The 56,350-nt window shown below is 41.9% G+C and overlaps 4 protein-coding genes across 4 annotated transcripts; 3 read left to right on the forward strand and 1 right to left on the reverse strand.

Annotated features, from left to right (window-relative positions):
• The first annotated feature begins 4,509 nt into the window (after window positions 1-4,509).
• gnl2 (G protein nucleolar 2) lies at window positions 4,510-18,543 on the forward strand. Its single transcript, XM_071904548.2, has 16 exons — window positions 4,510-4,700; window positions 5,204-5,288; window positions 5,531-5,625; window positions 7,692-7,831; window positions 10,526-10,710; window positions 10,809-10,875; window positions 10,977-11,135; window positions 11,264-11,377; window positions 13,425-13,553; window positions 14,761-14,865; window positions 15,059-15,217; window positions 16,213-16,320; window positions 16,449-16,942; window positions 17,320-17,402; window positions 17,721-17,800; window positions 17,993-18,543. Exons 1-16 carry the CDS (start codon window positions 4,637-4,639, stop codon window positions 18,134-18,136), a joined length of 2,211 nt encoding a protein of 736 aa, XP_071760649.2. The 5' UTR covers window positions 4,510-4,636; the 3' UTR covers window positions 18,137-18,543.
• Window positions 18,544-18,562: 19 nt separating this feature from the next.
• Window positions 18,563-21,163, reverse strand: dnali1 (dynein, axonemal, light intermediate chain 1). Its single transcript, XM_071904549.1, has 6 exons — window positions 21,031-21,163; window positions 20,634-20,770; window positions 20,042-20,211; window positions 19,481-19,659; window positions 18,946-19,110; window positions 18,563-18,686 (listed from the first exon to the last, which is right to left on the reverse strand). Exons 1-6 carry the CDS (start codon window positions 21,109-21,111, stop codon window positions 18,651-18,653), a joined length of 768 nt encoding a protein of 255 aa, XP_071760650.1. The 5' UTR covers window positions 21,112-21,163; the 3' UTR covers window positions 18,563-18,650.
• Window positions 21,164-21,498: 335 nt separating this feature from the next.
• snip1 (Smad nuclear interacting protein) lies at window positions 21,499-25,638 on the forward strand. Its single transcript, XM_071904572.2, has 4 exons — window positions 21,499-21,792; window positions 22,082-22,211; window positions 22,678-23,228; window positions 24,053-25,638. Exons 1-4 carry the CDS (start codon window positions 21,626-21,628, stop codon window positions 24,303-24,305), a joined length of 1,101 nt encoding a protein of 366 aa, XP_071760673.1. The 5' UTR covers window positions 21,499-21,625; the 3' UTR covers window positions 24,306-25,638.
• A 1,062-nt stretch (window positions 25,639-26,700) lies between these two features.
• On the forward strand, window positions 26,701-46,116 carry LOC139915838 (mitogen-activated protein kinase kinase kinase 5). Its single transcript, XM_071904561.2, has 28 exons — window positions 26,701-27,082; window positions 27,188-27,327; window positions 27,699-27,886; window positions 28,612-28,780; window positions 29,169-29,275; window positions 29,507-29,677; window positions 29,819-29,931; window positions 30,285-30,444; window positions 30,694-30,844; window positions 31,285-31,389; window positions 31,761-31,810; window positions 33,533-33,628; window positions 34,223-34,307; window positions 34,671-34,804; window positions 36,649-36,776; window positions 37,945-38,081; window positions 38,239-38,344; window positions 38,529-38,686; window positions 39,287-39,488; window positions 39,786-39,954; window positions 40,333-40,498; window positions 41,220-41,405; window positions 41,599-41,704; window positions 42,008-42,254; window positions 42,592-42,704; window positions 43,599-43,696; window positions 43,914-43,990; window positions 44,541-46,116. Exons 1-28 carry the CDS (start codon window positions 26,755-26,757, stop codon window positions 44,635-44,637), a joined length of 3,987 nt encoding a protein of 1,328 aa, XP_071760662.2. The 5' UTR covers window positions 26,701-26,754; the 3' UTR covers window positions 44,638-46,116.
• Window positions 46,117-56,350: the final 10,234 nt, after the last annotated feature.

A 56,350-nucleotide genomic window follows, 5' to 3' on the forward strand; every position in this document is an offset into this window, starting at 1 on the left:
TTACACATTTGGTGGTCAGGGAATCATTTTGGGATGTTGGGGTTTCGATCATCTAAATGGTTTTATTTAGTATTCCATAGCTACTGTTTGTCATTATTTTGTTTTGACCACCCAAAAGGGAAGTCTGGTTCCAATGTGCTCCCGCAGTTATTCGCATCCTTGCTGCAATAGTGACCCCCATCTGAATGCAGCAAAACTGGCGATCTTGATGAAATGGCTCATGAAAAAGCAGCAACTGTCAGCACTTCAGTAGCCCTCCAGTCAAGCCATGAAGCACTCTCTTCAGACGTGTAGGCTCTCTACTGCAAACAGTCTCCACAGTGAGGCTATCAGAGGGAGCGACTCTCAGGCCTTCGTCGATTTGTCTCGTTTTGTTTAGTCAGACCGGTCGAAGGCTGTGCTCCGTCATCCAGTTGGCGCTCCGATTTTGACTCAAAGCAGAGACTCGGTGAATGAGCCAGGCTGAAATATTATCCACAAACCTACACATTCCCATGCACAATTATGGGGAGCTTCAATGCACTGCCACTGAATTGTGAAGCAGCATCCGTCACACGAACCCCATTTTGCTTATCCGCCCTCTCACTGCGTATTGTAGATTTTAAAAATTGAGTACCTTTACCCAGTGGGATCGTCTGCATCTGGTATTTTTCTAGTAGTGGAGGGGAAGGGGGGGGGGGTAAAATGTTTTTAAAGCAAATGTTTATAATTCCTGCCACAGCATATTAAAGCCTAGCTGAGCAACAGTGATGAAGTAATAGCCTAATTGTATTGTTTATGATGAAACCGTGCACTTTTTTAGGTGCTGTGGTTTTACAACTAGCTGTAAATTTGTTACTGTTGTAGCCCTCTTAGATTTTCACTCTTTTCCCCTTTCAGAAATCCTTCTATAAAACACCTTTTATTGTTTTTTTGAAATTCTCTTTGCTTTGAGCCTCATTTTGCCTTCTTTTTTTTTTTTTTTTTTTTTTACTTTTATAGGATTTGCTTTATTTTGACAACCTATAGTTCCTATAGGATTACTGCTTAGTGTTGGTTTTGAATGAGAGCGTCATTAACCTGCTCTTGACCTCGTCACCATATAGCACCAGATTTGGTCCAGTTCCTCTATGTGTCACCCACACACAGCTGGGTACAGACGAGTTACCAGTAGTAACCTACTCCGTTAAGATGCCCATCAGCCTCTACTGTATTCTTCAAGCTAAGTTTCTTTAAGTTAAATTAACCCCTGCAGTTTAAATGTCTTAAATGTCTTCCTCTATCTATTGTTAATGTGGTGTCTGCATGCAAAAGGTAACTATTTTAAGTGATTAAAAGCATCTTGTTCTGTGGAGATATTGATACTGGGGGGGGGATACCATTGAGGGGAAAAAATAAATCATTCAATATTTCTAAAACTTTTTTTAAAATAATAGTGTGTTGAAGCAAGACTTATTCTATTGCCTACCACAGATTAAGACATCTACCATCCTTTGAAAAGCAACATTAAAAAAAACCCAACAACTTTGTGCCATTAATCAATTTCTTCAAGTGTCACTTTTTTCAAATGGTGGACATCACTGTGGATACTTCATTTTGGAATGAAAGTCTATCAATCTATGTGAGGTCATGCCCAAGACAGGTTTCCCAGACAATGCTGAAAAATGTTGTTTGTCTGGACCCAACATCCCACTCCTGGGATGTCAGTCACGAACAAGCTCTGCGGAGACGGATGGGCTGAACCCGTCCGCGGATTGGACTGAGCGAATACCGACCTGAGAGATGGATGAGTGACCTCGCTTGGCTGGCCCTCCACAGAGTCAGAAATGAAATAAACAAGCTCTCCCTCCCTCCACATGCTCCACAGCTAGAAGACCAAAGAAGTAGAAGCAGAAGGGCTACATTTTTCAAGTTGTCTGTCAGGTATTCCTCTCTCCAGCACCTTGATGGGAGGCCAAAGAGCGTGGGGCTCTCCTGTTTGCATCCTTTTTGTTATATGGCTCTATAAAATCTAATGTGCAACAGAATTATGAGTTCTAAAATAAGATTGTTCTCAAGCTTTTTGTGAGTACTTATTATGTCTGCCTGAGAGAGGGCAGAGACTAAGAAGACTGCTGATGCACTGTGTGTAAACCTGCATGAGCAGTAGAGAATTAATACCGTTAAAGTTGGTAATATAGCAAACATTACTGGGTGTCCTGCTTTCTGGTTTAATGCAGGAAAATAATCAAGAGTTTTTCTTCTTATTTAGGCCAAGCATATACCCTCTCATGAGTTTAATTGGTTTAAATGTTTCCCTTATAAGCCTCGTTCTCATAATGGGACATTAAAACTGTAGTGTTTTTGTAATTGCAGAGGTTAACAAGCTTTTTTGTGAGGGAAACAACATTTCTTCCGGGAAAGAAGTAGTCTTCTTACAACGAGATTAACAGGGATATATATGCATGATGCGGACTGTTGCTTTTGTACAAATCGATAGTTACCCTCAGTTCCACTCTGCTCTATTCATAACTGGTTAGATTTAAATGAAGTGGGCTTGAAATAAAAAAGGTTTGACAATGTTTGCTTCTCCTCTCTCTGCACAAATGTGCTTCGTAATTTGACAGATGGAAAAAAAAAACTAAAAGATATAAGACTTCAGCTTAGATTGACCCTAAACTGCTCCTTTTTGTCTCTTAAGAGATTTTCTGCTTGGATTTAAATCCATTTTGAGAGGAAAAAAATGCAGCTTTCTGATCTGAAAACATTTCATTTATTTCAGTGTATTGCTGATGCCGTCAGTTCCAATTTCATCTGTATGAAAATGAACAGAGAACATTCCTTGGTCAGAAACTTTTCCCTGCTGTATAAACTGGATACTGGAAGGCGCCCCTCCAGACCAGAGTCTGTGCGAATGGGTGCTTGCCTACCTTGGCAAAGTGCCACACTTGTGTAACATACCAAGCTATACTGGGCAGGCAGCATCATCACAACCAGACAAACTCTAGTATATATATTTTGGTGGCAAAAACTGAAAGCATGCATTGGTGCTGCTGCAATGAAAAGCATTGGTGAAGGTTAGAAAAAAATTATAGGCTGTAAGGCTTCCCTGATAGTATAGTTCTTTTTTCCTTTTACGAATATGTGACTTTAAAGCCAAGGTAAAATCTGTTAAAAGTTAATTTTCAAGCTACTATAAAATGGATATAGAACACCATTATTAACCTAGCTCCACCTGTTTGATCTTGGAAATGTCTGATTGTGCCTTCAATACCATTGTGGCAACGTATAGCTTTTAAGTGCATTGCCCTATATGTAGGCTAAATAAACGTATTATACCACAATATGCAAAACACATTTTTCTTTACATTTTCATGTCCATGTGGCTGTGTGTCATATGAACACTGATGAGTCTACCAAAATTGGTTAGTGATATAAAAGTGATATAAAAGATGTAGGCAGCAGCAGATCAGCCAATGTAGGGTTAAAATCAAAATCACACACTTGGTGATTTGGAGATATTTCCTTAGATATTCAGTAGAGCATATAAGACAATGTCTCTTATTGTGATGAATACAACTGTGTTGCACCCTCTTCTGGAAAAACAGAGTGTAGCAATGAGTGTAGCTTTAGCTTAAAGAGGAATATTGAGGCTCTAGATTCTGTTGGATTAATTATCTATTTTTTCCCAAACAGGCAACATTCGCCATAGCTCTGGATTTCAGTGTCAACAGTTACATGAGTTGACGCCTCTATGAAATAACATTTACACTTTTATCTGTCTGCATGTCTATCTATCTATCTATCTATCTATCTATCTATCTATCTAGGTAGATATATTCTAAATACAGAGATATAGATATATATCAACAACTACCACTGACGTGCACAAGGCACTGAACCCCCACCTGCTCCAGTAGAGCTGCTTAGTGCCCTACAGCAGAAGACTGCGGTTGTACTGGGCAGCTCCCAGGTGTGAACAAGGCAACTACAACTTGTACAAAATGCTGCTGCAACAGTTTTAACTGGAGCCAAAAAGAGAGCTCACATCACTCCTGTTTTAACGTTCCTGCTCTGACTACCAGGATAGATTTTAATTTTAATTTAATAAAAATTAATTTGCTTACTTCGCTAAGTTTTAAATCAGCCATTTTGCCCCTGATTATATAAATGGCATGCTGCTAAAACATGTTGGTACTAGAGCCCATCTAATCTCTACCCCAAAACAAGGACTTTGGTTAACCTTTTTTAGTCTGTTTTTACCTGGGTGAATTCCTATTTTCTCTTCAATCTTGATCTTTGATATGCTTTCCTTTTATTGTTGTTCTATCTTCTTCCTTTTATCTGTAGGGCTGTTACCTAAATATTTGTACGATTTATTTTTCTTATATATATATATATATATCTATGTTAAAGTTAATTATAAACATGTACGCTTTGTTAATAATGTGTTTGACAGCTCCTGCACTGTGGCCGTCACCAGCACGAGCTCTCTGATTGGTTCTTGTCCCTGTCGCTCCTTTGATGACGTTCTTCCTGGTTGCACAGCTCACAACACGTGTACGGGCTGCAACTGTGAGCTGAGGACGATAACAGCATAACTTTAGCTCTCGGACACCAGCGTGTGGTTTCTGTGTATTTCTTCTTTTTTGAGGGCTTTACCAACTAAACAGCCAACATGGTGAAGCCACAGTTCAAGGGGAAAGGCACGATAAATCCCTCGTCGTCCAGCAGCAACCCTGGTGAGAGAAACTCCATTAGCCACACCGTTTGTTTACAGCTAATGCTAATTGTTGCTAGCTGGGTGAAGATATGCTCTGAGAAAGTCATTTCGGTGCAATTTCGTTTATAACATAGTTACATGTACAGTATCACCACACACACAAAGTGTCAAAACCAAATATAAGTTACGGATAACCTGATTGAAACTTAAGTTTCCTTAAAACATATGGCAGTAGGCCTTTAAATGGCACTGCATGGTAAACCTTGAGGGAAGTGCCGGTTTCTAAAGTGTTCGGGCTTGTCATTTGTCAAATCAGGAGTTAGTTAGCTATTTTTTTAAGTGGGGCCCTTCATAATACACTGTCAATTGAGTCTGTATGATCGTAGACTTGCCCTACTAGTCTTGTCTACACGTGCCTTTCATTTTCTTTAGAATGTAAAAAGTGTTTTATGATATCTGATGTGTACATTAGTTGCAAGTCAATACACTTTTTAAGTGTACATACATATTGAACTTTTACAGATCGAGCCAAGGGCGCTGGTGGGAGCAACATGAGGGACCGAGCCACTATCAAGCGTCTGAATATGTACAGACAGAAGCAGAGATGGTAGGCTGAGTGATGATGTGTCCTGGTGTGCCACTATGTTTATTGCATGTTGACTGTTTTCCATACATGATGCAGCATGATTGAATTCAGTGTAGGTGACAGTAAAATATAATAGTAAATGTTTTTAGTAATATTAATAAAGGACATATTAGGCTCAGTAAAAACTTCGCAGATTTGAACTAATGAGGTTTTTCCCTGATAACAATGCTATGTTTGTACTTACACTGTTCTACCATTAACAGTAATAACAGAGGAAAAGTCATCAAACCTTTACAGTACCAGTCCACAGTGGCTCCAGGGACTGTAGCCAGAGTTGAACCTAACATCAAATGGTTTGGTGAGTACGCTTACTGTTTACGTTACAGCACTGTCTGCTGTGGTAGCCTTCAATATGTTTTGCTCTGTCTCTCTCTGTCTCTCTCTCTGTCTCTCTCTCTCTCTCTCTCTCTCTCTCTCTCTCTCAATTCAGTTCAATTCAAAGGGGCTTTATTGGCATGGGAAACATACGTTTACATTGCCAAAGCAAGTGTGAAATAAGAACAAAAAATGTACGTACAATTAAAGATATACTAGAATATCTCTCTCTCTCTCTCTCTCTCTCTCTCTCCGTGTGTATGGGAGAGAATGACACATCAGACTGCAGGCATAAATGTGTCAGTTTAATGTTGCCATGTTCATTAACAAACTTACATCATTCCAAGAACATGAACAACTACCAATTAATCTGCATATCAATTTTAAGAGTTGATGTTTTATTGAAATTCGTGCTTGTTCGTGGATCATATGTGTGCCAAATAGGGCTGAAACGATTCCTCGAGAAACTCGAGTAACTCGATTACTAAAAATCATCTATGCAAATTCTTTGCATCGAAGCTTCGTTTAATACATATAACTATATACACACTCAGTGTTTCGCACGGATGATTATTACTGTTGCACAACGCGCTGGAGAAAGAGAGAGAAAATAGCGAGGGGCGAAGAGAAGAGACAGGCCAGAGAAAACGACAGAAAGTGTCCAAAGTTTCGGATCCAGTGTTGCCAACTTGGCGACTTTGTCGCTAGACTTAGCGACTTTTCAGACCCCCCTGGCGACTTTATTTCTCAAACGCGACTAGCGACAAATCTGCCGACTTTTTCTGACCATGGGAAGCAATGTTAATGTGTTGAATCCCAAAGCATTTGGCAATAAATTGGTTCGGCTGATGCTGGTTTTCTCTACTTGCTTGTCTAATCCAGAGAGGTCTGACGGTCACAGCGCTTCCCACACACAGCGTAGCTCCCTCCCTCCGCTGAGAGCAGGGACTGTAGGATAGGGTCCACTTGTAATTGCTACCGGCGTACGCCGAAACTGGCCCGGGTGGGCGGAGTCAGCACTTAATATTAAAACGCGATGAGATGAAGGCTAGTAAAGAATGCACGTTAATTATGGCTATATGTAATGGCTAGTTAAGAACGTAAATCAATATGGTGGCTAGTTATGATGTCCCTAAGTTAGCTAAGTTTTGCTCAAGAAAATAACCACAGAAAATAAAATGCTGCAGTCAATTTGTGAAAGCCTGAGCTTCATTCATGTTATTATTATGATAGTCACACACATACACACACACACACACACACACACACACACACACACACACCTACTCCCCTCACAGTGATGCATAAAATACCCCAGAAAGCAAAATATCAGGTGGTGTAAGTAGCAATTGGAGCCTAAAATGCACCAGTCCAATACAGCAGGTATATTCAGTTTAGTTTGATTGCAGTGAGTAGGGTCAGCAGGTGTAGGGCAACCCTTCAACATAGTAAATAAATGTACATTAGCCAGTCTTATGAACTTGTATGATATTTAGGCCTAGTAATAAATATCAATAATAATTATTATTTCACCTCGTTTTCAGTAAATCACAGTGTCGTATGGACAGCTTTGTGCGGACAGCTTTTCTCTTTTGTATATTTACTATTGCTCTTTAATAAAGCAAAAGTATTTCTTATCCGATTACTCGATTAATCGATGGAATAATCGGTAGAATACTCGATTACTAAAATAATCGATAGCTGCAGCCCTAGTGCCAAAGTTGAAATTGGACCCTAATGAAAGAGGTCTTGAGTCATATTTTTCAACGTGTGCATGTTTGGCGGTGAGCAACATAACACTGTTTGTTGCCTTGTTTGACTTAATGTCTCTCCCAAGCAGAGAGAATAACACATATTGGGGCTGCAGCCACAGTAGACTACAACACTCAAAAGCTTGGGGGTATTTAACACTGAAATTGGCCATCGAGCTTACCAGAGGGGAAGAGCAGAAGCTGGAACTATGGCTGACTTTGGCTGAAATTATAAGGGATCTGACATGGGGCCATAAATGTGACTTTCACTTTGCTTCTACGTCTCCTCTGTCCTCAGCAAATACCCGGGTGATCAAGCAGTCGTCTCTCCAGAAGTTCCAGGAGGAGATGGGTGCTGTAAAGAAAGATCCGTACCGTGTGGTGATGAGACAGAGCAAACTCCCCATGTCCCTCTTGCACGATCGAGTCAAAGCCCATGTGAGTAACAAAGACAGTATAAACCTCCTGATTAATAAGCCTGCTGACCTCCTGAGACTGATTTCTCTGTCCTATCACCTGCTGTTGTCTGTCAGATGCTCCTTATGGCTCTGTGTGGCTCTCTGGACGAGAGGGGGGGGGGTCAATACCTTTTTATAGATGTTATTATGAATGTTCATACAAAAACAGTTCTCTTTTGCCTGGTGATGTAGATCAGAATCGTGGCACTGTTTTCCCCAGTAGCTTGTTTCTCGGGTTTTTATGAGGTGAGATCCACATGAAACAGCAGAAAGTTTCAGCCTAAAGAGAGAACTCACTTCAACCTTCATTCACGTCTCGTTCTGCCCCACTGTGACCCCGAGTGTACTGGTACGATGTTTGGCACGGGAGAGTTGCGCTCTGCCAGCTTTGGACTTTTCCACCCCATAACCAAAAGCATTCCAAATAACGTCCAGTTCTTGTTCTCTCTCAGCATATTGGCTCACTTTCAGTCTTCTTCTGTTTTTTTTTCTAAATGGTTCCATGTGCATGCGAGACATTTCAAAGAGCTTAAAGCGGCTTGAGATGAATTGGCCTCTTCCTTTTATTCCCTCACCTTCATGTATAACTATTCAATGACAAAATGGTACCTGTTGTGATGTATTGTTTACATTATCTTTTCATTGAGCTAGTATTTCCAATTGTGTTATTTCCCTTGACATGATGAATACTTTCAGCTGTATGTGTTCAGAGGTGAGGACAGGTCAGTCTAGCATTCATGTGCATTTAGAGCATGACATTTTTTTTTTACTCAGTGAAGGCCTCCTCTTCTACTAACTGGGTCATCGTCAAGTCACAGGCTTGGATAATTTTGATACAGCGCTTATTGAGTCATTAAAAAATAATGCTCTTGAATCCGGACCTCTGACTGGGACCCATTGATTGAGCTTATGTCAAACAGTGGAATGATCTTGTTCCAAGAGAGGAAGAGGAATCAAACCAGAGTTGGTGGTTGGGGAAGGGAAGCATGGTTTCAAAGAACCAGGGAGTCCTGCAGAACATCTTGGCCGATAGTCAAGGCAACCTGAAGTCTTAAACATCATTGTTTCTGACAAAATCTGTAAACTGTTTTTTTTTCCCCCCATGGCAGTGTTGCAATAGAGGTATGGCTGCATCTTGTGTTTTAAGATAATTGGAAGGCCTAATCAGTACTGGCTCGGGCAAGGCTGTTTTATTGGCTGATTCTTTGCATATTTGGGTGTTCTGTTTACTGTAAGTGTTTGTTCTGTGACTCTGTACCGGTGGAACCCCTGGAAGGACAGCATCAGTTTGACTGCATCTGAAATTGGTTTTAACACCAACCAAAGCTTTTCCTCATATTGGCCCATCTGTTTCAACACAACATTGCTGTAGTGTGTTTCTTCTCAATATTGTAATCCAAGTGTAACCCTTCTGGCCCAAGAAATCAATTTTATTTTTTTTTGTTACCTCAGTGAGCAACAACTTAGACTGCTTTTTGTGTTGTTTTGTTTTTTTTCATATGTATTAAAGCATATGAAACACACATTTTAAAGAAAAAAACAACTCAATCAACTTTAAAGTTATATGGTTAGTTACACATAGGATATTTGGATATTTACGATTATTTCATGGTTTGTTTAGTCTGAAATAAGCCTTGTGCTTATAAGCCTTTATCAGAGGTTGGGTTTTAGAATTTAAAGGCAGCTTAGCTGTGATATAAACCTTCGATCCCAATTAAAGTAGGGCCCTATGAAACTTATTTTATTTTTGTCCCCCCCCCCCCCCATTTCCGGATTTAGCTTTTTACATTTAAGTTCTCATCCACTGCAAATACCTGTAATAATATGTTTTGTCTTAATGCATCTATACTCCAGAAGCTGTATGACATGTTATTCTTTCAAAATTAATTAATTCAAAACCAATTTGGAACCAAGTCACATAGATAGAATGACATAAAATTAAGAAAGCCTTTCAAAAAGTGTTTGGAAGTGTTGGATTTTGTCCAGCTGAATCTAAACATTTTTGGTCAAAACATTGAAGACATTGGAAAGATAAGAATATATAACATTACATGTATACAATTTATTAAAGGCAAGTGTCAGACAAACATGTCTGGATGCACACAAATTCCCACATAAATCCTTGCTCACCTCATACGTTGTAGTGGTGTTAAAAACTTTTTTGTGTTCCAAATTAATCTAATCCTAAATATTTTACTATATTTTTGTTCTTCCCCAATACCTTCAAATTTAGTATTATTCCATCTTTTACTAACCCCACTCTGGATAACATAATGCCGAATAACTGTAAATCTCTGGCCTCCTGCTTGGTTTGCGGCTTTCTCTGTCAGACAGCTCAGTAAGACTTGCAGACAATTCATGTTGAGAACATTCATGGGGTTTAAATACCCCAAGCCACCGCTGAGATGGCCATAATTGTTGAGCTCCGACTTGAGAGACATTTACTCAAGAACATCAATTACAAGAGATTTCCTTCATGTCTCCGTCATGCTGTTGATGTGGAAGAGAGCGGAGAACAGTGGCTACTTCTGTGGAAAAAGACTGCTCTTTGTCTTGAGAGCAGAATAAAACGTTTCAACTGCTGCTGTCGTGGCTTAGATGGAGAAACGAGCCAGGGCTGTGATATTAGTCTGATCTTTAAACTTTTTGCTCCTCTTATCTTCCACCACTGCAGAACTCCAAGGTGCACATTCTAGACACAGAGGGCTTTGAGACCACGTTTGGGCCCAAGGCTCAGAGGAAGAGGCCCAACCTCATGGTGGGGGATGTGAAGGATCTGGCAGAGCAGGCCGAGGCCTCGGCCCTGAGCTACAGCGTAGACAAGGACCGAGACCTGGTGATCGAGGACACAGGAGTCAGGTGAGGACCGCGACAGATGCCTATACTCACTTTAACTAACTGTTCAATTTTCAGACACAAATATGGGAATATATTGCTATCTGCAACTTTTGCAACAGGGATGAAGTACGTGAGGAAATCTTCAAGAAGGGTCAGTCCAAGAGGATCTGGGGAGAGCTTTACAAGGTATTGCATCCATCCTCCTCCCTAAGCCTAATTAAAGTTACCTTACTGATAAAGGATTCATTCTACTTCTATGTCTTCTGTGTCCTCATTTATTCCCGTAGGTGATTGACTCGTCGGACGTCATCATCCAAGTGCTGGATGCCCGTGACCCCATGGGAACTCGCTCCCAGAGCATAGAGACCTACATGAAGAAGGAGAAACCCTGGAAACATCTGATCTTTGTTCTTAACAAGTGCGACCTCATCCCCACCTGGGTCACGGTAAGAGATTTAGAACGAGGCGTTCTTCTTCGATTCCCGTTCGACTGGGGCGGATTGTGTCACTCAACAACTTCATTGTATGGCCCAAGGAATGTGACTGTCTCTCTCTCCGTTCAATTTTGAACCAGAAACGCTGGGTAGCTGTTCTTTCCCAAGAGTACCCCACCCTGGCTTTCCACGCCAGCCTCACCAATTCCTTTGGAAAGGGCTCCCTCATCCAGCTGCTCAGGCAGTTTGGCAAGGTAAGCAGTGGACCATGAATTCAAAATACCTTTGATTTGTCACGGGCCATAAACCAAAATGCATTTCCTGAACCGGGTAGCACAGTTTTTGCTTTGCATGTTCTGTGTTGCTGTGTGGAGTTCTCACATCTGCCGCAGAGCTATTTTTGTCTTTTTGGTTTATGAAATAAGGCCTCTACTGTAATATCTGTTAATACTGGAAGATGTCTTTAAATTACATCTTGAATAATTTAAGATGTGCATATGTCCAAACTATATTTTGCTTTTTTCCTTTTATGTACAGACAAACATGCAGAGCAGGACTAGTGTACATTTTATTTCATAAACCATCAATAAAACTTTTGCACACCTGCATGTTCCAAAAACTGTCCACTTTTGATTTTATTGGAATAACGTGTTGTTGCCATTAAATTGATTTTATTAGGATCGACGCCTCCTCATTAGGAACACATTGTTCCTAATAAAATCAATTTAATTGCAACAGCACATTGTTCCAATAAAATTGATTGAATTGCAAGTGAAGTGGACATTTCACAGGCAATAACCAGTGTTGGGGGAGTAATGCATTATAAAGTAATGTGTTACTGTAATCACATTACTTCTACCTCCTGTAACAGAGTAAAGTAAGACATTACTGTTCCAATTGCAGGAATCACATTATAGTTACTGATCTAACAGATAGGTCGTTACTTGCGTTACATTCTTAAGCTTTTTTATCCTCTTTACTGGCCTAGTCTCTATCGAAAGATTCCCCTTGTCCTTTCATGCCTTCAAGTCATGTCAGAAGTATTAGAATTACAGTACAGCGCACAAGTATAAGCCAACAAAGTGGTATATACGACTCGGAAAGTCAGAATGCAATGCTGTAGGCTCTATCTCTGTGTCTGTCATTATTTAGAGCAGGAGTTCTCAACCTTTATGGCTCGTGACCCCTTAAAACAAAGCCATGTCTACTCGCGACCCCCAAGGGGATTAATAAAGTGCTGTCTTATCTTATCTTAAGCGTGCAGAGTTCAACCAAAGAATGATTTTCCCTTTCCCTTTTCAGATCATTTCATTATCAGAGGAGGCCTAGAGGTTGAAAACGATTCACTATTTCACAAGGAGAAAAAGCAAAAATTAGAGAAAAATTTGAAGAAAACACGATGAGATGCTTTTTTCCTATCCCATAAGTCATCTTGCGACCCCCCCCCCCCCACACACACACACACACACACACAAAATTATCTCGCGACCCCCTGGGTGGTCCCAACCCCCAGGTTGAGAACCACTTAGTTCGACTACTGCTGCGGTCTACAATATTTATTGTCCCAATGAACGCAATTAAGCCTAGCACAGTCATTTTAGGGTGTAACATGAGTAATATAACGAGTAGTGTAATTTATTACTTTATTCCAGTAACGACCCCAACACCGACCATAACATACAAGGTGAGGTAGTGGTGCTGTGGTTTGGAACGGAGCATGTTATGTGCGAGTGTGTGTGTATAAGGTTTAAAAGATCTGATAGATCAAAAAAATTGAAAGGGCTTTTGACATTCAAAAGGAATGCCCTTATTATGCTCAGGCTATAAATTTTAATAACTATTGTGTTTTAAAGAGGCTATTTTGAGGTCGACATAGAAACGGTTTCGTGTTTCTTTCCTTGTAAATGTACTATTATGTTGGCCCCTATTCACAAACATGTCAGGGAGATAACAAGGTGAATAAACCTGTTCCAAAACAGCCTTCAAAGTTTACCTTTTGGGACAAACAGGATGGATAAAAGATATTTGTTTTGACAGGGTTTTGATCTTCTATTTGTTATTTGCCTCCAGTAGCCATTTTTTTTCTTGTTGACATAAAAGTCCTTTTTATTTTTAGATGTCATGCTGTGGTATGTGTTTTGAACAGAGTACATTGTAGTTCTAGGGAGATGACAAGTTCACTTATTTTATTGCTAATGGCAACAGACAGGGCACCATCTAGTTATTTCGCTGAATTGAAGACAGACTGAGCATGTTATTCAGGAAACGGCACACTCTGACTTTATTTTTTGCCTCCCTCAGCTCCACACAGACAAGAAACAGATCAGCGTGGGTTTCATTGGCTACCCCAACGTCGGAAAGAGCTCAGTCATTAACACATTGAGGTCTAAGAAGGTCTGCAACGTGGCCCCCCTCGCCGGTGAGACCAAGGTATGGTACCAGCCTCCTCTCAACCACCGAAGTTGAATTTGAGCTTGTGAGGATGTGTGGGGAAGCAACATGAGCAGTGAAAAATCTTTACGATGAGCAGTGCAGGGGACAATGTCCTCACTGTAGGTACTGAAATTAATGGATTTCTAAAAGAGAATGCTGAATGTGAACACCAAATGAGAGGTGTGTTTCTTTTTACCTTCCTTTAGGCATTCAGCAGTAGAATAGTGAATGGATCAGAGCCAACAATTATATTCCCCTGACCACAGAAAGAAGCAGAAGTACTAAGAAAAGCAATAAAATAAGAGAAGGAGATAGAAGGGTTGTTTTTTTAAGAACAAATGGAGTGCGTAGATACGATTCAGTTGGGAGGTGATGTGAGGTGAAAAGATGAGTGTTTCTTTCTTAACTCTTAATTTTTGATAGCTGCTATAGCAGAAGTAGTCAGCTCCATCTTTTTAACTACACGACTAAAAATCTAACTGGAGGCAGGCCCAAGAGAAAGAACAACAATCATCCTCATCCTTAATTTCCTCTCTCTGGAGCTGTTTATCCTGTTTGGAATCGAACAAGGGTCTGGAAACCCCAATGTCCAAAGCGGGGTCAGGGGGAAAGAAAGTGATAATATCTGACTTGTCTATCCTTGCCAAAGCTGTGAACTTGGACTGCAAGAGAGGGGAGATTTTTTGCACCCCTATCCAACGAATCAGATGGGCGCTTGGCCAGCACACGTTCGTCTCCCACCTTGTCGGTGATTCTCACCAGAGGGTCTTCATTGTTGTCTGGCTGCGGCCAAACAAGGCCCGTGCTCTGCAGCGCTGCATTGCCCCTCATTTCTCCTTTTTGTTTGAATGGATGTGTATTTTCTTTTGTGTAAAAAGTCCTGTCAAATGCCTCTACTCGATAGAGTAAACATAGAGGTGAGTAGTGGTTTTCAGCATGAGTAGAGAGAAGAAAAAAAAGACTGTTATTACTGGTCTGAACCAGATTCAAAAGGGCCCTCTATTTGCTGGGGTGTTTATTTTCCTTCTTTGCTCTTCCAAAAGATAACATTGTTTTACATTTTGCTGCCCCAGTCATAATTTTTGCCTTATGTTTACATATCATTGCCTCATCTTTACATATCTTGGCCAAGATGGCAAGTTTTATGTGCTGAAATTGAAATAATGATTTGACCATACAGATAAGATAATCTCTCACTTTTTAGGTGTGGCAGTACATCACATTAATGAGGCGCATCTTCCTCATTGACTGCCCCGGTGTTGTTTACCCTTCAGAAGACAGCGAATCTGACATTGTCCTGAAAGGAGTGGTAAGTCCTTGTTCCAGGATAAAGTACAGTGTGTATTCAGTGTTTGAGTACTCTTACAGTCTTTATTTTATACACTTAAGGCTTAATATTTATACACTTAAGGCTTAATATGTCTATCATGCAGCAGGGTGGCCTAGTCGTTAGAGCGTGGTTAGGTTCATATTTTAAATCACATCTTTTTTTTTTTTTTAAGGTTCAAGTGGAGAAGATCAGGACCCCAGAGGAGCACATCGGGGCGGTACTGGAGCGGGCCAAGCCAGAATACATCCAGAAGACCTACCGCATCCCCACCTGGAGCTCAGCTGAGGACTTCCTTGAGAAGCTGGCATTCCGCACTGGGAAACTCCTGAAGGTCAGTGGGTTGAATATGGCCTATATACTTGCAGGACTACAAATCAAGCCACGAGAGGCCATACTTGAACCTGCTTCGCATCATGCCACAAGTGACTTATTGCTTTTATAAAATGACAGTAAATGTTCTTCTGACAAGCAGAGAATATGGTTGCTAAATGACACTTAAGTACCAGTATGAGTGGTGATTTTCAGTTAGCGCATTAATACTTAAATACTTAAAACAGTTATGCAGTCACAGGGTGTGTGTTAATCAGGTATTTTACAAAGGCTGCAAACATGAGTCAGACAATCGGAACACAGGACCCTAATTATCCCTTTTATAATCAAAACGGATAATCACTAATCACTAAGCGATTTTCCGACAGAAAACCGCAACACATTTGTAAATAAACCACAGCAAAGCTGCTGGACTACGGAGGCTCCAAAGGACAAACCTAGTGAAGGTCCGTGCATAAAGGCTATTAGCTATGCTAAACGTAGGCTGTCGCCGGTTACCAGTCTCGCTTTGCCAGATCTTTCTCCCGCTGAAGGTTACATGTCCCACAATGACAAGTGAAGAGGTAGGTAGCAAGTTTACTAGTTTAACAGGTTTACTCGCTCGCTTCATCGATTCTGCCATTTAAAATATTTTTTTTCAGGGCTGGGAGGGGGAGAGCGACACTGTTAAACAGTGAGGGAGGAGACAAGCTAGTTTAAAAAAAATGAAAAGCTACTGGTCGGTCTGAGTTTGACAACAAGCTTTAGAAAAGAGGTGAAAACAGCAACACAGCTGGCCCGCGTGTGTGGCTGTTTGTTTATATCATTATGTCTCACGCAAATCTCCACATAGCACACGTTAGTTTCAGGATTAGTTATAGGATCTGAACTCGCTTAGGGCAGGATTATAACTCATGTGTTAAAAATTTAAACCCTTTTCTTTTATTGTGAAGGCTTTCTATTAAAAAAGCAGTTTTGAATCTTGTGCTTGAACAATGTATTCTTGGTATTTTGCAGGGGGGTGAGCCAGACCTTCCTACAGTCTCTAAAATGGTGTTGAACGATTGGCAGAGAGGACGTATCCCCTTCTTTGTGAAACCCCCTGGACCTGAGGGGGATCAAGAGGTGAGAGGCTGTAGATTTCAATAAATAACACGTGCTCTCACCCCAGAACAGAGGTGTGTTTGTTCAGTAGATGCCATTTAGTCCCCACCTTCCCATGTCAACCCTATTTTGTTACATGGTATTTCCAGGGCAAGGAGAGATTGCCAGTCGACGGACCTTCAGAGGTAATTGAGGATGTGCAGGAGGAACAGCCAGAGAAGCAGGCTGAGGATGCCATCTCAGCAGAAAATGAGGCACAGCAGCAACAGCAGCAGCGACAGAAGGAGCAGGTCCAGAAGATCCTGGCCAACGTCCGACAGAACTTCGGCAAGATCAGTGTGGCACCCGAGTTCAGCGAGGAAGACCTGGTTCCTGTAGAGATGCCTGACCTCGACGTCTCTGACTTCTCCGGCTCTGATGGCGAGGATGAGGTCAGCGAGGGAGAGGAGGACGGAGAGGAAGATGAGGCAGATGTCGAACCAGCTGATGGAGGGACTGATGTCTCTGAGACCGCAATCGCTCAGACTGGCAAGGCAAATGCCAGTAAGAGTTCACGCGAGGTGATCCGTGAACTGGATGAGAAGATTGCAAAGTACAAGCAGTTCCTGGACCGGGCCAAATCCAAGCGCTTCTCCGCAATCCGGTCTGTCTGTTCTCTCCCAAACCTCACTTACTTATTCTCTTTGTTATGTATACTGCTTCCATCATTTTGATCCAGTAAAGCTGTCAGGCAATGAGATGCCATGCATTTTGAGGTGATCCATGCTACCCATTCTCTAATCCCCTGGGGATTGGCAGTCGTTGATTTCACTGTCTGATCAATGGCCTGTTTTCCATAACCTTCGCACGTCACTGTGTTCTGCACTCTGCATTTCTTACTTGCACTGAATAACAATGTCAAGTTAGAGTTACTCAGCCTAATTTAATTACACTGTCATTTCAGCAGTTTCCAGCAGGGGTAAACTGTCTGGATGTGAGTTGGGTAGGGAGTAACGCATCGCTTTGCTTCTCTCTGGACAGGATTCCCAAGGCACTTTCTGACAAAGTGTTCACAGACATCAAGACTAAACAAGCGGCAGCAGCTAAACAAGCACAAAAGAAAGGTAGTTGATCAAAACGTTTCGTCATGACTTTGTATGGAGTTGCATGTAGAAATGATTTACAAAAATAGATTTGTTTACGGGGAAGATTTGGTTATGGTCCATCAAGTCCCAATGTCTTCCTCAATTTACAAAAAAGACCACAAAAGCTTGATGAATCATACCAGTAGCTGGTCCTACTGGTAGCTCTTTTCCTACATATTGACAGTGGTTACCTGTAGCAGATTAAATTCATATGGTTAGGTCAGGTTGACAGTGGGATTCAGTCAAGCACTTGCGGCATGTAATCATTAAAATCTGTTAATCTTTGTTTGAATTCAGCTGCAATCCAGAGGAACAAGAAAAGGAAAGCTGAGGAGGAAGAGGTGGCCACCCAGCCGCCCAGAATGACGTCCAAGCAGGTATGCAGTGTTCTCTCTGACGTCAGATGGGCTAATCCATCTGGGTAGACACTTTAGATGAATGGCTATTCCTCTTGCTAATATAACAGGAATGAAGGTGAAAAGCCCTGGTCTTCTTCAGCATAAGATCTCATCAATTTGTCTTCTCTCTCTCTCCCTCTACCTCTTTCTCTTTCTCCATCTCTACCACAGAGAAGAGCGGTGGACCGTGCTAAAAAGGTGAAGAAAGTTGGTGCACGCTATTATGAAACGCACAATGTGAAAAACAAGAACAAGAACCGAAACGCCCCAGCGTCAGCCACAGAAGGCAAAAAAGCCAAGCGATCAAAGCACTAGACTGGAGTCAAAACACACAGTGGGACATTTCTAATAAAGCCTTATTTAAATGATCCGATCTGGACAGTGGTTGAAAAGGCCTTGTTGTCTTTATTGAAAATGTGGAGTTGATAGTTGGAACGCTAAGTTAGCGTTAATGGTCTTTATCAAGTGGCCACTTGATGCCTTATCTTGACCTGATTGCCCTCAGGGAAGAGACAGAGGTGGTTTGTATCCTGCCTTCTGAACTTGCTTTTCACTTCGACTCATATGGATTTTCACTACAGAGTGAAAGGGGATGAATGACATTTTCATTCTTCAGTTACCGATGTAATGCTCTTGAAGTTAAAGAGAAATGTAATTATTTTAACTGTACTTGTCATGCTGTTAAAGAAAAATAAAATATTTGATAATTACACCCATATAGTCAGGCATGTTTCATGTTTTTGATGTTTAGAAAGAAGACAAAAAGACAACAGACTTAATTACATAATGCTGTATTGGGATATGGCAAATCAGTTCTTAGGCGTGGGAGTTACTTCTTTGGGACAATGATCCCTTCCAGCTGGGCCTGAAAAGAAGAAAGATGAATAAGCTGGTAGCAATTTTAAGAGGGGCAACACAGCTGCAGCCAGCACTAGATCCGGGGAATGTCCTGGTTTCATTAGCCGGTACCATTGGATTGTGAGCTTACAGTTGTGTTTAGTACAACAGTGTGAGAAAAGGTTGGTCATTAGATACTCATTCAAATTTGGAAAACTTGGACAGTCCTCTCTCCATTTAAACCTTTAGTTGTGCTTTTTCTTGTATGTAATTATAAAGCACCTTACCTTGAGCTGCTGGTTGGTTCTCTTTAGCAACTGAATGTCCTCTGTGTGCTTCTTCTCTTCTACCTGTCGCCTCTCATTCTCCCTCTTCTCAATAGCCTCACATTTAGCTTTCTGTTCGTTCACCAGCTTCCTCAAGTCCTGCTTCTCATTCTCCATATCAGAAATCTAGGCACGATAAACACTTATATTTGGAACAGTTTATTCCAGACAGAGGGAGATCTACTGTATGTAATAGGAGTACTAGGGGTTTGCAGCCACCCTGGGTGTACAGTGACTCTTTATTAAGAGAAATAGTGCTCTCTGCTGGACACCCAATTGAAATGCACCTAATTGGCCTAAATTAATTCCTCAGGTGTGTGTCTGATTGTTTTGCATGTGCATATGGCAAATTTAAAACTGGCAGTTGCAAAATTTCTGGATAACCTCTGAAACTGGCAAGTGTTACAAAATGTCAGATTTTTGGATCTTTGTGCCCTTGCATTTACGATATTGATGTGGACATAATTCACATGTGCATCTATCTCAATAACCTTACTATTTTCTCCATGTCAGTCTTGCCGTGCCCGGCCTCCAGGGCTTTCCTGATGCCGAAAGCCATGCTGCTCTCATACATTGTCTGGTAGGCGGCTATGGTCATTCGAATCTCATCTCTCACCCGCAACAGCAGCAGACCCCTCTCTGCACAGTTGATGGTCACCTGTCTGATCAGCTCATCTAAAGGAATTCACAGATTAGAAAATTAGGACAAGCAGACCGTTGAGTTTGTGTAGACAGAGTGAATATGAGCCGTCAGTAGAATACAGGAACATAGCAACCCATCAGAATGAAAGCCTGATACAGAGGAAAGTCTAGCCAGATGAAGATGCCAAAACGGATCATAACACATTCCCTTTATGTATCAATGTATAGCCTGAGTATAAAGCAGTGTGTACTTTCACCAATGGATATGAATTAGGAGGAGGCGGATGTGTGGCAATGTGGACCTGGATGAAGGATTTGAATTCCTTGTGTAAAACTCATTCATCATCGTAATTCCAATGACCTGAGTGATCAATAGCATGTCTATCCATCTCGCCCCGGTCACCCTCCTCCTCACCAAAGCACTGGGAGTAGAGCTCCCTGCGGACGGGGCAGATGCCTGTCTCTCTGGCCTGCCTTTGCTGTAGCTTCAAGTCCAGCTGCTCCTCCAGGTGCACCACATCCACTCGAGTGCACGGCGTGCTGGACACTTGCTGCACCCACAGCTGGTTGGCCTCCATCCATTCTCTGCAAGAGCAGAAGCTGAGTTAAATAACAGCAGGGGTTGAATTTAGTAGTTTAATGTAATTGAGGCCTAACCAAGGCAGGAAACAAAATCTTTGTCCACTAGCAAAGTCACAATAGTGAAAGGCGCTTTCACTATTTTGCAGTCAACTAGATTTTTAATTGATGGTAGGTTACAGAGTTACTGGTAGAGTACACAAACTTAGAGCCATAGACCAAATGTAGCAGCATTTGATGTTAGTTTCCATCTTGGCCCTAACTGAAGTCCACTCAAGTGAGGCTTGTATCTGTGTGCCTTTTAGGCGTGGTGCCCAACACCTGTGATGGATGCAGTGGTGAGTGCAGTTTCAGTTGGTGTGAAAAGTATAGGAAACAGTGGATACGGTGATGTAGGCCTACCAGTAGTAGATGAGAAAAAGCTATACCTAGGTGGAAGGATGGCATTGAGGATCTCCTCGTTTTGCTGCTTGTTGGCGTCAGCTGAGGCAGACTTTGGTTTGGGAGGTGGAGGAACAGGACCAGTGACCGCAGGCTGCTGAGGGCTCATTCTCAAAGAGCGTGCCTGTAACATTAACACTTATGTAACGCAATTTCTTAGCTTAACTGAAATTTGAAATAATCATTTGACCATATTTTACCTATATATGGGCTCCTGGGTACATTGGACTGTGGGTTTCTTTGCATATTGCTTGTAAATATGTTGTGAATAATAATTTGGCTAATTGTCATTGGATAGCCTAATTATTTTCTCCTCCAGGGTAACACTCAGTCCTTCTTCCCTGCTCCGATGAAACTCGGCTAACGTTGACTAGGCAAACTCACCTTTGGTGATTTTCTGTCTGTAGTTCTGCTCACCAAAACTGGATTGTCGTATTTCAGCAAAGACTCAGCTGGTGGAATCATTGTGTTATTCTGAAAATTGTAAAGCTATACACCAAAACCACAAGTTTCTTCGTTTGGGGTAAAGTTGCAGAAATGTCCGTGTTGTTGACAAAAAGTTTGACTTCAATGTTTGCGTTGTCATGGCAACAACACAACATTCCAGCGTTCCATCTTAGTTTGTTCGAGTTGAATCAATGGTTCGCAAATCTATTGTTGTAGTGTATAATTTTGCTAATCCTTGTTCCTACTGTAAATAATTTAGAATAAAAAAAATCAACACAACGTCTGTTTTGTTCTAATGTAATGGTTAAAATAAAGTAGGTACGCAGGGTTAAAGCGGAACCCAAGTGCAAAACAGACTGTGCCGAGATGCATTCTCAACGTACTACCGGAAGCGGAAGTGCGTCAATTTGAAGATAATAGTCGAAGTTTCTTCTCGTAGCTTTTTGAGTTTTCCGTCAATTGTGTATGTTTTTGTGTTGACTAGGATGTATATTTAGTCACTTCACAACTGATTTTGTCGCATTCTTTTAGAATGGATAAAGAAAGGCGACACAGAAGAGGGGAATCTCCCGTGCGTGAGTCCAAAGTTAAGATAAAGCAGGAGAAACTCAGCCCCGCTAGGCCACAGAGATCACGCCGCTCCAGGTCGAGATCCAACGGTAGCTCGAGCCCACCGCCACCGAGGAGAAGAACGAGCAGGTAGCCAGTCGTTATATAACGTCGTTTCTAGTTAACTTCATTAACAAAGGCAGACGTCGAGTAGTTGTGGTTTGCGAGCGTTAGCATGACAGACATGTAACGTTAGCATTGGCTCGTGAGTCCCTATTAGCAAAAAACATTGTTTTTGTCAACTATAATGCTTTCACATACACAGATAGAGTCCACACGTTGATGTAACTTGCTGCAACTAACGCTAATAATTTATTAGTTAGTAATAAACAGCCTGTGTAAGTTTATCTAACGGTCTGTTTTTGTGTTGTTCATGTAGATCGCCTGCCAGAACGAGGGATCGCTCACCGGGTAGAAGGGAGAGATCTCCTCTCAGGCGAAACAGCAGATCTCCCAGAAATAAGAGGAGTGGAAGTCCCCATCGTGGTGCCGATGTCAAAATAAAGCGGGTGATTCTGTCATAAATTATGAAGAACAAGATGCACTGCAATAGTATAAGGAGCATTGTGAAAAGCTGCTCCTTTGTTCGACCGACTGAATATAATAGGCTATTAATGACCATGCACATAGTTGACAATTTTTGTAATAAAATACAAAAAAAAAAAGATTTGATATATTTTTATATCAAAATCTAATTCCTTTTACTTACTGGAAAATGAAAAATCTTTAGTGCTGACTTCAATGTGTACCAGGAGGCATGCATAAAACTTCCTACCAATAAAACTACCACAGACCTTAGAACAATCCCTCCCCTCCCATCAAATATAACTGCCTTTCTCTTCTTAACTGATATCCCATTGGTTTACACTTTTGGGATGATCCCTCCCCATGTTATGTCCTGCCTCAATATAGAAGATGCTCTCAAAATGAAGTTTCATTGTGACTTTAACTTCTGTTTCACCACTTGTCCCACAGGAGCGTGAGGAGCATCGGGGTGGTGGTGACGAGCGGAGGAGGCGAAATGACCAGCCGGAGGAGAGGCGGAGCAGGTGGGAGTCAGACAGACCGCGGGAGAGAGACCGCGGCGGAGAGAGACACCGCGAACGAGACACCCAAGCCTTCCAAGAACAGCAAGCAGAGAGACAGCAGCAGGACGAGCGACGCAGAGAAAACCGCCAGCGCCTCGAGGAAAACCCGGAAGAGCAAGCGTTTGGACGGCCTCAAGAAGGGGGTAAGGGCAGCGATACGCCTCCTGCTGAGAAAGAACAGCCCAACTTCGAACTGTCGGGGGCACTCACGGAAGATACCAACACATTCCGAGGGGTGGTGATCAAGTACAACGAGCCGCCTGAGGCTCGCATCCCCAAGCGCAGATGGCGGCTGTACCCCTTCAAGAATGATGAACCTCTTCCAGTTATGTACATTCACAGACAGAGTGCCTATTTGATGGGGCGGCAGAGAAAAATTGCTGACATCCCCATCGACCATCCATCCTGCTCCAAGCAACATGCTGTGTTCCAGTACAGGTAAGAACAACAATCTGCAAGTAGGCTTTTTTACTCTATGGTATGTTTTAACACAGTCCTTTGTGGTGGATTGATTACTGTAATCTATATACTTACTTAGGCAAACTCCACCCAACCTCTAGTAATTCCTATCTGACCACTATGTAGGGATGGAACAAAAACCGGTATTACTATATATTGCTGTAAAAAAACAAGAACTATTATGACACTAGCCCTAATTTGTATTACCTTGACCACCGCAGTAACCAGCGACATGTTAGGAGGCTAAACAACAACCTCAACCACACAGCACAGCCCCAGGTCTCCCCTGTCTGTCACTGTAGACGTTTTATTTTCCCCAAAAGAGGAAGCCCTCTAATCCTCTGCCACTCGTTGGGAAGTGAACAGCGTCATAGAGGAAGTGTCTGTGGTAAACGCATAAAAATAGTAATGTAATGTGTGCAACCCTGAACATTGCACACCGATGAAGGCGTGAGCTGAACCATTTGTACTGTTTGCTCCCATGTGCTGTTTATTGTTTGTTAAAAGAAGCTGGATTAAAAAAAATGTCTTGACGGATTTGGGTGTGCGAACTAGTTTGTATTTACTGGACTTCTGTGATTGTTGATCGCACCCCATTTCTTCGTATCTTGGTTGAGCGCAATGATTTTCATCTTATTAATAATTATCGAGATAATATTGTATATTGAGATAATTTTGGCCAAGATAATCATACTATGAAATTTGCATATCGGCACAGGCCCACCACTATGTTGTATGACACTTTGATGGTTGTGTTGCTATACAGGTAAAATACTTGTGCTTTTCTTCCTGTATTCCACCAGACTGGTGGAGTTTACTCGTACAGATGGCACCAGCGGCCGCAGGGTGAAGCCCTACATCATCGACCTGGGCTCAGGCAACGGCACCTACCTGAACAACCAGCGCATCGAGGCCCAGCGCTACTATGAGCTCAAAGAGAAAGACGTACTCAAGTTTGGCTTCAGCAGCCGTGAGTATGTCCTCCTGCACGAGTTCTCTGACACAACCGAGGTGGACGCCAAGCAGGAAGAGGATGACGAGGGAGTCGATGAGTAACCACACCCAGGGTAGAGAACATCATCATCAACGTCAACAAATCACTGTTTATACTACAGTGAACGGAACAATTAACTCAACTGGTAAAGTTGTGGGAATTAATGTCCCAATAAAATGGCATTTTGAGGGCGTAAAACACGGGGAGGGATCATTCAAAAGTACAAATGGAATATCAGTTAGGGAGAGAAAGGCGGTTTGGGAGGGCTGAGATTGTTCAAAAATCGGTGTGTCATTATTGGTTGGAATTTTTATTTACGCCTACTGGTACACCATGACTATCCATTAAAGATACACTGTTTTCCAGGAAGTAAAAGTAATGGGATTTTGATATAAAAATACAAGAAAATAACATTTTGTAATTTCTTTTTTCTGGCATTTATTGTTAAATAGGTGTATATTATGACATGGGGAAAATGGCTAACAAGGTGAAAAAGTCATTTTTCATTTCATTGTGACTAAATAAACAAATCCAAATGGTGGAACAAGGTTGCTTTGTATATTCTGTAATCACAAAACTAACTGCTTAAACCTGCCACAAATTTCTCAAAGAAGACTCCCTATTCTCAGGTCGTTTGCATAAGGTCTGTGTGATGGATGACTGTGATCAAAGATAGATTTTCTCACATCTGACAGTGCTTACAAGAAAAAAAAAGTGCTTAGTGCCAGATGAAAATATCCTTCAAGTATAATAGTTTATTGTAGCCGCTAGCGGCGGTTATGTGGTTCAAGCCCTAATGGATTTTAAGCCCAATATGAGCTAAAATGCCGTTGCTTCATAGGCCACACCCACATGCACCAACCCCAACCAAACGCAACATTTTTACTCATGGTAGTGCGTAGAGCAGTTGGACCAAATTTTATGAAACTCCGCTCAACAGATGAAGAGATACAGATTTATGGCGTTTGTGGCGCCCCGCTATAGACAAATTTGGAATGGTGTTGACATGTTTGATGACCTCTACTGAACGGGCTTGAACCACTAATTATATTTTTGGATCACAGCATTGAGTACAAAGTATAGCTGAAGACTAGCCTCCTGTGTATGTCCAGGCTGTATATGTAAATTTACAGGATATACTGAATGTGAACTCTGGATTCATCATGTTCATCGTTGCTTATTGTCAAAGTATACAGAATTTGTATTTTTGCTTTATTTTGGCTTTTGTAGTGTAGGGGAAATGCAGTCTTTGCTCTTTTTGTGGTTCCCCAGACCATGCAGTGTGTAGTTCATGAATCCTCCCCTATAAAGGTTTTTATTTTTGTCTGTTTTGAAGCCCACAGCATTCATAGTGTAGTTCCTTTTTTGTACTGTAAATAAAGACAATGAAAAATATTGGTTGTTTCTTGCGTTTTATTGTAGCAAACTCCTCAGATTTGTGTTGGTGGTGGAAAAAAGACAAACGTGAAAAGTGACAAAAAATGTGCTGTAATAGGGGTCATTAGTCAACCAAAGCACATCTGACACCTTCCCATTCACAAATAAGTCATCAAGCAAGAGTTTAAATAAACTGGCTGGAATGGGTGCAAAGAAAAGGTGACTGAAATTATTTTTAATTGAGAAAGTGATTACATTTGGCAGGACCAATTAAAGGAATAGTTCACCCAAAAACGAAGTTTGCTAGCGCAGCTCTATATAGTCAGCCTTCTCCAAAACAGCAAAAGTAACCATTTTTATTGTTACAAAAATGACACAAAATGACAATAAAATGACTCCAAACAGATTGTGCAGCACAATCCAAGTGTTCTGAAGCCAAATAATTACACAGTGGTCCAAAAGTTCAATATTCACCTCATTATGCCCTAGATTTCCCACGTGTTCTGCACCGCCAACCATCACAACAGTAGCAAGAGTGTGCAATTGTAACACTATATGTTTCGTAGTTTTTGAGATATGTTTAATATATATTTTGTTGTTTTTTCCTACACACTAATGACTGAATGCTCAGTGAGTGATTACATCAACAGCCATGGACACCTGCACGTTAAAAACAAAAAACACATGGCCCACTGAGGAGCTCACGCGCGCGCACGGGACGAGGCGGGAGCAAGAGAGCCAGAGCGAGACAGATGACGAGCCAAAGAGAGAGAGAGAGAGAGACAGAGACACACACACGCACAAACAGACCGTTTATTTTTCAGCAAACGACACACTTACACTTTCTTGAGTTAAATGTACATAATCTAGTTCATGCGGCAGAGGTCATGCGAGAGCCGAGGCTCGGAGGAACAGGCTCTTGTTTCGCTCTTTGAATGCCAGCGGGTGGAGCGGAGCGGAGCAGGGGGAGGAGAGGAGGGCGTGACGAAGTGAGAGTACCGGGAATGTCACTGGAGAACGGGCGCGGAAGAGGCACCTGGGGAATTACAAGAACACGCAACCGAGCTGTCCTGCGTTCATGGAAGTTGTTCCGACAAGGGACACGCGTTGAGTTTCACCGGCGATAAGGAAAACATGTACACGACTGAGCGCAGGCGAATGAGCCTGCATGAGGTGAAGAGGAAAGATCCAGTTTGGGTGTCAGCTGGAAGTTTGTGGCAGGACCCTCTGGCGATAGAGCTGACCAGCTCGAATAAGGTTACTTCTCCACGGAGTCGGACTAGAGCTGTATCTGTGGCATACATTGTCAACGAGGACGCATCGCTGCCGCAGACCGAGGAGAACTTGTCACTGAAATGTCTGAAGGAAGCCTGCGCCGACGTACACGCCGCGTTCAAAACCATTTCATTTGAGAGAATATCCCTCGGGACCACAGACATTCTGGATAGTTTCTACAATGCAGGCAAGTGCAGACACGCTGTCAGGTAAACTGGATGACAAAAATATGCGCAGCAGTGCGCCAGGTACGCAGACCGGACACGCCCATTTGTGTTTCTCTTCTTTGCAGATGTAGCAGTGGTCGAGATGAGCGACACTTTCTGCCAGCCGTCCCTCTTCTATCACCTTGGCGTGAGGGAAAGTTTCAGCATGACCAATAACATCATTCTGTATTGCTATAAGCAGGATAGTGACCTACAAGCTCTCAAGGTAACACAACACTTATTAATCCCTTGCCAGCAGCCCATGGATTTGTAATATTAAAAATCATTAGTAATAGTAATTCAAAAAGATTATCAAAGACTTAGACAGTCTGCTTTTTATGACTGATGAATGCTTTAGCAATCAGGGAATTTGTTATTAATCTGAGATATTAGCCATGCTTTGTGACCAGAATCATTTCCCCAGTTAAGTGCAAAGAGAAACACTATATGGTAACCTCTGATAACCTACAGTATCTGCCTCTTTATCCACACCAAGATTGGCCTCACAAACAAGTGAGGCTTCGGCCCCATTGAGGCCACACAAGATCTGTGAATGTGAATTTCTCCCTGCATGATGCATGCAATGTCTTCCTGCAGGAACAGTGTGGAAGCTACACGTTCATCCCTTACGTAGTGTCGCCTCAGGGCAAAGTGTTTGCCTGCGATGCTACAATGATGAAGGGTATCAAGGAGCTGATGCAGCCGAGTTTCCAGCTGGAGCCCCTGCTCACCCCACTGGTGGAGAGACTGGTGCATCTGCTGGACAATGTTCATGTTCAATCCAGGTCAGACACAGGCTGCGAAGCTCCATGAGCCGCCATGCCTTTCAAGAAACAAGAATCATTATCTCAGATTACCGATTAATTTCCCTGTGTTGTAACTAATAGCTTCCCTATGTTGTACTGTAATTATGTTTGGTGTAAGCTGAAGATGAGAATGTATTATATGTCAGTAAACTAACAGCTTCCCTATGTTGTACTGTAATTCTGTTAGCTGTAATCTGAAGATAGGAATGTACTGTATGCCAGTAAACTATATCTGACATGGCAGAAGTGTCCGTGACCCAATATCTTCCACTTAGTTGAGTCCAAAATAATGACCTGGAATCTTGGTTTTGCTCCACAACTTCACATTTGAGATTCAGATTTCATTTATTTAGCCTTTTACAGGAATTTGCCTTGCATGTAAAAGCACTGAGTCAGACATTTCCAGACAAATATAACATTTAAGACATCAAAACAGACATAAACCACACAACAGGAATGACTGTGTAACATTTCAACATACAGGTAAGCCAGGTACTGCAGCAAGTTCGCTTAGCTGATTTGGTGTCATGATATGAAGATCAATAGATAGATAGATAGATGAGTACTTTATTTATCCCCGAAGGGAAATTCCAGTGTTGCAGCAGCAATTTACATAAATGACAAAAAACACACATAACTTATAAAAACACACACAATCAAGAAAAACGTGGAAAGTTTATGACCTCTGTGTTCTTTACTGACAGCGAGTACTTCCGGGAGTCGATCCGGCACGAGATCCGTACAGCGCGGGAGCGGTTCAGTGGCCAGGCCCTGAGCCAGGAGTTGGGCCGCATCCAGAAACGTCTTGACTCTGTAGAGCTGCTCACTCCTGATATAGTCATGAACCTGCTTTTGTCCTACCGGGACGTTCAGGTATGTACTGTATGTGTGTGTGTGTGTGTGTGGGGGTGTCTATGCACGCATGCATTTGTGTGTTCCTGTGTGAGCATGTGTGATTTGCATTGGTGCGTATCGCTGTTGAAATATAAATTGTGCCCGTCTTCCATTACAAAAGCGTGACTGAGGAAATTTGATAGTGATGACAATTATGGGAGCCTGCAAGTGTCAGGATGAACCAACAAACAGGACCAGATTGTATTTCAAGTGTTCCATATGGGTATGGATAGTGACAAATTAGGGTAGTAAAATGGCACGTTTAGGTTTAAAATTATTATTAGTATTGAATGTTGTAAGTAACATATTAAATGGTCATGAGCATGGTGAATAATACATTGTAATTCTGCACTCTCTCGGTTCTCAGGACTACGATGCGATAATCAAACTGGTGCAGACACTGAACAACCTGCCCATGTGTCTGGTAGCAGCCCATCAGAATATCAAGTTTCACTACATATTTGCTCTAAACAGGTACCCTGATGTCTCCTATTGCATTCATGTTTTGGTTCACTAACAAAGACAATAAAAAAAGTACAGGATTTGCAGGATTGTAATCTCTCATATACCAGTGTCTTCTCAATGTCGTCATGCCATTCTCAGCCTGTAGTATTGAATTTAGCTTGTAAGTCTAGTTATGAAAGGATAAGGATTTTGTTCACTGTTTCATCTGCTGCTGATACCACCAAAATCTTCTCCTCCCAGGAGGAATCGTCCTGGCGATCGTCCCAAGGCCTTGGAGCTGATTCTGCCTATCGTGGAGTCGGGGGGCAAAGTGGCGTCAGACGTCTTCTGCCTGTGTGGGCGGATCTACAAAGACATGTTCATGTGCTCTGGATTTACTGACCACCGCAGCAGAGACCAGGCCTGCTATTGGTACGGCAGAGTCCTGTTTGTATCAGTCACGTTTAATTCAACCCATTAGTTGTCTCCGCCCAGTAAAAGGCGTCATTTGTCTGTCCTGTTTCTAGGTGTTCTGGTATACTGTGTCAATGATTTCTTTGTATTACTTTTCAGGTATGGCAAAGCTTTTGAAGCAGAGCCAACCCTTCACTCTGGCATCAACAATGTGGTCCTCCTGATGGCAGCTGGTCATGAATTTGACACTTCTATTGAGCTGCGCAAAATAGGTGCTTTGTGCTCTCTGCTGACTCTACCTAAGAGAATTTCTATGAGGAAAAACATGTAGATTTGGCGATTTTTGCCAATACTAGTTTCTATTCTAGTCAATATTGTGTCATAAAGTTTACACGATTTACAGCATTACACTTTAGCCATTATCCTGCCAGCCATACATTGCTTACACAAAGGTCTTAACATTTTTGATCATCTATGTTTTGTAAACAGTGACTGACAAGTTATAGGAAGCGATTTCCTTCTGAAATGGACATATAGCCTTTTGGATTGGAACCCTTTATGGTTTATATTAATTTGCTTATAAATTGTTTCTCACTGTGCTCTGTGTTATTGTGTTGGTGTCTAGGTGTGACCCTAAGCAGCCTGCTTGGTAGGAAGGGCAGCTTGGAGAAGATGAAGGACTACTGGGATGTAGGCTTCTACCTGGGAGCCAGCATCCTAGCTAACGAGCACAAGAAAGTCATCGAGGCCTCTGAGAAACTCTACAGGCTCAAGGCCCCTATATGGTGAGCCTTAAGCACCCACTCTAGCTTAGCAGTAATTGATGCTGATTCAAGGTTTTTAGTTTTTTAATCACTTTATCAGATTTAGATTGAATTAGTTGGGCACATTAGTTTAATTTGATTGCTCTGATTAAAAAATCAAGAATCCTTCTGGATTGGAAGGCATTAGAAGGAAACCAGTCTTATTCATTGTAATAGAGTATTTCCATATTAGATTTGCTTAGATTAGTGCGTTTATTTTGTTTCTTCAAGGTATGTGGGCTCCATTATGGAAACGTACATCCTGTACCGTCAGTTTGCCAAACCACCAGAGGTTAGATCTCCTAAACAGGAGACTGTGGACTTCTGGATGGAGCTGCTTCTGCAGGCCTGCAAACCCACCGTGTCCACAGACCGCTGCCCGGTAAGACAAATATTACATATTACTGTAAGCAGGGAATAGCAGCAATTACAGTAAATCACCATCTTCTCTGGTAGTATGTGTCTGTTATATGTGACTCAGCTGCACCCATTTGTATGTCAAACTTGCCATACACAATTTCAATGCAAATTACTTTATGCTGGGATGTGATCAGGAGTACAAAAATCAGGGAGAAAGCAGGAAAACCATGATCTCCCATTAGAAATGAATGGAAGCTATGTGTCCAGAAAACCTGAAATCCTAAAAGGGAAAAAAAAAAACACTTCCCTGAATATGTGTTAGGTTAGGATTAGGATCAACCCCGCCCCGCAAACCTAGTTCTTTAAATCCACTGTGTTTGGTCCAACTATAGTTAACATTCTTATTAAAGACACTAATAAGGTAGAGGTAGCAGAATTTGAAGTTGGATTGCTGCTTTTCAGGTGCTCATTCTGGAGCCCAGCAAAGTCTTCCAACCAACGATAGTGTGTGTGAGCGAGGAGGACGAGAGTTGCACAGTTCAGCTGAAACACGTCACACTCTTAAAGGTATGTAGACCCTCTGTTCACCCCAGAGCCACTCTCTTATTTGAATACATGTGGTGTCTGAATACCTATCCGCACAAGAGAACTTCTGCGGAATAAGACGAAGAAGAACTTTCCTCACATTGTTTTATGGTCTAGTCGGTGTTTAACCAGGGAGGTGTGTGGGTGTTTTCCTCGAGCGTCACTGTGTGGGGAAAAAATATGACTTGGAGTATCTCACTGCCTGAGGTGCTATTTACGCTTTTACTCTTTCGTTTGTATGTATGTGCAAATAAACCTGTTTGTATTTGTTTATTCTGCTCAGACGTGTAGTGCAATGTGTTGGCAGTTGTGTACTTTTTCCTGTATTTTAACCACCATCTCTGAATCCACAGAAAGGCTTACACCAGTGGACTTTCCCTGCCTCTGCAATTCGGGGAGTGAGGTACTGTAGAGTACAGTGTGTGCTAACATCTCTGAACTGTTGGGTGTGTTCAAGCCTGCAGCAGAGCCAGAGGACCCAAAACACATGGGTTGTCTGGGAAACCTTGGCTATCTGTCAGATTTCTTTCTGTCAATATATTTTCAGGCTTTGTTCTTTGATGTTTGTATTTGTTGATGCCGTTCTGGCTACTGATCAACGTCACAGTGTACTTTAGCCTTGTTTTTCCTGCTGATTTCCCGCTTGGGCAATAGCTGGATTTTTTTTTTCATTCTTTCAGTTTGTATCTAAAACAGGGTCAGCTAATGGCTCACTGAATGACAATGTAACAAAAGAATGTTATCAGATTGTAGTCTGTTGAGGGAAGAAGAGAAACACTTTTTAACATTGGAGCAGGGCATTGCCCCTCATCAGCCTGTAGTGAATGAATCCATTTTTCCCCTATTTGTTTACCTAATGCTGATATCCTCTGAAATGCAAACGCTAGCTGTTTGCTTCCCTGGAATAGAAAGGGGTTGATAGATACAGGAATACATGTATCTGTGCTTTAATCGTCAACATCTTGGCCATTCAGCAGCATCCCATTCACATACAGTCAGCACTGTCATGCATTTTCTAGTGATCACAAGCAATCATTATATTGTCACTGTTAGTCAACAAAAATAAGCTTAAAGGAATAGTTCACCCAAAAATGAAAAATTTGTCATTATCTACTCACCCTTATGTCAGTTGAAACACTGGTGAAGTTTGTATGTCAATATAACACACAGCGAGTTAGCTAGCACAGCTCTGTAGCAACCTTCTCCAAAACAACTGGAGTGAATGGAGACTGTTTCTTTAGTGCCAAAAAGTGCAAAAAATGACCATAAAATTACCCCAAATGGCATAATCCAAGTATTCTGAAGCCAAACGATTGTGCTATGGGTCCAAAAGTCGCCCGACAGCGATCTGGTGGAAGAGACTTGCCGCCTTCATGTGCTCCTCGTAAACTCCAAGTTTTACAGTCGTAAATACAACTTGTGTTTAGTACTTTTTAGTCAGAAAAAACAAAATAGACCCTGAAACAAAAGTAACTTTTTTTTGGTGACTATTTTAGAAACCAAGTGGTACAGAGCTACTTTGTGCTGCAACGGCAGAATGAAGAGGAGAATATTTGCAGTTTTGTAATTTATATTTTAATATGTTTATTGGCTGAGGGTGAGACTGTCACATCTTGGCATCTTGGGTGTCATGTAAAATTTGGCTTTCCCAATTGTATTTACTCCACTTTATTGGGTCTTTCAAGTGCGCTTTACCTGTAATTACAATGTTTCCGACAGCATTTGAAGGCAACATCTGCTCGCTGCTATAGTGACAATTGGTGCAGTGCAGAAGAAGTGTGGAACGTCTAGGAGATAATGAAGTAAATATTGGATTTTGGACCTACAGTGCAATCATTTGGCTTCAGAACAGTTGGATTATGCTTTTTGGAGCAATTTTATGGCCCCTTTTTGGAACTCTAGTTGTTTTGGAGGAGGCTGCCACAGAGCTGCACTATCTAACTCGCTGTGTGTTATATTGACATACAAACTTCACCCGTATTTAAACTGACACGAGGGTGAGTAGATAATGACAACATGTACATTTTTGGTTCAACTATTCCTTTAAGCATTAGCTCACAAGAGAGACGACTATTTGAATCTTTCAAACGTGTTCATTGTTTAACTGTTTCTTGACCCCCCAAAGTGCCTCAAAGATTGACGAGCGGAGCTGCTTCCTGTATGTCCACTACAACTCGGATGACTTCCAGCTCTGCTTCCCCACCGAGCTGCACTGTAAAGGGTGAGTAACTGACAGGTTGGCAGAGATACAGGAGGACACTCTGAATCTTTTGTGTGCAGCTGACCTGCTGACTGACCAAATGACTGACTGTCTGAAGATAAACAGGCCACCTGACTGATCGACTTCCAGATAGATTGAGACTGACTAACCTGACAGGGTGCAGGAAGCCAGAGAGGCAGACGGAGAAACAGACAAACTAGTAAAGCAAACAGTCTGGTCAATAGCCTGGAGGAACGGGTGTGATGCAATCACACTATGAATCATATACTTCCTTTATCCGCCTTCTAGACAATGGCCCGAAGACAGACGGATCCCATTCACTCTCACTTCAGTGAACTCTGTTGATATTACTCACACAGGGGAATTCTTCCATGTACTGTGTGTTTTTCCCTTTTGGGGGAAATTGCTTAAGTTAAGTCTATAAACATGCAATATATTGTGCTGCAATATTTTGCATGGATGTTTAAATACTCCATATGTCTGTCATGTTGTGTGCTTTCATTTGTGTTTTTTTAACCTTTAGTTAACCAGACAGGCCAATTAAGAGCATATTCTTATTTACAATGACGTCTTGTCATTCTGTTCCCCCTCTAGTTTCTGCGAGCTGGTAAACTCTCTGCTTCAGCAGGCTGAAGCCCCCGCTCAGGACCCGAGTCATCTCACTGGAGGAATACTGGAGGTCAGTCACAGTCCGCCCTCCCCCTCCTCCGAAACAGATGACGCTCTATTTTAGATCTCCCTTGCCTTAGAAAGCCAGTCGCAATGGTGGGTGAAGGTCAGAAGTTAACAAGAGCAAAAATATTCCCATAACATGCTGCCTTCATATTTTCCGCCTGTGAAAAAAAATCACATTATTCCCAGAATCCTGGACTCATTTTGTCAGAAGTCTCTGAATGAATCATCTGTTCTCTCACTTCAACCTGTCACTCTTCCACTGTTGGTGGTTACATTCGAAATTCCTCGCAATTCCTCGCAATTCCTCAGACGCCCCTGCTTGTCATCATTGCATACTCATACCACTCGTCTTCATTTCATTCTGCAGTACATCTATGAAACCAACGAGAATGGAGACAAGGTGGTTCTGGGTAAAGGGACGTACGGTGTGGTGTACGCTGGGAGGGACCTGAGCAACCAAGTACGCATCGCCATCAAGGAGATCCCTGAGAAAGACAGCACGTATGAGAAAAAAATCAATTTTACTTGCTGTTTTTGATTCAAAGACATCTTTCACAGTGAGACACTAAGCTACAATATTTCACATCCAGATGTTTTCTTGATAATTCCTTAATGGGAAAGGATTTGGCAGAGATCTCACAGCCACGCTCGGTATCCACAGTGCTCTTTTGGAATCAACTCCCAGAGGAGATGGATGTGTGTTTAGACTTCTCCATTCCATGTTTATGAGTCTTTAATCTTCCCAAAGAGCTTAGCCCCGTAGCACAGTCCTCTATGGAAATAAGGGAATCCATGGAAAGAAATCTAATACCCAAATCACTTTCTAAGCATCCACAAAACTCCTCTTCCCTCCTATCTGTCAGCACAGTTTTTGTCTTCCATTGTTTTTGTAATGCTGCAATCATCAAGCTATATCATCAATAATGAAAAAAATGCCCTTCAAGTTGAGAATTAATGCTTGTCGAAAAAAAGTGTGTTGTGATGAAACAGCAGAAATGGTGACGATATTTTTAACTGGAAAAAAAAAAAAACACTTTCAGTGTGGTGCAATAGCAGCTATCATGTGACAATGTAGACAGTTGGTGTCTTGTAAGCTTTCCAGAGTAGGAGTGCTGATTTAGCATCAGTTACAAAGTCCCCTTCACCATTTCATTTATAATTACTTGAAATATAAACCTAATCCTTATTAGCCTCTCTACTGTCTTTCTACTAACCCAACAGGAATGGAGGTTGTGTGAGAGAAAGACATGTTCTGTATACTGAAACATTTAAAGTAGTGATTCAGTCTTATTCTCTAAAAAAATTTGCCTGTGCTTGCATGATAAAACGCTCACTCCGATCTTTACAGTTCAAAATGTTTTAGCTGCATGTATCGACAAGGATTTCAATTATTGTGCACAATCAAGAGAATCCATTTTTGTATCTCCCACGTTTTATTCTTTATGTCCATTCATAGACTGGTTGATTTGGAAATCTGAGGTTTGAGTAAACCAGATTCTCCTTATACATTGTTACATCCTGTGTATATATATATATATACACTCACCGGCCACTTCATTAGGTACACCTTACTAATACTGGGTAGGTATCAGCTTTCAGCTCAGTGCCAACCGGCTACCAAAGTGACATCTGCCTCAAGGTTGGACGTGCTGCATTCTGAGATGCTTTTCTACTCACCACAGTTGTAAAGAGGTTATCTGAGTTACAGTTGCCTTTCTATCAGCTCGAACCAGTCTGGCCGTTCTCCTCTGACCTCTGCCATCAACAAGGCATTTTCGCCCAGAGAACTGCCGCTCATTGGATATTTACTCTTTTTCGGACCATTCTCTGTAAACCCTAGAGATGGTTGTGCGTGAAAATCCCAGTAGATCAGCAGTTTCTGAATTACTCAAACCAGCCCGTCTGGCACCAACAACCATGCCACGTTCAAAGTCACTTAAATCACCTTTCTTCCCCATTCTGATGCTTGGTTTGAACTTCAGCAGATCGTCTTGACCATGTCTACATGCCTAAATGCATTGAGTTGCTGCCACGTGATTGGCTGATTAGATATTTGTGTTAACAAGCAGTTGAACAGATGTACCTAATGAAGTGGCCAGTGAGTGTAGATATATAGTGTTTTTAGTTTTTCTGTGTGTCCATCCACCAAGATTTCTCCATGTCACTGTTCAATTGCTCTTTGGCAACATAGGTTTAAAAATGAACTCACATGTGGGATGTTGCATTGCTGACTTTAAATTAAAAACACCTCTGTTTTTTGTTTTCTCAAATCATTAAGAATTATATGTGAAATTAGCATGATGTAATGTAGACTGTTTTTTTTCCTTTGTTTCTGTTTCTCCCAGGTACTCCCAGCCCCTCCATGAGGAGATAGCCCTCCACAGGAGGCTCAAACACAGGAACATTGTCCAGTACCTGGGCTCCGTCAGCCAGGACGGTTTCATCAAGATCTTCATGGAGGAGGTACCTGGAGGTATGGATCCTAAACTATATGCTTGTCATACTCTTGGCTAAGAGCTAAAAGCACAGTGGCCAAATCTGGACACACACACTGTTTGATATGAAATTTTACATTTTGATATATATGATTTCATGTCGATTACCTTTCGGCAGGAAACTCTTACAAAGATTTGCCCTGAAAGACTGAAAACTGCATAAAATAGCATGTGTCCAGAAATCCAAAATGACTTCTGTTACATTAAATTAAAAGACATGGTGAAGGACGATGATTATTATGCTAAATCTGAAGGCTTTATACTGTCTCATCATTTCTTCTATTTCTATTTCAATCTTATATCTACCTTTCATTCATTCACATCTGCATATGCACAAACTGATACCTTTTTACCTTTATTTGACACAGACAGCAAAACTTCTGATAAATCTATATTGATAAATCTGTATTGCTCTTGTCTGCACTCCCTTTTCCTCACTAATGATTATGTTATACACTATAGACTCATTAATATTATGTCATTAGTTTGGAAGCTGCTCTGTGAAACTTTACGTGGAAATAAAGGAATGACTTCAGTACTAAAAAGTAATAAAGGACTTCAGTAGAATTTACACCTTGTTTTCCTAGAAAGCAACAGGAGTCAGCCCTGCCACTGCTTTCAAGTCTGTATTTTTGTAATAAGAGTATGGTTCTAGGGCCTTATTGCAAGTTGATTCAAATTTGTTTGTGCATGTGTGTCATTGCATAACTGGATGTTAGCGTAAGATCTGCCGGCAGGCAGTTATTAGGAAGTGGGTGGCTCCAATGAAATCCTGCTAGCCAGGAAAAAATGCCTTAAGGTTAATAAAATGAGAGAGCTGTACTCTTGAAGAATTATTTTGAAAAAAATAACTTTTTAAGACATTTTCAATTCCAGTCCATAACTTGATTTGATATTACAAGATACACTGATCACAAGATCACATAAAACTGTCAAAATGCACAATTTTTAATGTTTGTAACTGTTGAGAAATAACACATTTAGTTTGTTCTCCAGTGTGATCATAACAACAGAAATTATGTTTACTACTCACCTCTCTGCCTTCCACAAACAAGAACATGTGAGAAATCATATTTTAACAACAGAGTGCCTCCATAAGCTGTTAAGACATAGACCCTCTGATGTCTTGTCTTTTGCTGCGGATAGGAAGTTTGTCATCTCTCCTGCGCTCCAAATGGGGTCCTCTGAAAGACAACGAAGCCACCATCATCTTCTACACTAAGCAGATCCTTGAAGGGCTCAAATATCTCCACGACAACCAGATAGTCCACAGAGACATCAAGGTGAGCACAGAACCGCTGGACTCTGCGTATCACATGGCAAATAATAATGTCCTCTTCTTGAGAATAATTCTATCTTAGTTTTTAAGGCATAAGTACAATGATAATGCTACTGAAATATCTTTAAGCATGTGTCTGTCCGAAATATGTCTGTCCACAGGGTGACAACGTACTGATCAACACCTATAGTGGAGTGTTGAAGATCTCAGACTTTGGCACCTCCAAACGGCTAGCAGGGATCAATCCCTGTACTGAGACCTTTGCTGGTAAGATGTCTCTGATTATGTGTGTTTGAAAACATATATGACTGTACCTTTTTGAAGTTTTTGCTTTGGTTTCACGCATGGCATATGGTGCTATGTGAACGCCATTAACTATATGGATATAGCTTTATCAGTGGATTGATTACAATAGTTGCATTGTAATCACTGCCATGATGTTTTTCAATAGGAACTCTCCAGTACATGGCCCCAGAGATTATAGACCAGGGCCCTCGGGGCTATGGGAAGCCAGCTGATATCTGGTCCCTAGGGTGTACTATCATAGAGATGGCAACAGGGAAAACACCCTTCCATGAGCTGGGAAGTCCCCAGGCTGCCATGTTCAAGGTAAGGAATGTTTATGCAAATTAGTAGTATTGCTGTGCGAATATGTGGTATTTCGAAGAGGATGTCTCACCAAAAATGGGCTGTATCTTCAAAGATCCATAATTATGTTGACAATGATACATGCAGATATTGGTGTATTTGTAACCCTCTTAATGGGATAGTTCAGGTTTTGGCAAGCATGGCTGATTTATCATAAACTGGGAGTCTTTTCAGTCAATCCAGAAAGCAATCGCACCAGTGTTTTGGTTATTTATTTTATCAGGTTATTTAGTTATTTAGAGCAGAAAATATTAGTAGTTGTTAGTAATGCTAATGCACATCAGTGGGGCTTCAAATTAAAATCAAATATAAATCGTTCTTTCTAGTAAATCGCATTGTAAACTGTCTGGCAGGTGCTGAATTTGATTTTTCAGATAAATGGGTTTTAACTCCACTAACGGTTCACTGGCTTTGTCAACAAATTCTAGCAACTTCTGCCTCTTATATCTCAAAGCCCAAAGTACTGAAGAAAGGGCTTTTTGAATGAACTCAAAACAATTCCCTCTTAATAATAAATCAGATAATCTTCTTCAACCCTAACCCTTAAACTATCCCTTCCAGGTGGGCATGTTCAAGATCCACCCCAAGGTTCCAGAGTGCATGTCGGACGAGGCGAAGGGCTTCATCATGAGCTGCTTTGAGCCGGACCCAGACAACAGAGCCATGGCCTTAGAGCTGCTGAAGGACGGCTTCCTCAGGTCCTCCTCCAGGAAGAGGGCCAAGGCTGCACAGGAACCAGAATCTAAAGACCTACTGAGTGCTGGTGAGGCTTCAGCATGTTTCACATTTACATCCTGTTTCTAAATCATCCTGTTTCTAAATCATCTAAATTACTGTTGAAATCATTATGATGCTTTCCATTTCCATTACAAAATGCCATTAAATTTAGTCATCCTCATCCTTAGCATCATCATCAGATTTCTTATTAAACCTCATGCTCCTACCTGTTACACTAACAGTCATTTATTGTAATAACTGTGTTATTATGTATGCTGATGAAACAGGAAGATAATGCATTGAACACTGATATGCCTAACCACAATCTTACTGTGTTTTGCAGCCGACTACCAACGCAGCCTGTCTGTCCCTATCTCCATCCTCGTGGAAGACACCGATTCCTACTCAGATATGATCGACCTGTCCTGTTCCCTGGACCTCCGGAGGCCCATGTCCGCCCTCAGAGCAGACGACATCTCAGAGAGCCCACCCAGCACCAGCAGCTTCCTGGCGTGAGTTAGATTATCCCCCATATTATGAATAGATAGCAGCATTACAAACTCGTATTATCACACATAATTCTACAGGATCTCACCATCGGTGGCAAGCCACAGTGAGGTTTCAGTAGATGGTGTGGTTAGGCTACATCCTGTGTAGTTATCAAAACGGTGTAATGCCACAGTGTACAGATCGTGATACAGATTTATTACTAATAATATAACTTGTAACTCACATGTGCGTTATTGTCAGGTGGCACCAGGACTGTAATCTCCCATAGCTCCATATTTCTTTTGTTCTGTAATTTCCATTGCAGTGATGTTATGTTACGTATTGTTTTCATTCCGTAACCATTGATCAAATATGTCTCTCTGTCGCCCCCTGCTGGTCAGGCTCCCTGAGGACTCTCCAGGGGACATGTGCAGTCCGGCCACAACAGGGGAGAACATGGGTCTGTTTCTGCTGAGGAAGGACAGTGAGAGAAGAGCCACGCTGCACCAAGTCCTCACTGACTACATCAACCATGTCGTCTCGAATATACAGGCCTCTGTGCCTCAGGTGGGTAAAGAAGTTTCACAACCACCGATCACAAGGTCATGTTGAAAAATCCGTCTTTTCAGGTGTTGATCTATTACATATAACCCATGTACGATTATCTCTATATGATTATAAAAGAAACTGGGCTGAAAAAATGGCCGTTGGTGTTAGTTATAGTCCCTGCAAGCTCCTGGAATTCTTTTCCATTCCACTGCTTTTGATGCATAACTTAAAAGTCTAGTATGTGGCAGAAGAGATTTTCACAGGGAATCAAAAATTTTATTAATTTCAAGCATAAGCAGAGGAACCTGCACATCCAATCCTCTTAGTACAGGTGCATAGGAATAAATGCCAAAGCTTGTGCAATTATAGAATGAAGTGCAGTTCGATCCTATATGGACCTTAGGATCGAAACGTTAGCTTTCAATAAATAATTGTCTGTACTGCAAGAGCAGTGTGTGGGAACTTCATTCTATAATTATACCAATTGAAAGCACAAAGCATATCTTTGCTTTGCTACAGTTCGTATCGGCCACAGGTCTGTTTTTTGGTGGCATTGTTGCATATCATCACAACAAATATATTACTCAGAAAATCATATACATAGCATCCTAAACTATTTATTATCCAAAGGCATAGCACTGTTTTTAGTTAAAGAAGTGTTAAAGTGCCTCCCTAGAGAGTATAAAGGAAGTACTACTCTCACCATGTTTCTAATTATTCTTTCTGACTCTCCTAAAAGCATGGCGAAGGACTGTCACTCACTGCAGAGCACATCACAGAGCTCATAAGTTGCTTGCGAGAGAACATCCGCTCTCCAGACAGGAAGCAGCTGACCAGTAGCCTCCTGGAGCTTCGAGCCACTCTGCTGGCCACCGCAGTACCTCTCAACAGTCTGCAGGCGGTGCTGTTCAGCTTCCAAGACGCAGTAGGTTACTTTCGAGTCAATATATAGATTTTCCTGCTCCTTAGTCTTGGCTCTGTTTGCAAGATTTGACACATTGCCAAGGCAGGGAGGAAGGAGCCGTATATAATGCATTCTTTTAGTTGGAATATCCCCAAAGAAGTGTCTCTTCCCACATCTCCTTACATTCATTTTACACTATCTGCTGTATATGTAGGTGAAGAAGGTGTTGAAGCAACAGCAGGTGAAACCTCACTGGATGTTTGCTCTGGACAATCTGCTGAGACAGGCGGTACAGGAGGCCATCACTGTGCTCCTACCAGGTAGAGCTGGCTCATATATCATTCTGCTTCCTTTAGTTCAGTACTTTGGGCTGAATCTTGTTGGGGGGGGGGGGGGGGTGAAAGAGGACAACTGACAAAACACACAATCCAGAGCATTGTGTACTTGGAAGTAACCACATCAAATGTTTACAACTGCCTGTGATTTTGTCTCTTTCCCTCTTCATGGATCCGATTGTTCTTTTGGGATGTACAACTCCCATTCACTTCTATCCTTGCTGGTTTTTGTCATCCTTTTCTCATTCCTTGTCCATGCTTCCTCCACACACCCCCCCTCTCTTTCAGAGCTGAAACTCCAGCTGCAGTCCTCATTTGAGATTGAGGACAGCACTCCAGAGGAGCAGCCCGGTGAATCAGAGGCTCCTGTAGTTCCCCCTTCTGACCAGCTGGTGGCGCCAACAGATACACAACAGACAGAACCTCTAAATGAGGTTCCAGCTATAGCCAGGCTCAGCTCCCCTGAAGACCTCACCCTCAGCAACAGCTGTCCCCTCAGTGATGAACTGAGAGACCTGCGACTAGAAACCAGAAGGTAGCATTTAGTCATCTTCGTCCTCATGAAGCTTTCATATCATGCTACATCTCCTTTCATGGCTCTGAAAAAGAACACCTTCCTTTTGAGAAATTTTGTGATCAACAAACCACTAATTTTGTATCCATATAACCATATTTATGCCTGTGATTTTTTTTCTTTTTTTACGCTACAGTTGCTTTCATGGTTTCATAGAATATGAGATTTGGATTTTGAAACATTTTGGGGTGAAAGAATTTGCTGAATATCACTAACAGTACCACCACTAGTGGGTAGTACACAATCATTGATAGGAATTTATTCTGCTGAGTGATGATGAGTGTTTGTACTGTTTCAGACTGCTGAGCCAGCTGAGTGAGAAGGAGAGAGAATACCAGGAGCTGCTGAGAAACTCTGTCCAGAGGAAGCAGGAACAGATTAATACACTGAGGAAAACATCAATCACTACAGGTGATGTGTTCACCCCACAGTTTGTTAAATCCATCTATTAGCCTGTAGTCTTACCAGAGTTATAGTGTCATCATCCAAATTTGAGTTGGATAGTGTTTGTAACCAAGTCTCGGCGTGTTTTTTTCCCAGTCTTGGAGCACCAGGCTTACTGAGTCAAGACAATTCAGATGGTGTCACATAAACTTTCTTTCATGGAGAAGTAATCCTAAATTGAGTTCAAATAGTCTGCCACTCTCTCTGGCATTGTTTCTATGTGTCAGACCCCGCCCATCCAGTTCTGCAAGCAGGTTAAAACAAACATTCAGATATATTTGCATATTCTGTTTGATCCGGGTCTGGCGTTGTCATCAAAACTAAAAGTAAATTAGCCTATTTATTATGTGGTTCTCTCCTCCTCATAATATGTGTAAGGAAAATATGCCAAACAAAAAAATGTATATTAGGATGAATCATGCGTTATTGGGATCACATGTAAAAAGATGTTTTCATGGTCTAACAATTGGTGAAAGCTCAGCCCATAGTCCTGTGATGAACCACACAAGCTGCAGCGTGTCCCCTGTTAGAGCAAGAAGCTAAGCCCTCTTGAGAAACCTGGGGTTTATCAATACACTGTGATTCTCATTATTGTTTCTTAACACTTGCTCCATTCACTCCCTGCCACACCTCAGCCTCAGGCTCTAGATTTCTGCCCGACTGGTTTCTGTCGGAGGTGTGGACCGCTGGATCACCAGCTAATGTGTTCAAACCTGACTTGTCAGTTTAGATAATGATTAAGAGTCTGGCTGAGGAAACATGACAACTGTTTTTGCTGTGTGGTTAACAACAGCACCGTGAGATATGCCTGTACCAGATCAGGCAACGTAACAATAGCTGTCATCTTTCTACACTTTCTAGATGATGGGCAGTCTCTGCAGAGAAGCTCTAATCCAGAGGTCAAGGCCTTGGTCCGCTGGCTCAAGGCTGTCCCAGTAGATCAAGACACTATTGATAAGGTAAAGATCCAACTGTACAAACTGAGAGCATATCGGGTTTAGAGCTGCACCCCATGCATTATACTCAGCTGAAGCTCAGCTCCTTGAAAAATGTTTTTTTTCCTTATCCTCATTCAGGCTGATTGGTATCGGTTACTGTTGCTGTCAATCTGTCGGTTCGCTTCTTTATTACTGATGCTAATGTTTCATTTCACGCTTGTGTGATCCTGTTTCCTAGCTGCTTTCTCACGAGTTCACCTTGGACTGTCTCCTCTGCATGGCCTGCAGGGATGACTTGATGTACAGTGGTATAAGGTGAGCTGCCTCCACACATCACCCTCACACATCCTCTCATGCACAAACACAGGAAGTGCTCATCCGCTGAGCTGCTAGTAGAGAAAAAGATGCAGTCTACATTATCAGTGTTGGAAGTGCAGTGTGTTGTTGACCAAAGCACTGTGCCTCAGTTCAGTTTATGGGCTGAAGTATCTTGATAATTTTGATCATAGATGATTAAATACATATTAAAAACATGTCCACCCCTTGGAACAATCAGTAACAAGATTCGTCATCCCTCCAAAATCAGACTGGTGGTGTAGTAGTTATGGAAATTTTGACCTTTAATTATAGCACCTCCATTAGGCCAATCAGTGTATTTTTTTAAACATCAGAATACAGTGCCAAGATGCATCATCCCTCTAAGTTTTGTCAAAATCAGACCAGTGGGGTCTGAGAAATCACCTGAAGAATCCCATTTGACAGACAGACGGACACAGCTGTAATTCTCGTAGTGTATTTAAATCTGTATTTCCACTGCAGTATCTTGAGTTTCTGTGTGGTTAAGTGTCCCTTATTGCCTTTGCAGAGGTGGCATGCTGTGTCGTGTCTGGGCAGCCATCACCGCTTGCAGGAAGACCCAGCTCAGCACACACACGGAGGAGAGCGAGGACACGGTTCTTTAATGGGCGAGAATCCGCCGAGCTGCTGATACTGTACATCCAAGGACAGATTTATTGATAGGCCGGTCCTATGTCGCCTGGAGGAAGTGAAGCAGTGGAACAGAACTGACTGTGCGGGGGATTGATGTAAAAGCAGGTCGGATTCTCGGTGCCTTGTCGGGGCCACCGAACTGCGAATGTGTTTTTTAGGGGTTTTGGAGAACAAACTGATGATTTGTGGAGAACAAACATTTACCCCTGGATGTAGTGTAAGCCAAATTGACCAAGATAATGTTTTGTTTTTTTTGTCAGCGTTAGAGATACTGGCCATTTCTCTGCCAGTTTTCATGTATTATGTGTGGTAGAAAGCAGAAATCTTGCCATCAGTTTATGCATTTTCTCAGGGGTTCGGCAAGAAGGGGATGTTTGAGGACCATAACTAACATATTTATCCAAAATGCACTCCATGCACACTATAATATTGATTTGTTTTGTCTGCAAACTATCAAGTTTAATACTATTTCAGTGGTGCCTTTTTTTTTTTAATGATGCAATTTGATTTTACTGAAAACTTAGCAGGACCTAAGTTATAAAAGGGATATTTAAGATGAATGTTTCTGCATTCGGGGGGAAAAAAGAATGTATATCATGGCTGGTTTGCACTGTTGCATATTTTGTTAAAACACATTCAATAGGAATGTTGAATCTCTTAGACTGTGCTGTCTGTGTGCATGCAGCCATTTGTAACAGAGAGGGGGGGGGGGGGTTGTGAGGTTGTGATGTAGACTGGAAGAAGTGATGAAGTGGTGAACAGTCTTTAAATTCCACACATGCTTCCCCATCTGTTTTCATACTGTTGACATCACCTTGGAGACAACTGTTTGGGCTTTGTGCGTGTGTATGTGTGTGTTTTCTTGTTTTGCTATCCTTTTGAGAACAAGTCTGAGTTTTAGACCTGCAGATTGAGGACTTTTTTTTTGTGAAGATCTGGTTCTTGTTTTTATCAAGGGACTAGTTGAGGGTTAGGACTTGGGTTTAGGGTTAAGGTTAGACACTGGATTAGATTTAGGTTAGGTAAGGGTTAAGGTTACAAATGTAGAGGAGCGGGGTTAAGTTGGGGTTCTGAGATGAGGGAAAGAGTGTAGTCAGTGGAAGATGTGTGTGTGTGTGTGTGTGTGTTTGTGCTCATGTTTCACTTTGTTTCATTTATTCCAATGTGTCATTATTCCCTTGTATTCTCAGTGGTCCTGTGTGAGATGTAACAGTGGATGAAGTCAGTTATTTTTTATAATCTGAATAGGTGTTTGCAGACGCTTGTTAGATACAACATGTATGACTCAGCTCCAGTTCTGCATCATAAGGGATATTACTTCAATGGGAGAATGGGTTTGGTTCCTAATGACCGTGACTCACTGAGGATATTACTAATGTCTTCTAGTCAGAATTTTGTTTTGAACACCTGTATACACACCTGAACACCTCTATAAAATCAATATTTACTTACATCTCGGATATGGCTATGTTCAGGGATGTGTTCATATTCCATTCACAATGCCCATTTGAGTTTAATAATGTGCCAAACAAATGAGAGAAAGTGGGTACTTGAAATATTACAGAAACATCATAATTTGAGACCCTTTTGAAATGTCTTTTTTTTTGGGGGGGGGGGGGGTGTTCAGGGAAAACATTGAATTTCCATTTGGAATAAATGTGCTTCCTCCATTGTTGAAATGTAAGGTCATAGTATTTTTATTAGTCTTCGGAGAGGATTTGCTGTTCATACAGAGACAAAGCACAGGCAAACAAAAGTGATTTGGCATCGGTAATATCTGGGAATTGCAGAACCTTTTAACATGTCATGTCTCATGTTTGATATGGGTTCAAACATGAGACATGACTATAAATCGGAAATCGGAACACTATATTCACCATTTTGCCATCATCCAACCTTTTACCACCATTTAACCTGAACTGACTGTAAATAGGAGCAAAGTGTAGGATACATTAAATTTTTCAAGGTCACTCTGGATAAGATATCTACAAGGTAAACAAATGATAATGATAGCTCTCAGATTTTGTTTTTTAACGTTTTTTTTTCCCATATTGAGTCTGTTTCTGCCCTACAGCCCTGAAATGCTTGTTCTTTACTGTATGCCTCTCAGGTTTCTGTCTCCTCTCTCTTACCCTGTGTCTTTCTGTCTTTCTGTCTCTCTCTCACACACACACACACACACACACAGGCTTTAACTCGCTCACCCTTTCCCTCTCCCACACAAGCAGTCTAGCCATACTGTACCTCTCTCTTATATCAAAATCAGCTGCAGTGTGTGGCAGCCCCTATACAGCAGCAACTGCTGCTGTAATATTAAACTGACGTTTACACATTTCCCTTCCCCGTGTTTATAGATTTATAACTTCATCTTTTTTGTCCAAAAACTGATTAGGCCTCCCCCTATGGAGATGGTAGGCTTTGATTTACCTCGGCAATAACTCAGAATGTTGAACACATCAGATGGTAGACGGCCTGTAAATCCAGGTGTCTTCCTCTTATGTCCTTGGATGGTGTCAAAAGAATGATTACTCAGATTTTATCAGCCAGATTCAATTTGGCATCTTGCAGTCTCCTCACTCCGCTCCCCTGCATCCCTGTTCTTTTAATAAATTCATAATTTAATTAAGACACAAAGAGATGTCCCCTTGATGATCAGAATAGTGTTCAAACATACAAAGAGTTTTGTTCCAAAATGAGATTTCTACAATTTGAAAAAAACTGACACCTGCTCTTAAAAAATTATATCACATAACTAAAACAAAGTATGCTTATTTTTAGCTGTGTAGCAATTAACTTTTTTCAATGGTTGACAAAATAATCATGTTTTTACAGACTGAATCATCTATATTTTAGAGCTAGTGAGCCGCAGATAATGATGGTTTTTCCAAAATTATTGTAGAGTCGTGGTCTCCATGTGCCTTTGAGAGCCGTGTGTATGCAGGTTTTCATTCCAACTACAAACTACAGTAGATGATTTCACTGATTAGTTCGTCCTCTCTGATGAAGGTGCTAATCAGTGAAATGAGCTGCTATAGTGTTTGGTTGGAATGGAAACCTCCATAAGAACTCTTCAATTGATTTCTTCATTAAGAAACAAACATCCACTTCTTGACAATCAGTGTACTGTTCAAACACAGATTTCCTCCATATAAATTGACATGTAAGACTTGTTGTCACGTTTCACATGTTCACTGTCCCAGCTAATATGCTACCATGGCTGTGAGTCACAGTGCCTTACAGCTACAATACAGGCTACAGCTGTCACCTCAAAGTCATTTGTTATTACAGCTAATCGAACATAATGTGAATGCATCCCCCAAAGTCTCCCATACTCTAATAAGCTTTATACCACAATGGCATTAGGATTGTCCGTCTAATAGGATGCAAACTGTTTGCTTTGATCAGACATAATGGTGCACAGACTCGGTGTCAATTGTCTTTGATTTCTCTGTGCAACATTAGAGTGAGCAATCTGATGAGACAGGAACTCATTTGGCTCATGGAGGAGGACTGTGATCTATTTAGAATGGACAGTGAGTAAACAGTCAAGGTTACAGTGTTTGCTGCAGTGACAAAAGTGGATAGTGGACAGAACAATTGATTTGCTCTGCTGTTCTGCAGGATATGGCTCTTGGTCACAGACAGCTTACATTCATTTTATTTCCATTTCCATGATACATTTGTAATTGCTAGTCATATTCTGTAGACTTAAGTATATGTCAGGCGAGCCAAGGGCAATAATAAAATCCTGTTGCCTATAGCTTTCCTCACTTCATCCCCCTTTTCCTCTGCTCTTCCCCCTGCAGTCTAAATCCCTCTGTCTGGAGGTGGAGCTAAGCCATTGATAGGCGAATAATGAGGAGCGCTGTCAGGGGGATTTCGTCAGGGTCTGGGGGGGGGGGGGGGGATTGAGGACGCCACACTGGGAGGCCCTGCACCTCAGGGATTACTGAGCCCACCCTCTTCCTCTCCGGCACCCACAGGACAGGACACCCCACTGTCCTGGACTCAACCACTGCCAGCAGCCGCAGGGGGGGATTAGGCATGGTGGATCACTCCAAGCTCAATTTGACCTTTTCTTGCAGGTTTTGCAGAGGACACAGGGGATGCAGCATTAATCTGAGTTTTCCTTTTTAATTTTCTGTTTTGAAATGTAGCTTTCATATGCAAACTTTAAAGCATCATTACCATGTGTGTGTTCTTAAAAGCACTACTACTTCAAGAGCTTGTAAATTACCAATTCATCATTTTTCATATATTAACTACAGAGGGTAAAACTCACTAACAAGCTGTCTGAGGTGCTATTACTGATGTCTTTGAGTGTATTTGAGGCAAGTACTCGCATGGTTGCATGCCCGTACATACTCTCACATGCTCATTTACCACACACACACACACACACACACACACACACACCAGGTCAGGGCCATCCTCCTCATTATTTCCCTCCTAATGAGATAGCTAGTACCCTAAATTGGTACCCCCCTCCTTTTACTCTGTGTGTGTGTGTGTGTGTGTGTGTGTGTGTGTGTGTGTGTGTGCGCATGCGCAGCTGAAATGTGCAGCAAGATCATATGACAGCGGAGTGTGAGCACATTCATTGCACTGTTGTCACTCCCTTGTGTGCTGATAAGACTCTGTGCTGGGACCTTGGCCTGTATCTAAATAGTTTGATTGAGTCTCGGTTGACTTCACACAGGAAATGTGACTGTAAATATTCATTCGCATACAGTAGTTATCATTCACAGATTTGATGGAATACACAGAGGTAGCTCTTGCAGAAATCCCACTTTTTACTGCATGCAACTGATTGCTGCTTCACTGTTCCTTTCCCCCAGAGCATAATGTAGCAAAAGATTTGTTCTGTTTATGGGCATCACAAAGTGCAAGGAATGATCCGACAAGCAATTAACTGAGAGACACGACTGTCATTTTATTTCTATTCCGTTCATCTCTATAACATTTGAGAAAGAGTAGCCTATAAGTGAAATATAGCAGCTGGTAGTGCAGAATAGATGTAGCACTACTTTTTCTCTCGGCGGTTCTGACGCATATAGAATTAATTCTGGCTGTAATCCAGACAGATGAATTAAAACAACTAATCTTGTGCGTGTGTGTGTGTGTGTGTGTGTGTGTGTGTGTGTGTGTGTGTGTGTGTGTGAGACAAAGCTTCACTAAGGCTTGACCTCCAGACCTTTCACCCTTTGTTTATCTCTGTGCATGTGTCACTCTGACAGCCACCCAACCATGTGACATTAAATCAATGATTTCTATCACATGGACTGACCTTGTGACCCTCTAGTCTTAGCCAAACCTTTCCACAGGTGGCAAAGGAAACAGAATGCATTTGTACCCATGTTTTAAAAGTAGTTCACCTATTCTCGCTGAATTATTCCTGCAGGCAGATGAAATGTAATTTGCAATTTGTAGTAACTTCTAATTGGAAAAATGAAATTATACTCGCTAGCTAATAAATGGGGTCAATCCTGACTCTAGAGCCTTTTCCCTCCTCTTCCAGCTTTGAAGCATAGATACGCCTTACATGATGACCAACGCTGCTGCTGGCGCTCTCTTGATTGGCCAGTTGAACCTCACTGAAGCTCATGCTGTTGTAGTGAAGGTTTCTCTCCTTTCAAATGGAACCAGAGGTCAAGGGAAGACACTCCCACCCTCTCATTCACGTTTTCCCTGCCTCTGCCTTCCCCCCCCCCCCCCCCCTCTCCCTCTCTCTTCTCACTATGGGTTGTCATGGAAATGAAAGCACTGGGGGAGACTCCTATTATTGAAGCGGTTGTGGGGTTGGTGGTGGTGTGGGAGGGGGGGCAGGAGGTATAGTGAAATGGAGCGATGCATGCGCTCATAAACAGGGAGTTCGGTGGAGCAGAAGGGAGGTGGAGGGGCTGGGTGAGAGAGAGAGAGATGAGGAGAAGGAGAATAGCGAGGGGCCCCGGGGCGAGCGAAGAGGAGCCAGGCCCCACGTGTTCTGGTCCCGCTTCTAACAGACGGCACGTTTTAGGCTATTACGTCATCGTCTGCCAAGCTCGGTCTCAGTGGTGTTTGAGACATATTGCTGGCATCACATTCCTCATGGAAGACGCCGAAATGAAACCCCTCGTAACGCCACCTGTTGTTTAAAGAGGCCAGGAAGACGGCAAGGCAGTGCAATTGGCTTGAGGTTTTCTGCTGTGTTTACATTATAAATTCAAGCATATCTCTCTGTGTGTGATATGGAGAATGGAGAAGTAGTTTAACTTCAAAGAATGGACTTTGCAATTCAATAAACAATGAGTGACTGTGTTATTTATTGGTTGGCCTTGAAATTAATTAATTAAGTTCCATCTGACATTTTTGTCAAAAATGAGGTATTAAAGCTGCAAATTGGCGACTCCAAATGTCAGAAAAGTAACTGTTTGAAAAATGTGAACTTCAGTACGCAGAAATCATGTAACGTGACATCAGTAAACTGCACACAGCGCGCTCATGTTTACCAACCCGGCAGGTCTGTGATGCTTTATACCAAATGATACCAAAGGGACAAGAGAGGCAAAAGATCTAACTTTGGTGAGTCCAGCTTTCTCTGGACAGAGTGCTGGCTCATCATTTCCTGTAAGTGTCCATACCCAACACCAGAATTTCATTTGGGCACACAGGTCACATCTATCCTCAATAAGGAAAGGATGGGATGCTCTTCTATGTTGCAGCCCCACTATGTGATTTAGACTGATAAGACGGGTGCATTTTTTTAAGATACATGTTTTGGGGGCATTTTTTGCCCTTATGTTGATAGATACAGACAGGAAAGATTGAGGGAGATAGGGGGGTGACACACTGGTATACACCTTAGCCAACTGAGCCACCAGGACACACAAGATGGGTGCATTTTTACTCATGCCTAGTGCAGCTTTAATACAATGTGTTTCTATAACCAGGTCTTCATATGTGGCTGAAGTTTTATAGGTGAAACATGCAAATGAAAGGTTCTCAAAACTTCCCAACCTAACTCAAATTCCCATCTCATGATGAGAGGGAGACTGAATTCAGATGATTCAGACCAAACAGTGTTCCTCGGTTCCTTCCCCAGCACCCAGCAGAGAAACACAAAGAAACAGAGAACTCTCCCACACTCTATCTCTCTCTCTACCTCTCAGGCTGAGCTTACACACTCATTTTTACAGCGTGACGTGTGATGTAGTGCCTGATTAAATCACACTACAGGCAACAAAAGACAACATGATCGTAAATTAGATGAATCTGCAGGCCCCCTACAGGTGAAGATGACCTTTGACCCCCCTGCGGCGAGACAGCGATTTACCAAACAGAAAACACAGGGCAACATGTGATAAGGAAAATCATGTCGCTTCCTGAGAATCAACTGCAAGCTCAACTCCAGTGAGCATGTCATTGATATATAATTGCTATAGTGCACATTTTGACTCAATGTTCATATGAAAACCAAACAAGGGAAATGTTTATAAAACTGTAGGCTTACTGAATGAATCAAAACGGCAAAACTTCTAGCTAGCATCACACTATACAAGTGCAAACAGGCATATTTCAGCAGCAGATCCATCATAGATAATTAGCCTCATATCCACACTTCCCTTATGCTATCCCACCCCTGCTGCTTAAAAAGCTACCATTCGCCCAAAGATAGAGACAGTGCATTCAGCAGTCTATAGCATAGGCTGGGTCGATGTTCTCCAGGGACATTCTGAACATTCCTACTATTGTTGTTTCATTACGGGGCCGAGGGCGAAACCCGGCCCATTCACAGCAGCTGACCTCTAGACTCATTGTGGCGGTGACCACGCTCCTTGGAATAGAAACCACGAGAGATGCGGGCGCTTCCCGCTGCAAAAAGGCGAACAGTTCACACACACAGCTTTTTTAGTGGTTACCAAGCTGTTCGGGTCTCTTGGGGGTTCACATGGGTGTTTGTTTGTTTTTTTCCGCCATCGTTGGCTTGTATCTTGTCCCCATCGGGAGCAGGAGCAGGAGCAGGAGCAACACCCGTGGTTCCTGCTCAGACAGCACAATGCTCACAGAGGCACAAAGAGAGAGACACATCAGGCCACAGAGAGAGCTATCTTTCCCCCAGATAAGCTATCGTCAGTGGCTCTCTTTTCTTCTGTGGTATCAGTTGTCTCGTACGCTCTCTGCTGCAGGACTGGCTCTCTCATTCTAACTCCCTCTTCCTCTACCTTCGAGCATTTCCTGTGATTTCCTATCTCCCCAATCGGTGCCCCTGTTTCTGTTGTGTATTTACTGATACAATCGCATCCTCTCAGTGGCAATGACTTGTGTTTACTTGTTTACTCTCCTATTCCCAATGTCCTTCGTTAACTGCCATTTCCTCGGCACGAACTACTTAAAGCAATCAGTGGCAATTAAATGAGCTGTGCGTGTGTGTGTGTGTGTGTGTGCGTGTGTGTGTGAGAGAGAGAGGGTCTGTTTTTCTATCACTCTACGTGTCTGTGCTTAGTGAGGAGTGCAGCTGCAGCTCCAAAATCAAGTCCTTTCTTGAGCAGGGAGGGAGTGGGGAAGGGAGGGTGGGGAGGGGAGGGGGGGGGGGGGGTGTCTCTTCCTGTGTTCAGTTTTTGGCTGATGGAGATGACACAGGTTCACAGGTTTGCCTACACAACCTCTCAGAAAGGCTCCCATGAACGTGAAGCCAGAAGAGAAGAGAGTGGAATGTGAGAGTAGAAAGACAGTTGAAGGCACAGCATGCAGTTGTGTGTATCTTCATCCATTATAGTGTTTTGGTCTGCAGACCTTTCTCAAGATATGCAACATTTCAACACATCTAAGACAGTTAATGGGGGCCAACTGGGCTATTTTCCCTCATTTGCCTCCACCTTGCTTTGAATGGCTCATTAGCACAGCATGGTACAGTGATGTGTGATAAATGAATGCACGTCTCCTGACTATGAGGTATGCCTTTGTGCTGAGCCCTTTAATTTTCCTATCAGACTGTTGGCTCAAGCACCAGGTCTACTGTCTAGTGTGTCCTCAGCAGGGTTGGGTCGTAACTGAATACTTACGTAATGCATTATAAATACAAAACAAAGTAACTGTATTCTGTTATGTTACCAAGGAAAATAATGTTTTCCGATTACAGATACAGAGTATTACTTCTGGGAATACTTTTAAGTGAAAGTGAGAAACTCCAAGAAGGCCATTTAAAAAGTGGCAGGTGTTCACAAAACAGAAGAAATTACTTTTTCTTATCTGTACCTAAAATATGGCATAATGTGAAAGTAACGTGAAAGTAATCAGAATACATTAATCTCTGGGATTATTTCACTGATTACAATTTTGATGAGTTAGCTAATAACTGCCATGGAATATATTTTTAAAACAACCCTGATCCTCAGCACATGTGACATACTGTATCTACACTGAATCATCCACCAACATACAGACTTTACTGTCCAAACAGCTATTTACAGTGTTATAGTGCTTGAAATTAACACTAGCCTCTAGTCAAATGCTGGTAAATTGTAACTGTAACTGACAAGTCTGTCAATACTAGCTGCATTGGCAGGCAGCCAGCCTGTGTTAGATCAGTCTTTTCTGTTGTACCTATGACGGCTAAGACATTAAATCGGCGGGTGGAATTGTTATTGGCACTATTAATATAATATTTTCACTCAGGCTGAGAGATGAAAACTTCTGTTGAAAATTAATTTTACATCTGGGGAGTATGTTGTGGTTTTATCCTCTTGCAGACAGTAAATGTATTTGTATGTATTTGTGTATTTGTGACTTTGTGTACTTTTGGAGGTCAGTGCTGTAGGTGAAGTTACCGTCTCCTGTGTGCAACATGCAACAAAGGGCTCGTCATACTCCGAACCTGTGTGTGTGTGTGTGTGTGTGTGTGTGTGTGTGTGTGTGTGTGTGTGCATAAGTGTGGAGGCTGGAGAGGGGGGGTAGAACAGCTAAGGGTAGAGGTGAGATGAAAGGATGAAAGGATTGGAGGGATTTCAATGCACTGGCTGGAGAGGGGGCACAAAAGAGAGAAAACGGTGCATCTGCAGGACACTTGAAATGTCGGCTGAAGACAGAGGGTGCTCAACATGGAGAGTTCAGCTGCATTTTCTTTACTTAACCACATTTTACAGGGCAAAATGCATAACTAGAAGCTATAAAAAAAACAAAAAAAGCCTTCATCTATGTCCAAAATTAATCATTTCAGCATTTGTATTGCTTTGTATTTCTCTCTGACAGAAATAGAGCACAATATGAAGCAAAGATAATGTGGTTTTCTTTGTTTTCTTCTTATACTGAGAGCTGAGAGGGTTATGTACATGTCTGATAGAAATGGATCCACTTTGCACCCAGAGATTGGCAGGACTTGAACAAGAAAAACACAATGTTCCCCTCTATTGCTAAACATCTCAGTATTCTGACCCTCTCATCTCCAGCTTCATTTGTTTGAACTGTGCTTGTATTTATTTGCAGTACAACAGAATAATTCAAGGATGTCTGAATGTTTCTGTTGAATACAATAGAATAAAAAGCTTGTTAGTTGTCCAATTATTCACATTCTTCCTCAAAAATCCCCTTTTGCCACAGATTCTCCCATTATAGGCAGAACTTGTACAATGAAATGGATGAGCTTAATGAAAAAAAAGCTCATTAAACTTATAGGGCATGTGAGTTTTGGTTGGAAACCAATCTTTGGGAGAAAAGCAAAGTTGATAAAGTGGCAGCAAGTGCTGAATTATTGCAACAAAGCAAAGCATGGAAGTCAGGAGCTTCATTTTTTCAAAGCAATCAAAATGTAATATATTCTTGACAAAACTTTATATTCTTTGGCTAACACCACATTTGAATCAAAAGGACTATGCCAAAAGGATAAGACCCCATTGATCTGTGATCAGCACTTTCAAGCATTTCCTGCTCTTTCCCAATCCTTCATTGACTTGAAAGACATGGAAAATGAATTCTTAATTGCTTCTTCATCTTCAGAAAATTGAATGCCATGCTTATCTCTGATCCAATTAAAAATGCTTCTTAACTTGAGACATCTTAATGTCTTTAGGGGGATTTGGATCTTTGACAACAGAAAATATCAGTGAAATCAGTGAAATGGAGAAAATTAAAAGAAAACAAATGTGTGATTAAAGATTTAAGTACAATCCCTGAGCCATACTATATGGTCAGCACAGTACAATCTTTTGATTTGAATTTTGCAACAACCAATCAACCAACCACACACACACACACACACACACACACACACACACACACACTTACTCTCACTCACACATTACCACATGGGCCTACCCAACCCCCATCTCCTTCAGCACCCCCTCCCCACCCCCTTTCCAGTTGCAGTGACAGGTGGCTCTTGGGGGTTTGCGCTAACACGACTCAACAGCTGCACAAAGGAGCCCCACTGGGGTCTTTTTAGGGTGAAGGGATGTCCCCTCTCAAGCGTGCCGCTCAGCCCCCGGCCCAGCCCCCACCTGGCAGATGCTCTGTGAGATCCACAGGTGGTAGATGGTGTGGACTGGAGAGGACACTGTGGACAAGTTAAAATGTTACATAACTTCTGTTTTCTTGAGGGAAACAAAGACAAATATGGATTGTAAGTTTTATTTTGAATTGAAAAGGTTGTAGTGTTTCTAATTAAAAAGCAAAAATGTGTATGAACCCTCATCTAAATGCATGATATTGCAG

This window comes from Centroberyx gerrardi, chromosome 12, assembly GCF_048128805.1.
Source record: "Centroberyx gerrardi isolate f3 chromosome 12, fCenGer3.hap1.cur.20231027, whole genome shotgun sequence".
Classification (NCBI taxonomy): Eukaryota; Metazoa; Chordata; class Actinopteri; order Beryciformes; family Berycidae; genus Centroberyx; species Centroberyx gerrardi.

Coding starts and splice junctions, on each gene's coding strand:
- gnl2 (XM_071904548.2), top strand. CDS start 4,637: ATGGTGAAGCCACAGTTCAAGGGGAAAGGCACGATAAATCCCTCGTCG. Junction 4,701..5,203: donor GTCGTCCAGCAGCAACCCTG/GTGAGAGAAACT, acceptor GAACTTTTACAG/ATCGAGCCAAGGGCGCTGGT. Junction 16,321..16,448: donor GACCTGAGGGGGATCAAGAG/GTGAGAGGCTGT, acceptor TGGTATTTCCAG/GGCAAGGAGAGATTGCCAGT.
- dnali1 (XM_071904549.1), bottom strand. CDS start 21,111: ATGATTCCACCAGCTGAGTCTTTGCTGAAATACGACAATCCAGTTTTG. Junction 20,771..21,030: donor CAGACAGAAAATCACCAAAG/GTGAGTTTGCCT, acceptor TTAATGTTACAG/GCACGCTCTTTGAGAATGAG. Junction 18,687..18,945: donor GAACCAACCAGCAGCTCAAG/GTAAGGTGCTTT, acceptor TCTTCTTTTCAG/GCCCAGCTGGAAGGGATCAT.
- snip1 (XM_071904572.2), top strand. CDS start 21,626: ATGGATAAAGAAAGGCGACACAGAAGAGGGGAATCTCCCGTGCGTGAG. Junction 21,793..22,081: donor CCGAGGAGAAGAACGAGCAG/GTAGCCAGTCGT, acceptor TTGTTCATGTAG/ATCGCCTGCCAGAACGAGGG. Junction 23,229..24,052: donor CATGCTGTGTTCCAGTACAG/GTAAGAACAACA, acceptor GTATTCCACCAG/ACTGGTGGAGTTTACTCGTA.
- LOC139915838 (XM_071904561.2), top strand. CDS start 26,755: ATGTACACGACTGAGCGCAGGCGAATGAGCCTGCATGAGGTGAAGAGG. Junction 27,083..27,187: donor GGATAGTTTCTACAATGCAG/GCAAGTGCAGAC, acceptor TCTTCTTTGCAG/ATGTAGCAGTGGTCGAGATG. Junction 43,697..43,913: donor ATCAAGACACTATTGATAAG/GTAAAGATCCAA, acceptor CCTGTTTCCTAG/CTGCTTTCTCACGAGTTCAC.